At 42.1% G+C, this 72,089-nt stretch overlaps 1 protein-coding gene across 4 annotated transcripts; it reads right to left on the reverse strand.

The window, feature by feature from the left end:
- Positions 1 to 497: 497 nt before the first annotated feature.
- Positions 498 to 43,329, reverse strand: Foxn2 (forkhead box N2). Of its 4 annotated transcripts, none has more exons than XM_021186453.3 (6): positions 43,171 to 43,329; positions 27,385 to 27,935; positions 14,511 to 14,605; positions 11,218 to 11,282; positions 6,439 to 6,507; positions 498 to 4,604 (listed from the first exon to the last, which is right to left on the reverse strand). In XM_021186453.3, the coding sequence occupies exons 2-6, from the start codon at positions 27,919 to 27,921 to the stop codon at positions 4,081 to 4,083; spliced, it is 1,290 nt and encodes a 429-aa protein (XP_021042112.1). In that variant the 5' UTR covers positions 27,922 to 27,935; positions 43,171 to 43,329; the 3' UTR covers positions 498 to 4,080. The 4 variants fall into 4 exon arrangements, with proteins under 4 accessions (XP_021042112.1, XP_029327196.1, XP_029327194.1 ...); XM_029471336.2 differs by lacking the exon at positions 43,171 to 43,329 and adding an exon at positions 42,931 to 43,116; XM_029471334.2 differs by lacking the exon at positions 43,171 to 43,329 and adding an exon at positions 41,878 to 42,550.
- Between the last annotated feature and the right edge of the window lie 28,760 nt (positions 43,330 to 72,089).

Raw genomic sequence — 72,089 nt, forward strand, 5'->3', positions numbered from 1 at the left:
TTCAAAGTAACCATTTGGAATTATTCAAGATCTCTGGCTCTCCTACATCCTCATACAAATGCCAACAATCTCACTCTCACCCACGTGTACACATACACACACACACACACACACAGTAACAAAACTTCAGCCTAGAGGAACAGCGATAGCCCGTAAGCCAAGCTTTTAACATGGCTGCTGCAGGAAGATTTTGAGTCAGTCGCTAGGGCTACATAGTGGGACCCTGATACAAAAAACAAATAAATAAGCTAAGGGGGGTTCGCCATCTGCTCATCTGGTAAAAGCACTTGCTACCAACTGAGTTCCATCCCCTAAAGCCACAGTGAAACGAGAAAACCAACTCCCCAAAGTTGTCCTAAGTTTTACACTCACAGGCATGTGAGTGCGTGCACACACACAAACTACTTAAAGATCAAAATATATAACATAAAATATATAAATATTAATAAAGTTAATATTTAACACTTAAAAACTCACAAATAACAGAAAGCACAAAGTGTTATAAAACGACATTTATTCTGCAACTTTATCATAATGAATTGCATCTCTTTGGTAAAAATAAACTTTATAAACATTTTAATAGTCAGAGATTAGATACAAAAACTAAATGTTTGTAAGTTGCTTCTGCTATAAGCAAGGCTGGCAACTGAGAAGTGGTTCACTTGTGGCTGGTCATCTATTGGCAGTTAAACTCAGAAGTTTTTATGCTACATCAGAAAAAAAAAACAATAACAAATTTCTTTAATCAAAAGGTATTCTTATACTTTAGTTTAAAAATAAATAAAAGGTACAATGAATTGGCAATTTTACATTTTATACACTATATGATGGCAACATAATACTTTAAAATTAAGCACTCTGTTTAATAAAAAAGTACAACAATTTTGAAAACAAGTTTGACAATGGCACTGGCAGTTAGATGCAAAGAATATTCTTGAAAAATGGCAGGGATAACATTAAAATATTCTATTTTGCCTTTCAATAAATATTTGATTACATCATTAACACACTGGAGTAAACTTTAATCAAAACTCAAACATTTCAAAATTAAAAAAAAAATACCTACGACATATATGTAAACCTGAAAGCCTCTAAAGTCGCTTTATATAGTTTTCAAAAGGCATTAAGCTGCTGTTCATCTGGGACAACAGCCTAAGCTACTGAAAAGGCCTCCAGTCTACAAGACACAAGCATTCCCTCAACGCCTGCTCCAGCTTTGAACTACGCTAATGCTAAACATGTATTTAACTGACCATCTAGTATGAACCCTTTACATAATGCCTCAGAAAGCAGAGAACATATGCTAAACTTTACAATATACAGAGGAATCCCAGTCAAGAGAAGTAGAGCTGGCTATGAGAACAGAAAAGGCTCCAAGGAAAGGGGGTGGCACACCCCTTGCTTTTCTACTGATCTAGGCAATGTTTCATTCTAAATTTGAAAGCAAAAAACAAAAAAACCAAAAAAAAAAAAAAAAACCCAACTATTTTAGTAATATATTGCACAAATTTCAAAGTCATACTCAAGAAACACTGATTCTCTTGGCAAAGTGGAAAATGAAGTTAACAGTTAACAGTAAGACCCAACCTCTTTTAGGCATCCATTAGAAATGGAATTCGTTCCAACCAAATTCTTGTTTCGGTGTAAGACAGAGTATACCTTAGCCAACACCAGCTTTAAATCACTGAGACCTGGGCTGTCCCTGGATTTCTAAGCCGTGTTTACTTCATACACAAAGCTTGTTATCTATTGGGAATTTCTAGCCCATACAATTCGTCGCCTGGATGGTTCCAAGCCAGGCTCCAATCTGAGCACACCAAACAGGAACATAATCTGTCTCCAAGAACAGCACAAGGGACCAGATCACAAAGGCTCTCCCTTTGAAGGTGGATGCTTAGACGCAGCAGCAAATGAAAAGTGAGAAATCGAATCCTGTAAGAGAGCCAAGTGTGCGGTGTTCGGGAACGCTGCTTATTAGTCTTGAGTGCACGGCCACGTATCATCCTTGCTAATGGCTGTTGCTTTAAGAGGCCATTTGAAGGAGGAGGGAAAGGAATTCAAGTTACTGCCTAAACACGAATTCTGGAGAGGTCTTTCTCTTGGAGCTGAGAACAACTCCTTCCTCCTACTTCAGACCATTTTCTTCCACTTGCAGAACAACGTGCCCGCTGCACAGGGACTTGGGAGACATACTGCTGGTGGAGCACGGAATGTGGTGACCCTGTGACCGGTCCACCCAGAAGGGCGTGGTGACCTGCTTCACATTTCCCTGCTATCCACTCAAGTCTACCATCTCTTCAAGACTTGTACCACAATAAGACCACACTTCACACTTCTGCTTGGTGTTTTATTCACTGCAGTAAAAACTAACTTCATATAATTGTTTTCTGGAGAGATGACATTTATGAATTAGAAAAATTCCAAATTCCTCATCCTGCATTATCAATAAAAGAAAAATGTCTATATTTTAGTAGCACCAATTCCATTAATTTGGCTATCCAGATTTAATTACAACTAACATGGAAACGGGAGTGTATCAATACTGTTATAGCTTAAGTGTTGTTAATTAAGAAACAGGCTTCTGTTTTTCTTCTCATTTGACAGTATTGCCCAGAAAAAAAAAATAGAAGTAAAAATAAAAACATTTGTCTCTTTAAAAAAGTCCATAGTCATAAAAACATTTGAAAGCAGGAAACTAACCTGAGCCTATGTATGTTGCATACAGCAAGTGTATATATCCATATAAATGAGAAAAATTCAAAGGTTGCTGTCTAGAATACAGGACGTATCATGAGATAAGACTAAACTTTCCCAAAGTTTCTCTCACCACTGTAAAAAAATATATATGTGAGTTATAGTATTAGTATCCCTGCTCTAAATACTATAATCAAACTGTAAGTGATATGAAAACTGACTTACATAAGCAGTTCCACTCAAATACTTAAAATATCTTAGCCAATGCACTTTTGAAATAGTAATATAAAAATCTTTTAGCGTGGATTAATGGCACATACAGGTATTACATTGCCTTCTCAAAGAGTTTTGTGTAAGATCCAATTTTTACATGTATTTTGAAATCCCTGAAGATATTTATCTCTGTATTTTCCTTAATGGGAACATTTAATAATGTTTTAAATCTAATTCCTTACACATTTAATTTCAATTATACAAAGTTTGGAAAGCCTTGCCCTCAATGACTTCCCTTTACTTATGATGTCATAACACATCTTCATTACAGTACGCTGAGAAAACAAATGCAAGGATCTCTTTCGGTACAAGTGTGTCACGATGACTGTCATTCCATGACACACTCTGGCTGTATCCTCTCATCAGACAATTCTTACTTAACAAAGACAGCTAGCAGCTAAAACTTAAACACTTGCAGAGTATTCTGGGAAAAGGTAAAGGCCCCAGTGAAGCTATGCATTAACTGTGAGGTAAAAACATTTCAGAGATAACTATTGCAGGAGGACTTAGTCTTAAGATGAGCCACATCCCCAAATGGCCTTTCCTAATCCTTAGAGCAGTTATATTCTCTACAAACCAGAGAACCTTCTAGGCATCTAGGATCTTTCCAATTCATAAGGCTATGCTCATGCTGTAACAAAGAGTAACCTGAAAACAAAGACAAAAGATCCCCCTTCCACCCTTCTGCAGTGTCAGGAGAGAAGCACGTGAGAAAGATGCCAGTAACTAGTTAATAGCAGAATGGGAAGAAAAAGGAAAAGTCCGAGTTACCAATTTTTTACCGATTAGAAAAAGGGACTTTTTTTCCTGTAAGTTTAACACAGAGCCTGAGAATTTTCCTATACAAAATTTTCCAAATTTGGGAGACACTTATTCACAGAAATTAAATTGTGGGGTCCTTTATGTCAGATTTACAATTAGGCATGATCCTAAGAGCAACTGATTAATTAAACAAAAAAGAAAAGCAACCAAAAAGATTTAGAAAGAAACAAGTGGCATCCCTCCCCCACCCTCAGCTGAAGAGGTCCATCCGCTATGGCTCTGATATCCTTGTAAAAAGTTAAGTAGAAGAGCAGTGCCACACTTTAGGATAACTTCACACTCTGTGCATTTCTACTTTTCCCGGTGCTTCTGACTCTGTGCCTTCGCAGTACTTATGAGGGAGCCAAGGCAAGTGCGGATTCCAGCGAGGTGGAGCAGCGACCCGGCTGCTTCTTTGAGCTCCTCATCGATCTCTTGACAGGATGGTTTTGGGATCTTTTGGCCTGGCTGCCCTTTCGGAGTACTGTCTCCATGAGGCTGCGGCGCGTAGCCACTGTCTCCCAGAGGGTCCTCCTCATACTCAGCATCTGTCTCCTCTTCACTGTGGAAGCCTTCGCTACCATCGCTCCCGCCGTGGCTACTCTTTGGGATGAACTCATACACCTCATCCACAGAGGACAGAGAAGACATGCTGGCCCTGGATGCGCAACGCTGGGCCGCCACGCTGTTGGCGCTGTAGTTGTGGTCTGCTTTTGGGTCGACGCTGGCGGTTGGAGACTGGCTCTCCTGCAGTCGCACAGCACTGGGGGCACTGAACGCGCTGCCGTAACTCCTCTTCTTCTGCAGTGATGTTTTAAGAGGCAGTGGCTTCTCACCTGTGAGAAATAAAACTTGTATCAACAAGTCAGAGGTATTTGCTTGTAAGATCAGATCCCTGAAAACTCTCACTTTTGAGCAATAAGAGCTCATTAGTAGTATTATAGGATTCCCCCAATATACTATTTTATCTACACTCATTAGTCTGAAACATTTAAAAACCATTTGAAAGAAAACTTTAAACTATTTGCAAAGAATGGCTCAGTATGCCCACACCACTGCTTAACAATGTCCTTGTGGTGTTTACATTGTTTCTAAGTTTGCACTGCGACAAATAACCCTGGAGCAATCAAGTTTGTCGGATACCCTTTACACACAGAGTTCCTAGGAGGGATCACAAACACAAGTTCTGAGTACAAAGGGAGGGAAGTCTGCCTCAAATTCAGCTTGGGTCAGATTAACCCTGGGAGGGATGGCTGAAACAGCCCTGCAGTGTGTGGAAACAAGCTATTTTTGTATTACAATAGCAATCATTTACATTTGAAAGATAGTATCTTAAAAGTTATTTTACATTCCTCCATATTTCTTCTTTTAAGACTCACTTTCATATATCCAACTAATTTTTCTTCTGTCCTGAATTCTTTTTACTTGTTTTTATTCCCATATTTTAGTGCCATAAAGGTTTATAACACTCTTTCCCTTTCCTGATTCCTCCCCGTCCACCTCCCCACCTAACTTTATTCTTCCCCCCTCCCTCTCTAATCCACAAAGAATAAAAACAAAATACAAAACCTGAAAATTGAAATAGATTACCTAAACCAAATAAATACAGTATGATAAAAATGAAATAAAAAATAAAAGCAAAACATATTTTCCCTTTCCAGCAGGAAACAGCTTCTTGATTAGGAGTGGGCCTCGGTGTCTACTTATCCTCTTAGTGCAGCGCTTTGTCTGTTTTGAACCTGTGGAGCCTTTTCAGTACTGCTGTGTCTGAAGATACCACATTCCCACTGCCTCTGGCTCAGTCTTTCTGCCTCTTCTTCCCCACAGACTAGGATGGCAGTTGTGGGTCCTGTTTGTTACGTAGTTAAGAAGAATTCTCCCATATCCTGCCTTACTTCCCTTACATTTTTGTGGTGCTTGGAGGGTTAAACTTGCCCAGGGCCAGGTATATGTTAGGGAAGCCTTCTAAACCCATGCAGCCCCCCAGGGTGGTCTCAAGCTTGTACAAGCCTGAACTCCTGATCTTCTCACCCAGGCTCAAGGTGATGAGATAATGGGGTCCAGCACTAACCCCCACCCTCCCAACTATGCTGGTTTGTTGCTCTCAAACATACTCTACTGTCTTTAATTAAATTTGTCCATCTTTTCTTAATAGACTTTGCAATTTGTACCTTAATACTCCTACTCCAAAATTTAAATAACCTTTAAAAAATTATTTTGCATATATGTGTGTGTGCACATGTGCGTGCACGCTACTGAAATCAGAGGACAGAAGCCCTGAGAATCACTTCTCCACAAAGGTCCGTGGGACTGACTGAGCTTTCGTCTTTACTTTCAGCTCTTCGAGTTTCCCTGAAAAGCGTTTTCCTCCTTCCTACATTGATTTATCAATACTTTTGCCCAGCCTTAACTTCGCTTTCTCAAATATTCACAGAAACAGAGACTGAGTCATTGTGGTTGGGGGTGACCGGGAGGGGGCAGTGGGCAGGGTGTGAAATGAATAAGTAAAATAAAATTAAAAAGAAAACAAAAGAAACTGAGTCATTCAGATTAAAACACAATTTAGAGGGAAAGAAAGAATTCTGTTATGGCACTTCATCATCTTATATTTTATATCATTAGTTTGAAAACACACTTATAAAATTTATTTTTAAAAGGATGACTGCTTACATTCTAAAATCTCTTGTTCTATTGAAGTATTTAAAAGTATCATTGCAGTGGCTGCATCAATATCAGATTCTGAAAACGGAAAGGAGAGACAGCATTAATGTTCTTCCTGAGAGCTTCTGCAAGCACTGCACAGTTAAAGTGATCAGCATCAGGACTCTGACGGCCCAGCATCTTGACACACACCTTCAACCCCAGCATGAGGAAGCAAAGGAACATCTCTTTCAAAATCAACCTGAGGCTGGAAAGAAGGCTCATCCACTAAGGGAAGGCTAGGCTCACAACCACAAGGATAAAGCCAACCTGGTCTACATATCAAGTTCCAAGCCAGTCACAGCTACTTAGAGAGACCACGTTTCAAAACAAAATAAAAAACAGCACACCTCCACATACCCCCCCCATATATATATACACACAATTGAAACAAAGTCTCATATAGCTGAAGATGACAGAGCTCTGGATTCTCCAGCTTTAGCCTCTGAAGTAGCGGATTCCAGCTGAGCACCACTATTCCCAGTTTATACGGAGGCAGGATTCCCACATGCTAGAACAGCACTCTACCAACTGAGCTATATATATCCCAAGCTCATACTACTTGTTATTTTACAAGTTGTTTTCCTTTAAGATTATGAACAGTTTACTGAGGGTATTATGTCAAAGATAATGGAGATGCAAGCAGTAAGATTGCCTTCCTTCCTTCATTCACAATGACTGTGAACAGTCACTGCCTCTCCAGAGTTACCTCTAAACTAAATTAGCTAGAATGCACAATACTGTTTTTTAGCATTTACCTTGGATAAGCTTATTGTTATAAAATACATTTATTATACACTACTTGGAAGATTAAAAACATGTAACTGAGCCGGGCACGGTGGCGCACGCCTTTAATCCCAGCACTCGGGAGGCAGAGACAGGTGGATTTCTGAGTTCGAGGCCAGCCTGGTCTACAAAGTGAGTTCCAGGACAGTCAGAGCTACACAGAGAAACCCTGTCTCAAACAAACAAACAAACCCAACAACAACAAAAAACCATGTAACTGGTCACTCTATGACCTGAACTTTTAAGTGCTAAATGAAGTTATTGTAGGGTCAAAATATTGATCATGTTCAGCCATACTTATACAAACGCCTATAAGAACTACTGGGTCTTATGTGTGTACACATACATACATGCTCATGTCTATGCTGGTGTGTATGCACATGTGTGTAGAAACCAGGTCACTCTGTTATTGATACTCATTGTGTAGCTTTGTTATGGAACATCTATCTAAATTTATGAGGCTCTTCAAAATACAAAGGCAATCTTGGCATATTTTTATATAATATATTTTATATACCACTATATTATATTAGAATCACAGTTTTGACTGAATTCAATACAAAAACCACATAGTTATTACTTACTTAAAATTGACATAGCAAACGAACTTGCTAATATTTATTTATTTATTTCCTTCCCCCCCCCCCCCCCCTTTGGCTTTTTGAGACAGGGTTTCTCTGTGTAACCCTGACTGTCCTGGAACTCACTCTGTAGACCAGGCTGGCCTCAAACTCAGAAACCCGCCTGCCTGTGCCTCCCAAGTGCTGGGATTAAAGGCCTGTGGCACCACAGCCCAGCTCTGAACTTGCTAATTTGTTAAAAGACATGGAACTACCACGTGCCTGCCAATTTCTAAACTCACTGTCAATGGACTTTTCAGGAAAGACTTCTCTTTCCACCATAAAACTCACATCTACACATTGATGCAAAAAATTTCAGACACAATGAGCCTTACTTACTTCATAAAGGTTCATTATAGTGACTGCATGAAAATTTTCAATATCTAATTTCCCTTGAATGAGTATTAAGGCTACAATTAGATTTCTTTTTCACTCAAAAAAAAAAAAAAAAAAGAAGAAGAAAGCTGCCAAACCCATATAGTCAAAGTACAAAATAGGTTCTTACTGACAATTTGTATACAGAAGTATTTTATTTTATGTATATGGGTGTCTTCCCTGCATGTATGTCTGTGTACATCTATCTGTGTCTCTGATGCTTGTTGCAGAGCCCAGACAAGGCCATCAGATCCCCTGGTTTTGTTTGGGGGTAATTTTTGAGACAGAATATCTCATTGGTCTAGAACTTGTGAAGTAGGCAAGCCAGGCCAGGGTACGCTGTCTCCTCCTCCCTAGAACTGGAATTACAAGCACCTGGCTTTTTCGTATGGCTTCTAGGACTCCTGCTCAGGTCTTTGTAAGGAAGCATCTTACTGACTGTGCTCTCTCGCTCTCTCTCTCTCTCTCTCTCTCTCTCTCTCTCTCTCTCTCTCTCTCTCTCTCATGTTGATGAGATGTATTTGGTTTGCTTGCTTGTTTCTGTGATTAGAGACGGGCCTCACTATGTCACATAGACTAGCCTAAGAACCTGATCCTCTGGAGTTTAGATGAGGTGTATGCTACTTCACAGGGTTTACAAAATGACCTCACACAGGGTATTCCAACAGGAGCACAAGAATCATGAATTCCCAACTAGCCTGGAATACAATAAAAAACCCTGTCTCAAAAATAAAAAACCCTGACACTTGTGGTCCCAGCCTGTTTTCCCACAGGAGCACAGGCCTGTTCCTCCATAGGATGCTTGCATGCGCCTCATCTATGCTCATCTGACATGGTGTGCTGTGGTGTGGAGCTTGCTAGAGTTCACAAGGCTTTGAGTCTTAGCACTTCCAGAAAGAAACAATACATTTCTGGATTTGTTTTTACGACACAAAAGAATTCCCTCAATATTGATGTTGCTGGAGGAAAAAGTAGGACATACCCTGGAGATGCAGGCATAGATAAAGACTTTCTGATAAGGACAGTCACAAAGGAAGCAAGACCAACAACAACAGACAAATGGAGACTCTCCCAATCAAACAGCTTCCTGTGCAACAGCTGACAACGAATTCTGAAGGAGGAAGGGGGAAGAGGACCTTTCCCAACTACACAACAGAGAATCCCTTCCTACTATAGCCAAAGGAACTTTTTAAAGTAGCAAACAACCAAATTAAAAAACAAAAAGAACCAAAAAAACAAAACAAAACAAAACTTGACAAAGAAGGCTGGGAATGTAGTCTTGGTACGAAATTCGCCAGCACGAATGAAGCCCTGGATTCACCCTCAGCACAACATAAAGCTGCTGCGTGCCGGCTATGCCAATGTTCTGGAGGTGGAGGTAGAGGTTCAAGGTCACAGCAAGTTAAGAGGCCAACTGGGCTATATGAGACTGTTAGTTTTGTGTGTTTTTAAAAGCCTCTAAACGATGTCAGAGTGGCTGCCATCAAGACAGCAAGTGACAAGTGGTGACTTTGGAAAAGGGGTCACCTTTATTCACTCCTGCAGCTACTATGAAAATCAGTGTGGAAATTTTCCAAAGACTAAAGGTAGAAATTTGTATGACTCAGCTATAGCACTCAGAGGTCTCCATCTTACTCCTGAGATGTTCGTACATCTGTGTGTTCATTACTCACAATAGCAAAGCAGTAACATTAGCTACATGTCCACAGGCAGATGAATGGGTAATGAAATGTACGCACACACAACAGACTTTACTCAGCGGTCAACAGGAAACCGTGCAACTTGAGGAGAGCAGATGGAGGTGGAAAGTGAGGTGACCCTGGCCCACAGGATGAAACCTCTGTCACATATGCATATCTAGGTGAGCACTTCAGACAGTGTGGATGTGGGGACACTGGTAAGGGCCCCACGAGAAAGGAGAGTGATAGAGACGTGTGACATCAACATAGGGGTGGATAAGCAGGGTGTGGTGACAGCCTGTAATCTCAGCACTTGGGAGGCAGAATCTGATGGATCTCTGGGAGTTTGGGGCTAGCCTGTCTACCTAAGAGTTCTAGGCCAGCCAGGGTCACATAGACTGTCTTAAAAAACAAACAAACAACAATAAAAAACAACCAATCAACCAACAAAGACAAAAAAGAAAGTTAGAGCATTGGAGATGGAAGAGTTAGGTGGGGGCGGGGACAATGGTGGACAGAAGGAGTTAGGGAAGATCAGCCAGAACCCACTAAATATCAAAATGCCATAAAAATTAAAGTGGTGGTGGAGGGTAAGAGCCCCAAAATTCCTTTAAAAGAAGTCAATTTACTAGTCCAAACTAAAGCCCATTAGTCTAAACTTGTAAAAAATATTCTGAACGGGTTGGTAAGATGGCTCAGTGGTTAAGAGCACTGACTGCTCTTCCTAAGGTCCTGAGTTTAAATCCCAGCATCCACATGGCTCACAACCATCTGTATAGCTACAGTGTACTCATATACATTAAATAAATAAATAAATCTTTAAAAATATTCTGAACTATATCCTAATCTATGGGAAGGTAAAATTATTTAGCACAAGGTCACAGTATTTTATGATTAAACCAGTTGGCAAAATCTTTGCTATAGCTACTCCTGCAGCTATAGCAGATACTATGTCTCAAAATATTATTGTTCCATTTCTTCTTCAACCTTTTCATGAGTGTTGCGTTATCATGGGCCACATAATAATAGGAAAAAGTAACTCCAATGACAATATTACTAAGAAATTAAATGCCACATTCAAGGAAAAATATACATAAAACCGATGAAGAAGAGGATTAAATGCCTGTGCACTATGAGTTATTGGAGAAAAAACATGCACATACCACACCAAATGTCGATAAAAGAGGACTTTTCCTTTTTCTCTAGAAATGTATTTCTATTTAATCCCCTACAACTCCTAGACCTTATTAACATGTGCTCCGTGCCCCAGCAGGACGGCTCGCACTTACCTTGAAGGGTCTGCACTTGCCTTTGCTTGAGAACAGAGCTTAAGTAGTGAGGTGATAAAGCGGCACTGAAACGGAAGAGAAGACACACTGCTTACTGACCATCGTCTCATCTCCTGCAGAGCACAGCCGCAGTACACCTCACACACCCTGAAGCCCACACGCACCGTCTGCCTCGCTCCCTCTGCTAACGCATGCAGGCTAGAGAGTCTGCTCAGGGAGGAAGTGTGCAAAGGGCGAGTCTCAAAATAACTATATGGTCACCGTTAGGACAAAGAAGTTTTCTCACGTATTTTTATATCAATTATAAATTGATGTGTTTTAAATGCCTTGAACAATGAATAAATAAAAATTTGGTTTTTATATCACATATTTAAATTTGGTATAACACTAATAGGAGTGAAATTCCAAGAGATTTTTAGTATAAAAATTAAAACTTTTGGGGGGTTAGGGGATTCTTTTTGTGATTATAGAGAATAATCCTTTAAAATGAAATTAATTCCTATTCAGTTTCTACATAAATGTCATCCTTTTTCCCATAGTTATAAATTATGGGAGGGTTACACAAAAACATGTCAGAAGGAAACAACAAAACAGAATAAAATGCTTTCATTTTATTAATGTTTTAAAGCCAATAAGTAACAACCCCCATGCTGTTATGCAATCTCCTTTAAAAAAAAAAGGCAAAAATCATTTTTGTTCAATGCTTAAAGTTTGTTTTTTCAAAAGTCTGAAAGGTTATTATTTTATATTAATTTGCATTATGTAATGTATTTAATGAAATACATTATAATGATAAAGCTAAAGATTAACCAATGTAAATAAAGACATAGTGAAATATATTTGTGATGTCTTACAAACAGTGCCAGTCTCCCACTTTATCTTTAACGAAGAGCACAGCTAAATAAATCATAAGTATTAAAGATACTTCTTTTAGCTCCAAACTGCTAACTTGAATAGCACACACGTACCAATATTAACTAAGAAGAAGAACTCAATTCCAAAGCCATGATCTCTAGCTCTCTCTTTTTGGTTTTTGGATTTTTTTTTTTTTTTTTGAGACAGGGTCTCATCAAATAGACCAGGCTGGCCTTGAACTCACAGAGATCTGCCTCCCTTTGCCTCCTGAGTTCTGGGATTAAAGGTATGCAGTACTACTCCTGGCTCCAACCACTTCCTTAAAGCTTTTGTTTTGTAAGGATGCCCTTCCTCCTGGTTCCTTTTATGATGATGATGTCATGTCCCAGAGTGATGCTGATGATGTCATGCCCCAGAGTGATGTTGATGATGTCATGTCCCAGAGTGATGCTGATGATGTCATGCCCCAGAGTGAGGCTGCTGACACTGCAGCTTTACCTTCCTGGTTGTTTACAACATTCCACCATAACCTTTTGTTAACAATTCTCAAGAATTCAAATAAACAACAATAGGAAATTCTCAATTTGTTTCAGTGAGATTTCATTTTAGTTTTCTCCCTCTGTGTGTATTTGAAAATTAATAACCTTTCAGACTTTTGAAAAAACAAACTAAGCATCAAAGACAACCCTTAAATTTATCTTAATTAATAAAGGCATATTTCAACACGGACACTTCAGACATTGGGACTAAGACTTTGCACATCTGCCTATGATCTGGGACTCCTGTTTAATGTCTAACTGCTCTAAGGTAGCCTCTTGAGACCCACAGTCCCGAGTCCCCAGCAAGGCCCAACCAACCACCCCCCAACCTCTGCCGCAGCCCACCATCGCTCCCTCATCAGGACCCACCACACTTCTGCCCCAGTGAGGTCCCACTGCATCGAACCAACTGCTTCCAAACAACCATGTAAGAAGAGTGGCCATTCCCATTGTGTTACCAGGCTCTTTCCTTGGCGTAGGGCTGGCAGGAGCTGCTAGTGTAGGAGTCTCAGTCCTAGTAACTGAGGATAAAAATTACAAGGCTCTATGGATGGCTATGGATGCAGATATACAGGAGATAGGTAGAAAAGTCCGTCACGGCCCTGCAGGACGCCCTGTCCTCCCTGGCAGAAGTAGTCTTACAGAACAGAAGAGGCCTCGACCTGCTGCTCCTCCTGCAGCTTAGGTAAGGAATGCTGTTTCTATGCTGACTAATGAGGGATGGCCAAAAAATCCATGGCCTGAATCAGAAAGAGAGTATAAAACAAACAAACAAACAAAACAACAGTCTCAGGGTTAGTTTGAGTCCCTCTTCGACAGGTCTCCATGGCCTCTGCCCTGACCCTTTTATCCTACTGAGGTTGGCCTTGATTTATAATCCCTACATAATCAATCCTTTAGTTAGGTTTGTTAAGGAACAGATTTCCACTGTTCAATTAATGATTCTAAAACAACAATACCAGTCCACAGAAACATCTCAAGAACTCGAAATGGCCCACACTGAAGGGGGAATGATTTAGGCAACAGCGAGAGGACAGAGACAGGCTGATTCCATGACAGGATTCACACTGGCAGGTCAGTAGACTAGGCCTAAATCTCTGTTTCCAAGAACTGGGCAAGTCCAGGCAACCGAGTTACTGGGAAAACCCCAGGCCTTGGGCAGCCAATCAGAAACTTCCCCCCAACATCAGAACTTGCCCCAACATCTGTCCTGAGACAAGGGCAAAGGGTCAGCAACAGTTTCCAGGCTTCCCCAACAACAGTTTCCAGTCCCCACAACCCCCAACAATGGTTCTGGAATGTCCCTAGATCTAGAGCCAATCAATTAAGATAAATGTCACCTGTCCCCTCCCTGGAATTCCCCTAATGTGCTTTCAATTGGGCCTGCAAGGTCACTTGGGCATGTCCATCTTGGTAAATTGTAGACCCCAGCATGCTGGACTCTGTAGAATAAAACACTCTTTGCTTTTGCATACTATACGAGTCTGGGTATCATTCTTCAGCAAATCATGGACCCTTACAAAATGTTATGGTTACAAATGATGAATCATCTTACTCAAATATTTTAAATATGTATTTAATTTATTGTGCCCTTGTTAGCATACAAACAATTAAAATGAGTTAATGTTTTGCAACTGAAGTTATATAATTTATTTAGCTTACTACTTATAATATAGTACACTGACTTATTTTCTGAGAATTGATACTCAACTACCCAGCATTTTGTTTTCTAGAAAAAAAATTAACCAAGAAGAAAATATCTTAGGTCAATGTTATCAGCAAATACTTCTCTGTACAATTAGATAAACACACAAATAAAATAAGACAACTAAAATAAAACCTACAACTTTGTTTTCTCCAGCTCCATAATAAATCTAAGTCACATAGCTTTACCCTTACCTTTGTGGAGAAGAAAAAGGTTGCTTCTTTAAGGCCTGCATAAGATTGGGCTTATATTCTGGATCAACACACCACAAGGAGCCTTTTCCATTAACCTAGAAAAAAGTTGTGCAAGAATTAGTGTCTTGGACCTATCTATCCTCCAACTGCTCTGCCAAGTGTATGGGGGACCCTGGGACCCTCCCTCCCTGCCAACTGCTGAGTCCTAGCCGAAGCTGAAGTGTATGGGGGACCCTCCCTCCCTCCCACAATCCACCTAGGAAGCGGACGTGAGCCTGCCATGCATGATTGGTTGCAGTCACCAGGAATTAATAAAACCTGCTCTAACCCAAGATGAGAGAGGTTGAAATTTATTTATACCCAGGCTTAACATTCATTCATTCATTCATTCATTCATTCATTCATTCATTTATGGGGAGAGAGATAAGACATGAATCAGGGGTCAAAGGAAAACATACATGTATTGGTTCTCTCTTTTTACTGTGTGGATCTAAGAACTCAAAGTCGAGTTCTTCACCCTCGGCAGCAAGTGCTTCTAAGCCGGACCCTGTGTTTTCAGGCCTGATTCTTTGGGAGACAAATTAAACTTACTTATTCCTTTCCCCCACACCCCTTCCTTGCATAAAGCCATGTGTGATGTAAGATCTGATGCATTTATCTCCACATTGCTTCCATTTTCTATGTTCTCAGTCACAGCAATAGAGGGCAACCAGTGAGATCTTTTATCTTTGAATACCGTTTCATTTTTATAAAATGGCATAATGAAAAAATATTATTCCACAAGTTTAAGATCTGGGGCTGGAGAGATGGTTTCAGCAATTAATAGTACATTGTACCAGACTTGCAGAAATCTAAGTGTAGTTCCCAACACCTATTATCAGAAGGATTACAACTTCAGACAAGCACAGGGACTAACACCCTCCGACCTGCAATGGCTCACACACGGGTACACAGATTCTCATAAACGATGTGGAATTTTAAAACATCCTAAAAACTCAAGATACTCAGTACTACTTACTGACTGGTCATGTGAAATTGGACAAATTGTTGATTCTGAAAGTCAAACCTCTCACATTTTACTCATAAAATAAAGATTCAAGGTCATTTCAGTGAATTGTAGTAAGATTCAGATAAAGTAATTTATAGCTAAGTGACATGGCTAAAAATACATGAGCATTAACTTGTTATACTGAAATTGGCAAAGGGTGTTTATTGAAGGGGAATTCAATAATACAAAATAAAAATGAAACTAAATTTTCAAAAGGTTAGGTGATAAACAGTAAGGTATAAAACTAATTTGGGGAAGAAAGCTGCTTCTCTGGTGAAAAGTCCAGCTACAAGAATGGAACAGATTTAAACACCCTGGCAACTGAGACATGCAGAAAAAGGAAACTGCGTGTCTTTAACACATTAGCACAGGGAGAAATGGGCTGGGATGCGAACTCTGGCACTCAGTAGCAAGAACTACAGAAACAACAGGAAGCACTAGGGTAAGTGTGGTGCAACCCAAGTACTTCAGAGGCAGAGGCAGGAGGATTGTCCTAAGTTCAAGATCAGCCTGTTCTATATGGGGAGATATGTCCCAACTAGCAGTATTTAATTTGTGTGTGTGTCTATCTGCCTGTCTGTCTGTGCCTGTGAGTGTGTGTGCCCTGTCTCAAAAACCTAACAAAAATAACAAAAAACTAAGCAGCAGTTAAGTTTTTCCAAGAAACCTTAAGACTTGCAAATGAAGATTTAGATTAAGTGTTAAAAGCTAACTTAGATGAAATAAATCATTTAGACAAGATGATAGACATATTTTGACAACTGGGAAGTAAAACTAAATGTCAATACTTTTATCTTTTGCTCTAATTAGGTTTCATACGCATACGTAATTTTTCATGCACTGACCAATACAATTCTATAATCACCCATATTCTACTTTGGTATTCCAGGAATACTTCCTACAAAGTGTTTGGTTCAAGTTTTGTTTTCAAATTCTACAGTGAGAAGACTGAAAATTGTTTCTGATCACAGTAGAAAAGCTATTTCCTTGAAGCAGCAAATTGTAAAAGCTGAGAACTTGCAGTTTCAGGACATTTAAATGTCCTGAGCAGAATTTCGAATTAACAGCGAGGCCTCAGTTGCCATGGCAACACCACCTTTCACTGGGCCTGTTCATGAGCCATTAGTAACAAGAAATAAAACTATGTATTTGCTCATATATAGAGTTTGAAAAATGATTTTTAAAAAACTCTTCTCCCTTAAAATTTGCTTAAGTGATAAAACCCAAATGGTCATTGTCCTAACATAAAATCGTCTATAAGAAATGAAGTGCCTGGACACTTACTGGAAAACAGAAAATATGCATTCTCCTCTTCACTATCATGAACTTTAAAGCTCTAAGAATGGCTTCGAAGGTTCTGGAAAAAGGGCTACATTAAAGGGGTGAAATGCAAAGATCCATCTTAAAAGTTTTGAATAATAAATCCAGAGAAGATACAATTTACTATTTCTGAAATATTATTTCTTGCCTTCTACATTAAGAGTTGTCCGTACAGCCGGGCGTGGTGGCGCACGCACGCCTTTAATCCCAGCACTCGGGAGGCAGAGGCAGGCGGATCTCTGAGTTCGAGGCCAGCCTGGTCTACAGAGTGAGTTCCAGGACAGTCAGGGCTATACATAGAAACCCTGTCTTAAAAAAACCAAAAGGGTTGTCTGTACTAATCTAGGCAAGATTTAATTCCGTGTGTACGGACTAAAATCCTAGTCATAATTTTCACTTACATTTAATAAAAATTCAGAAAAACAAAGTTTTACTCTCTAGGCCTGGGGGACAGGGAAGGACTTGACCCCTTAGATCTGATTTTTGTGAAATGGTGCGGATAATACAGAGGGGTCAGAAAACCAGACCTTGCCTTCTGGGGGGAGGATTACATCTCTAGATCCAGAAGAGGGCTGTCAAGGGCACTCAATTGAACCTCAATTTAATGGAAGAATAACTGACCTATCTTCCACAGATGTAAAGAAAAATACATTCTGAGACACTTAAAAAGGTTTCAACAAGACAAACCCCTGAGGTGTGGTGGTACATTTCCACACATGCACCTTCTCCTCTGCCCCTGAAGGTAGTAACACTCACTCCTAAATCCCAAACAGCTTTCTATTCTCAGCCACATGGAGCCTTTTCCTCTGAGGTTCCGGAGACATTCCATCCGGCAAAGAAACTCCTCAAGACAGAACATAAACAACTCCATACAGCTCCAGGAAGTCCATAAAACATACAGACTCACTATGCCCATCCCTCCCACATTAAAAATAAAGACTGCTGCCGGGCATGGTGGCGCACACCTTTAATCCCAGCACTTGGGAGGCAGAGGCAGGCTGATTTCTGAGTTCGAAGCCAGCCTGGTCTACAAAGTGAGTTCCAGGACAGCCAGGACTACATAGAGAAACCCTGTCTCAAAAAAACCAAGAAAGAGAGAGAGAGAGAGAGAGAGAGAGAGAGAGAGAGAGAGAGAGAGAGAGAGAGTGTGTGACTTCTACAAGTCACTCACACTCTTCAGGCAAGACAAGCTGCAAAGCTTCTGAAAGAAGCAGAGAGCAGCTGAGCTGCCCTGAAGAGGTGTAGACCAACTGAGCCACCTGAAAAGGACATGTTCCAATCCCTTGAGCTGCGTGCAGCTTATGCAGTGTACTCCAGATTCCCAGCTTGTGTGAGCTGTCCCACGTTGGGGCAGGCTTTGCTGATGGAGTTGTCTTGGAGTCATTTCTGCTCCTGTAAGTAACCCCTTACACATTAAGCAATTCAATAAAAAGCTGGAGTTTGGTACCCGTACCTAAGGCTTCTCACCTAACCTTGTGATAGCTTGCCAGTTTTTGCTCCAGTGTTACAACTTCTGAATCCTACTTCTCATGGACAGACTTTTCTCTTTCTCAAACTCTACCTAAACTTGAGACAGTATCCTTCCCATGCATTCTCTAGCTCTTATTCCCCATCCCTTCTCTGAACATTTCAATTGCTCAGATTAGGTGTGGCAGCACAGACCTGAAATCCTAGCATTTAAGGAGACAGAGGCAGGCAGATCAACATCAAAAGTTCAAGCCTAGGACTAGAGAGATGGCTCAAGGGTTAAGAGTACTGGCTGCTCTTACAGAGGAACTGGGTTCACTTCCCAGCATCTGCATGATGGCCTACAACCACCTTGCCTCCAATTCCAGGTAATTTGATGCCTTCTGGCCTTTTTCAGACTCCCGTATGTACACAGTGTACTCACATGCATTTATTGATGATATACACATTAAAGAAAATGGAGTAGGGTGGACATGGTGGTGCATGGCTTTAACCCCATCAGTTGGGATGGCAAAGCAGGCAGAGTTCCAGACAGCCTGGTCTACATACTGAATTCTAGGTTAGCCAGGGCTACATACTGAAAGCCTCTCAAATTTAAATAAATAAATAAATAAATAAATAAATAAATAAATAAATAAATAAAAATGGATGAATGAATGAATGAATGGAAATTTTTAATGAGTTCAAGGTCACTGTATTCAGGCACCTATCTTTGAATACATGGTCCTCAGTGGTGGAACTGCTTGGGAAGGATTAGGAGGTGTGGCCTTGTTAGTGGAAGGGTGTCACTGTGGGTGGGTTTTAAGGTTTCAAAAGCCCACGCCAGTCTCAGTCAGCACTGTCTCTTCTCTCTCTCAGCCTCATGCTTGTGTCTCAGATGCAAGCTCTCAACACCATACTCACCTGTTTCCTGTCACTCCTCACGTTGATGGTTATGGACTCACCCTGAAAATATAAGCCCCCAATAAACTTTCTCCTGCAAGTTGTCTTGGTCAGGGTATCTTTTTCTTTCCACAACTTATAGAAGGGTTTATTCATGGCTTATAGTGAGAGGGTTAGAATCCATGATGGAAGAATGGAAGTACCAGGCAAAAAAGGGACAGGAACAGCAGCAGAGATTTCACACATGTCTAGATCCACAAACAGGAAGCAAAGAGAGAACTCACTTGAAACTGCAGTTTTTCTTTCCTTTTTTAAATTTTGTCTTATTGGATATTTTATTTATTTACAAATGTAATCCCCTTCCCTGGTTTCCCCTCCAGAAACCCCCTATCCCATCCTTCTCCCTCTCCCTGCTTCTATAAAGGTACTCACCTACCCACCCACCCCCACCTTCCTGCCCTGGCATTCCCCTATACTGGGACATGGAACCTCCCCAGGATCCAGGACCCCTCCTCTCATTGATGTCTGATAAGGTCATCCTCTACTACATATGCAGCTAAAGTCATGGATCCCTCCATGTGTACCCTTTGGTTCGTGGTTTAGTTCTTGAGAGCTCTGGGGGGTTCTTCTTGGTTGATATTGTTGTTCTTCCTCTGGGTTGCAAACCCCTTCACCTCTTTCAGTCCTTTCTGTAAGTCCTCCACTGAGGACCCCTACTCAGTCCAATGGTTGGCTGTGAGCATCTGCCTCTGTATTTGTTAGGCTCTGGCAGATTCTCTCAGGAGACAGCTTTATCAGGCTCCTATCAGCAAGCACTTCTTGGCATCTGCAATAGTGTCTGGCTTTGGTGTCTCTATATGGGATGGATCCCCAGGTAGGGCAGTCTCTGGATGGCCTTTGCTTCAGTCTCTGCACCACACTTTGTCTCTATAATTCCTTCCTGTGAGTATTTTGTTCCCCTTTCTAAGAAGGACTGAAGCACCCACACTTTGGTCTTCTTGAGCTTCATGTGGTCTGTGAATTGTATATTGAGTATTCTGAGCTTTTAGACTAATATCCACTTATCAATGAGTGCATACCATGTGTTTTCTTTTGTGACTGTGTTATCTCGCTCAGGATATTTTCAAATTCCATCCATTAGCTTAAGAATTTCATGAAGTCATTGTTTTGAATAGCTGAGTAGTACTCCATTGTGTAAATATACCACACTTTCTGAATCCATTCTTCTGTTGAAGGACATCCGATTTGTTTCCAGCTTCTGGTTATTATAAATAAGGCTGCTATGAACATAGTGGATCACATGTCCTTGCTCTATGTTGGAGCATCTTTTGGATATATGCTCAGGAGTGGTATTGATGCATCCAATTTTCTGAGGAACCGCCAGACTGATTTCTGTTAAGCTGTACCAGCTTGCAATCCCCCCAGCAGTGGAGGAGTGTTCCTCTTTCTTCACATCCTCACCAGCATCTGCTGTCACCTGAGTTTTTCTTTTTTTTTTTTTTTTTTTGTTTTTCGAGACAGGGTTTCTCTGTGTAGCCCTGGCTGTCCTGGCACTCACTTTGTAGACCAGGGTGGCCTCGAACTCAGAAATCCGCCTGCCTCTGCCTCCCGAGTGCTGGGATTAAAGGCATGCACCACCACGCCCGGCACTGAGTTTTTCATCTTAGCCATTCTGGCTAATGTGAGATGGAATATCAGGGTTGTTTTGATTTGCATTTCTCTGATGGCTAAGGATACTGAACATTTCTTTTGGTGCTTCTCAGCCATTTGGTAGTCCTCAGTTGAGAATTGTTTACCTCTGTACCCCATTTTTAATAGGGTTATTTGGTTCTCCGGAGTCTAACTTCTTGAGTTCTTTGTATATATTGGATATTAGCCCCCTCTCAGATTTAGGGTTGGTAAAGATCTTTTCCCAATCTGTTGTTTGCCTTTTTTCTTATTGATGGTGTCCTTTGCCTAACAGAAGCTTTGCAATTTTATAAGGTCCCATTTGTCAATTGTTGATTTTAGAACATAAGCCATTGGTGTTCTGTTCAGGTAATTTGCCCCTGTGCCTGTCCTCAAGGCTCTTCCCCACATTCTCTTCTATGAGTTTCAGTGTATCTTGTTTTATGTGGAGGTCCTTGATCCACTTGGACTTGAGCTTTGTACAAGGAGATAAGAATGGGCCAATTTGCATCCTCTACATGCTGACCTCCAGTTGAACCAGCACCATTTTTTGAAAATGCTGTCTTTTTTCCACCGGATGGTTTTAGCTCCTTTGTCAAAGATCAAGTGACCATAGGTGTGTGGGTTCATTTCTGAGTCTTCAGTTCTATTCCATTGATCTACCTGTCAGTCACTGTACCAGTACCATGCAGTTTTTATCACAATTGCTCTGAAGTACAGCTTGAGGTCAGGCATGGTGATTCCCCCAGATGTTCTTTTATTGTTGAGAATAGTTTTGGCTATCCTAGGTATTTTGTTATTCCAAATGAATTTGCAAATTGCTCTTCCCTAACTCTATGAAGAACTGAGTTGGAATTTTGATGGGGATTGCAGTGAATCTGTAGACTGCTTTCAGCAAGATGGCCATTTTTGGTATATTAATCCTGCCAATCCATGAGCATCGGCGATCTTTGTAGGAGTCTTTCTGAAATCTGAAAACCCACCCCCATAACATACATTCTCCAGCAAGGGCATACCTTCTAATCGTCTTCAAACAACCACAGAGGAGCAAATATGCAAATGTTGGGAGACTTACAGGAGATCTCATTCAAACCACACCAACCATGCCTAGTCCTACGGTGCCTCAAACCTCTCCCAAAGGGTGGGAGATGCCAGGATGGGGGCTCCATAGTGTACACCCATGGAGTCCTTTCTCCGACTGTCCAATGCTAGACTGTGAACTTCTCATTCCTGGCCTCTGAAAATAAAGTTTTCTTTTCTGTCCTGTAACATGACCTTCTCGTGTTTCCTATAGGAGAAGCCCCTCTTTCCCTTCATAGTCTTCTCCCCTGTCCTCGCAGGGATCCCTCCTGGTGGGGCCATTAAACCCCCATCTACCAGTCTACACTGTAGCTGCTTGTAGCATGTAGTTCCTATGAACTTGCTTTAAGCTCTGAGTGGACTGCACTACCGGGCCCTGCCCAGAGAATATTGGATCCATGGATGAAAAACACAGACACACACACGCAGCTCAACTTCAACCTGCCACCTTGGTTCAATTGCTGGGCACTTCTAATCTCCTGTAGCTAGCATGTCCTTCCCACTATTCTTAGCTCAGCACATCTTAATCTTCCCTTAGCTTAGTGACCCAGTTGCCTTCTCCTTGTTCAACAACCCAAAACTGCCCTCAGCTAGTTTCGTTTCTAATCTCTCACCTGGGGAAGTGGCCTATGGTGGCTCCCCCAAGATCTCACATGGCTGGTCACCTTTTCTCCCTCCAAAGAATGGCGAAATTTCCCTTCCCCGTCTTGTGTCTCTTAGCCTGCCTGACAGGATGTGGAAGTCCCGGCTCTTTCCTTTGTTCAGCAATTGGCCCCTGGCATCTTGTTTGATAGATGAACCAACTGGGGGACAGGATCTTAGCATCAGCACCACCATCTACAGCTGCTTGTATTAAGAATGCTAATTATGTTCCACCAAACACCTGTTTGTATGAGTGTCTGCACTTAACTCCTGGGAGCCTGCTCCCCACCCCCACCCCCGTTGGTTCTGATTGGTAATAAAGATGCCAACAGCCAAGAGCTGGGGAGGGAGACACAGGCAGGATTTGAGGATTCCCAGGTTTGGGGCCAGAAGAGAGAAGGGATGAAGGAGAGATCCGCCATGCCAGGAAAGTGTGGAGGGAGGAGAGATGTGATGCCTGAGAGCTATGGTTGCCATGTTAATGAGCTGGGAGAGTCTGGCCCAACTGAGCAGCCCTGAGTCCAGAGAAGCCAAGATAGAACATAAAATTGGTAAATAACTGAGGATTAACTGCATGGAGGTTAGACAGTGGCCCAGCTATATCAAATATATAAAAGCTGTGCGTGTGTTTCATCCGGGAACATAAACCTTGGGGCGGGCAAACCCTCCATCAGGATTTATTAAGTAGAAAATACTACAACAGCACACCTTGTAAACACAGAGCTTTAGCTGTCTCTCTGGATCAGCATCCAGAGCTCCTAGGAGCTCCTAATAATCACGTGACTCCCAGGGCATCCGGCTGAGAATTTCTTGAAATATATTGCATGGCTGGTTCTTGGTTCTACCAAGATATTCAGGCATTTCTCTGAGCTGCACTTATCCCTGCCTTTGGGGCCCCTTTGGTCCTTCCTTCTGTCTTTCTTAGGCAGCTTCCCTCAGAGCTCTTGCCTTCCAGACACTGCCTTGAATATCTGTTTACAGCCTCTGTTATCTGCACTGGCTGAAGTCTAGTGTGATGATAACATACGTGGGAGGCCAGGGCAGAAGGATCATGAGTCCTGCCTAAGCTAAATAGAGAAGCCCTATCATGAGAAGAGAAAACAAACAAACCAACAAAACTTTAATGCTAAAATAAAAGCTTTATAAAAGGAAAGTTGGCTTTTGGAATTCTGAGATGGCAATCACCTTTTCCATATTGACTTTGTGGTTCTCATGAGCAATCCCCAGCGGCCTAGGAGGGCGTCTAGAGGGGAGAGTGACCAGCTCTCCCGTGGGACAACCACTGGGCTGTCCACTCTGGCTCCAGGGCCCTTACCCTCCCTTGGATCCCAGCCTGCTCCCTCTGCTTGAGGGAGTAACTTCTTCTTCTTCTTTTTCCATATAGCCCTGGCTGTCCTGGAACTCAATCTGTAGGCCAGGCTGGTCTCGAACTCAGAAATCCACATGCCTCTGCCTCAAAAGTGCTGGCATTAAAGGGGTATGCCACTACCGCCCTGCGAGGGAGTAACTTCTTGCTGCCACTTTATGGGTGATTTGATGAGCTTGGAGTTCCCTTTTCATTTTGTTTGTCCTTAAAAATCATAGGCTAATTAAAGGAACACACCAGCCTGAGGGCAGAGGGTAGATAACTTGCCCACCATATGAAAAGCCCCAGTCTTGGCCATGGTATCTTATCACAACAATTTAAAAGTATCTAAGACAGCCATCCTTAGCTACACATTGAGTTTGATCTCAGCTGGGTTACATGAAATCCTAACTCTACAAAGACAAGAAGAGAGGTAGAGAGGGAAAGAGAGAGGAGGGGAGGGGAGAGGAGGGGAGAGGAGGGAGGGAGGGAGGAAACAAACTCATTAAATAAAAATCAAACAAGTAAAAATGAATATAAAAGAACTTTCAATGTAGTAGTCTTTAAAAAAAAAACTTTAGAAACTCAGACGCCTAAGTATTTGGGAAATACTGAGCTTTTTTTTAAGGTTACAAAATAATACCCTCTCCCCCTGCCACACACTGTAGTCCACTCTCCCCTCTCTAGTTTCAGAGAACAAGAGCCTGAAAATGTTTGCCTACCTTCCTGAACATTCACCAGCAGTTGAAAGGTTGGTGATCATGAGCCCTATGACCAATCACTATGTAAAGCAAGGATAAGTAGGTAGATATCCATACGTGATTACTGCACTAAGACTTTTGACTTTTAAAAGCGTTTATACCTTCCCCAGTAGGATATAAAAACTTGTACACAACTATAATATATATTGTAGAAACAACAAACAAAGGGCTACAGGAGCCAGGAGGGAAGGAAAGAGAATAAGTTACTGAAGAGAACACTAAACTAAAAAGATAACAGTGAAAATAAGTTTTAAAAGGAAAAACAATTATAAGGTTAATGGTTGCCGGTTGGTGATGGCACACACCTTTAGTCCCATCACTTGGAGTCAGAGGCAGGCATCTTGAGTGTGAGGTCAGCCTAGTCTACAAAGTGAGTGCTGGGACTACACAGAGAAAGCCTGTCTCAAAACCATGCCCCCCCCCCCCCCAATTAACGGTAAAGAAAGAGAATCCAATCAATATGAACATGGTATTCTGTACTAGGCCAGTGATTCTCAACGATTCAATAAATACAGTTTCCCTAGCTGGGGTAACCCCCAAACATAAAATTATGTCATTGCTACTTCATAACTATAATTTTGCTACTGTTATAAATCATAATGTAATGTCTAGTATGCAGATGTCTGATCTGCCACCCCAGTGAAAGGGCGTTCAGCCCCTAAAGGCATCAAGACACAGTCTGAGAACTACATCATGCTTATCAAGGAAAAAATACATTTCTAAAGATATTCTTAGCATATATAGAGACACGTGTATACACGCACGCACGCACACATACACACGCACACACGTATGTATGTCAATTGATAAGTACTTAAACATGTATAGGTATTTTATTTCCTAGAGTCTAACCTTGGTTTTGCAGACCAGGATCAAATAGTTTTACCTATCTGGGTCTTATTTTCCTGGTCATGAAATAAGATAGTTCATCGGGATAATGTATAAATTCCTTTCAAATTCTATATCCAAGTAACTTGGCAACAGGACGAACAAACATCAAGCTTAGACTCTGGGGTCTTAGAATAAGAAAGAACAAAGTCCCAATTGATCTCTAGGTTAAACAATTAGTTGTGAATTAGGTCTGGTCTTTAGGAAAACTTAATAGACTCATTAGCACCTAGATGTGTAAAACCAAAGGAATGGATACTATTACCCAAGAAAACACAAACCTGAAGAGGCAAAAGTGAAAGTGCCTTCCTAAACAACTATTTACAAGTTACTGTAAAAAGAGCTGGGTGGTAGTGGCATACACCTTTAATCTCTCACTTGGACGTAGAGGTCTGCAGACATCTGAGTTAAAGACCAGTCTGATCTAAGCTCCATTAACAGCCAGGGCTGCACAGAAAAACTGTCTTAAAAAACAAAACAAAACAAAAAAGTTAAAGTAAAGAAAAAGTATCCAGGGACGTATGAACATGGTTTCATGTACTATGCAAATCAAGTAATTTCTAGAGCTATCCTTACCTCACAACACAATGTCAAAACAAGTCCACAGACTTAGACATGAAGCAAGTATTACTTATCAACACTTCAAACCCTACATCTTTATTACAACTATATCCATGTGTGGTACTATGTACAATTCTCTTTTTAGAGAATCCAGACAGTTTAGAACAACAATGCACTATCATTTACAAATGAAAGAAAGAAAAACCTTATCACACCCTTGTTCTGACCTCAACACTGAAGCCCTAGTAACTTATAACATTCAGCCTTCACATTCATTGTGCCTTTCCACTCTATGCGCCTACATTTCTCACTTGTACAGGATGAAATACTGCCTTTGTATACCTCCTACTTCTAATATAAATGAGCTACACTTTCGTTATGTTATACTGGATAAACAGGATATATATATACATATATATATATATATATATATATACTGACATAGTTGGAGAAATTGGGCACATCAACTCAATGGGGCTAGAGAGACATATCAGTGGTTAAAAGAATGCAGTACGGCTTCTAGAGAAGCCAAGTTCAGATCTTAGCACCCATATTAGGTAGTTCGCAAATGCCTTTAACTCTAGCTCCAAGAAATCCAACATCCTGCTGTAACTTCTGAAGACACTATAATCAAGCACAAACCCAGAATCACACACACAGCTAAAAATAAAATCTGCTGGGCAGTGGTGGCATACACCTTTAATCCCAGCACCCACCCGGAAGGCAAAGGCAGATGAATCTCTGAGAGCTTGAGGAAGGTCTGGCTGGTCTACAGAGAGTGGATTTCCAGGGCTACACAGATAGACAAATAAGACAGATAGGAAGGAAGGAAGGAAGGAAGGAAGGAAGGAAGGAAGGAAGGAAGGAAGGAAGGAAGGAAGGAACTTAGGTGGTCTGGGAATAGTGGCAGAGTACTTTCCTAACAAAGCATGCTCAAGGCTCTAAATTCAATTTCAGATAAGGGGAGGGAGGGGTGGGTAACCAGGTAGAAAAGAAGCGTCAAAGAATAATCTAGGTGCCAAAAGCAGACTGAATGTAATTTTAGTAAGTTTCTTTCAACACTAAGAAATTTTAAAACACCATATATTAAAGCAAATGAAGACTATAATTAACTTCGAGCTAACCTGATATGCCTTTATTTCTCTTGGTCTTGAGTTTTACAGGACTATATTAATTCCCTCACCAGACAGAACGATGTTTATGAACACTCACCTTGCCATGACTTCTTTCCACTTTCTGAAAGCATTTATTCAGGGATAGATTATGCCGAACAGAATTCTTCCAGCCTGTAGGTGCAGTGGCAAAGTATGGGAAGCGATCCAGAATCCAGCTGTAAATTTCTTTGACAGGCAAACATTTATTTGGCGAGTGTTCAATAGCCATATAAATGAGAAGACTAAAGGAGTATGGGGGCTTTGAAGTTGCTGATTTTTTTTCTGGGTTCTGGTAGCACGCTGGTCCAAAGGATGGCATCTCATCTCCCTCTATGTCATACAGTGGGCTGACCATGGGAAGGCCTTCACTTCCAAGCCTGAGGTTTGTTAGAAGGTTACTGCTCTCATGAAGCCAGTTCAAGTTTGTTAGCTCATCATCTGCTGACTCACTGCCCACAAGAGTGGCCTTCGGCCTGGCAGCGTCCCCAGCCTCAGGCAAACTTCCCATTTTGTAAATCTGACTCAGTCCTGCAACCTTCTCAGCTCCTGGGGTCTCAGCTCTCTTATCTGGAGTCATTCCAATTACTGGACCCATTTACTCGTATATTTCTGCAATAAAAAACAAATTACCAATGAATGTAAATCTAAAACTCTAGAAGAGCAAATAAACATTCACATATATTCAAGTTAAGAAAATTTGCAACTGACTATGCTATACAGTAAATAAATAAACACACACACACACACATACATATTTGGAGTTTCTTGAGGCAGGGTCTCTTTTTGACAACAGACTGTCCTCAAACTCAGAGAGCCTCCTGCCTCTGCCTCCCGAGTGCTAGGAATAAAGGTGGGCACCACCATGCCCAGCTCCCCATATAATATTTAAATATAAAATAGTTTTTACAGTTATAATGCATACAAAGTACTAGTTGATTTATATTATTTGAAAGAATAAACAGTAAATAAAATGTAACTTTACAGCATCATACGTATGGCTGATAATAATAAAATTAAACAATATGGTGTAAATAGCAAAGTTTCTAGCCCACAATAACCAGTAGTAGCTATTATTAAACACAGTGGGGCTAGTGAGATGGCTCACTGGATACAGCATAACAACTTGAGTTCAACTCCCAGACCCATCAGGTAGAAGAAGAGAGCAAATGCCTGTGAGTTGTCCTCTGATCTCCACAGGTGCACAGTGACAAGTATTATGTAGTGGTTTCCACACATAAGTAAGTATAATAAACACTGTATCATGACTTTATAATTTATCCTCAGTATCTATATTTTACTGTTATAGTTATACACATTGTTCAATCTTTAAAATACTCAAATTTGAAAGTGTTTAAACAATAATTCCAAATAAATCTTCAAGTCTTAAATATTTATCATTTAAAAAAAAAAAAAGAGCCGGGCGTGGTGGCGCACGCCTTTAACCCCAGCACTTGGGAGGCAGAGGCAGGCGGATTTCTGAGTTCAAGGCCAGCCTGGTCTACAAAGTGAGTTCCAGGACAGCCAGGGCTACACAGAGAAACCCTGTCTCGAAAAACCAAAAAAGAAAAAGAAAAGAAAAGAAAAAAGCCATTCCTAGGACTGTAGCAATGGCTCAGTATAAGAGCACTTGTTGCTCTTGTGGAGGACCTGGGTTAAAGTCTCAGCATTTGAATGACAGCTCAACCATCCATAACTCCAATTCTAAAGGATCCGATGCTCTCTTCGAACGTCCATGGACACAGGGCCCATGATGGCCCCATTACATGTAAGCAAAAGTAAACCAGTTCTGTTTTTATGTCATACTAAAAAAATTCTCACATTAATTAATTGTCACACACACACACACACACACACACACACACACACACACACACACATATACTTGCACACACCAAAAAAGCCCACATAAATGAAATAAATCATTTCACATAGTTATTTCTCTATGTAGTAAGAAAATATTTAATATTTATTGTCTTGCCAATTTTGTATTCCCTACATTCATTATTGGCTAAGGTAAATTGGGAATAAATTTGCTGTTTTGTTTTGTTTTTTAAATCCAATATTTTACTTAACTCTGAATTCCCAATCATCTCGGCCTCAACAGATCCCACTATTATAGGATGTTTGAACTGCCATAACAAATAACTCTTCCCAGAGCACAGATGACCAGAGGGAAGGATATACTAGTGCTACTTAATTCATTTCAGTATACATAAAGATGTCTTACTTTTAAAGACAGCAAAAAACCTATAATCAATTTGACTGACTCGTGCTTATTTAAATAAAATGGGAGACATACCTATAGAGCTCCATTTTGCTTAGACCACCATCAACAGGCCACTCATGAACTATGAAATCTGTCTATTTGCATCCTGGGAGCTATTATTGATTTCTCAAATAGTGATAACATCAGTCAATATTGTGAGGGCCAGTCACCTTGGAATCTGTGTCAGTTAGCCATCAATTAAAGTTGAGACAGTTATGAACCTTATTATTCTATAGATGAGGAGGAGGACTCAGGCTAAACACCCACACCCATGCAGGCAAACTCAGAAGCAAAAGTCTAGCCGCAACATACCATGGCAATAGTGTATAAACGTCACCCATGAGCATTTGCTTTTCCTGCTGACTCAGAGTCAAGGAACTTCCACACAACTGATAAAGTCAAAAGTGCATAGAGATATCCAAAAAAGCCGGGGCCGGGCATGGTGGAGCACACCTCTAATCCTAGCACTTGGGAGGCAAAGGCAGGCAAATTTTCGAGGCCAGCCTGGTCTACAGAGTGAGTTCCAGGACAGCCAGGGCTACACAGAGAAACTCTGCCTTGAAAAAGCCAAAAAGTCCTATAATAGGAGCACTAAAATACTAAGTGACCTCTGTTTACTCAAGGGCAGAATGTATAGACAGGATCTGAAACCCTATGTAGACAAGTATGACCCTGAACTTCAGGTCCTGCAGCTTCAACCTTCTGAGTGCTGGAACTACAGGCCTGTGCTGTGGTGACAGCTGGTTTGTGAGGTGCTGGGGAAGGAGCCTCCCAGATCTCCTTTCTCATTCTGAAAGCTATAACCATGAACAAGATTAATTCAACTTGCAAATTCTGAAAGAAAGGTAAGTGCATCAGCTTACACATTTCTACTTAATAGCTAAACATTACAACCTTTGAGCCACAGGATCGTGTGCAGTCATGGTAAAGACACCTTAGAAAGTGACCCCCGAGAAGCCTATCATGCTTTGTGACTGTTTACTACTTCCTCCCCAGCCTGTATCTCTTTCTTAATAGTTAATGAACTTGTCATCAAACTTAGAGGGTACAAGCTGTGACTTCTCATGTCTGATAACAACCTCACTCGTTTCACTCTGGCGCAGTCAACGATAAGGCTTTACCTGAGTGGAGGTCTTCAAGCAGAAAAGGAACTGCCTGGCCTGCTCTTGGCAGTGCTGGGCTGTCTTTGCTACAGATAACACCAATGTATTAATGTATTGTAACAGGTACTCAAAACTCAAAATCTCTTGACTAAGTATTATCAGAAACTAACTTATATGGGGGCAAATATGGTTTTCTTCTAAAATACAAGTTTATAAAAATTCCTTTATTAGGTTCTTTTTGGGTTCATAACTATGCTGACCGGTGTTCACACTATTATGATGTATGTGTCCCTCAATCCTGTTACAATTCTGGCATATTACCACACTGATATGAATTTTAAAAGGCCATTATTTAGGAATGGAGTATAAATGGCAGCAAATGTGCTTCAGTGTTACAGGAAAACTCACGGTGAAATAGAAGGCTGGCATTTCCTTAGCAAGACTGGCAGTATTTTCAAGGAGAAACAAGGAATTGTTTTACACTATCATTTTAGAGTTACTAAAATCACTCTATCCAAACAATGTCTGCCACAGCAGACTTAAATGCCAATAGCAAAAGTACGTGAGAAAATACTGTCACTAGCAATCAAGGAAATAAAAGAAACAAAACAACATCTGATGCTAATTATTATGTGGCACAGAACATGGTATATAATAAGCATAGTATTAGTAATAAAAAAAGTATTAGTAATTTGAAAAAAATCAACATTTCTGTCCAAAAACATATAAATTAGATCATGTACATTTATAACCCCTCTACAACCTGCCCTCTTCCACCTCCACCCTTACAAATATCCAATGAATCATTTAAGTTGGAAAACTACTAACTTTCATGTCCTACAATAGAAAAATTGCAATTACCTATTCAATCTACTATTTGGTAGCCACTAAAACTGACCTTATAAAACAATAACTGAAATAAACAAAAGAACTTGTAAAAACTAGAGGATAGTATATTTAAAAGTTGTTTATATCATTAACTTAGTAATGGCCTTTGTCTTTCCAAGTTTTCTTTAATGTCTTTATTTTATAATTTAAACTTAAGCTCAAGCTCAAGGTTCTTGAGAAGAATGTTGTGGTAGATTATTTTATTTGTAGTAGTTACATAGAGCACACACACACACACACACACACACACACCACGGCAACTCACAGACTTACCAGGAAACTCCAGGTCTACACAGAAATCACCTCTTAAATGACTAGAACAGCCTATTCTATTACAAAGCTTTTTCTATAACATGAATTAGTCCATCAATTAATAGAGATTATTTTTTGTTTTGAAATTACAAAAAGATTAAGTATGCCTCTCCCCCATCACCAAGGACACACATGGGCATGGGAGCCATGACCATGGGACTTCTCAGAGTGCTGCAATAACTGTTTCCCCATCTTCCACATAGTGCAACACTCACTTCTTCATTCTCTTTGTTTCATGTACTATATTTATAACTGGACTCTGCCAATGTGTCACTTAAGAGAATCCTTCCAATCGCTGGGATTTAAGCAATTTATAATAATTTAAATCTCAAAACATTTAATATTTTATTAATGTAAAAAAAATTCCTTATTGCCAGCTGTACCCTATACCAACATTCTTAGACATAAAAGAAATCTTTAAAATGAACACCATAGTGGCTCACAACCACCTGTAGCTCCAGTCACAGGCGCGCATATATACACACACAAGGTGGGGAGGGAACACACACATATAAAATTAAAATCTTTAAAAAGATAACCTAAGGGCTGGTGAGATGGCTCAGTGGGTAAGAGCACCCGACTGCTCTTCCAAAGGTCCAGAGTTCAAATCCCAGCAACCACATGGTGGCTCACAACCATCCGTAACGAGATCTGGCACCCTCTTCTGGAGTGTCTGAAGATAGCTACAGTGTACTTACATATAATAAATAAATAAATCTTAAAATATATATATATAAAGACAGGTTAAAAAAAAAAAGATAACCTAAGAAATCTAGAAAAAGGGGTTGTTTTTACTTATTGATACCATTCTCAGTAACAAAAGAAGATAAAGCAACAAATACAATATATCGTCTAATGAAAATGTACAGAATTATATTCACTTAGATTCAACTCCTTAGAATCTACTGTCCTCTATCAGAATTTTTATCAAGTTACACACAAAAAAAATCCATCTATTATCAAGATCCTTCTGGCTGGGTTTAATCCCAGCACTCAGTAGGCAGAGGCTGAAGGATCTGAGTTCAAGCTCTCCTGACCATTCTGCCCCCCTCTCTTCCCCTCCTCTCCAGCACCCTGCCTGCCTGAATACTGCCATGCTCCCTGTCAGGATGCCATGATGCTAAAGGACCTCTGAAACTGTACCGTAAGCCCCCAAGTAAATGATGTCTCTCATAAGAGTAGCCTTTGTTATTACAGTGCATCCTCATAGAACAGAACAATTAATGAGATAGGGACCATTAGATATCCCAGCTTTTACTAGGGTTTTAACATATTTTTTAAAGTTCTCCATTATAAATAGTGCCCATTCCATAACACCCAATTCTGAAGGCTAGAAGACAGATTTAAAATCTCAAATGTAAGGGCTGAAGAGATAGTTCAATGATTGCAAGCACTGACTGCTCCTGCAGAGGACTGAATTTGTATCACAGCACCTACATGTCACCCAACAAGGAAAGTGAATCTTTCTATTTTTAGGTTGCAAACAAAACAATTTGAAAACATTCACTATTATCTAAATCATGGGATTAATTTATTCTAATTTTGTTTGCCTTTTTTTTTTTTTTTTTTTTTTACCTAGACCATTAAAACTACAATATATTGAAATGGAAACTCCAACACATAGGAACTCTGATATGTCCCTGTACTGGCTGGTTTTATAAGTCAACTTGACACAGGCCGGAGTTATCACAGAGAAAGGAGCTTTAGTTGAGGAAATGCCTCCATGAGATCCAGCTGTAAGGCATTTTCTCAATTAGTGATCAAGGGGGAAAGGCCCCTTGTGGGTGGGACCTCTCTGGGCTGGTAGTCTTGGTTCTATAAGAGAGCAGACTGAGCAAGCCAGGGGAGGCAAGCCAGTAAAGAACATCCCTCCATGGCCTCTGCATCAGCTCCTGCTTCCTGACCTGCTTAAGTTCCAGTCCTGACTTCCTTTGGTGATGAACAGCAGTATGGAAGTGTAAGCCGAATAAACCCTTTCCTCCCCAACTTGCTTCTTGGTCATAATGTTTGTGCAGGAATAGAAACCCTGACAAAGACAGTCCCTAAATTAAGTTCCCTTGCATATCTGTGCCTTAAAATTGTTCGTACACAGCATACCTAACTCTAGACAACGGCTATTCATCCTTCACATTTCACCTTAGAAACTGTAAGAATGGTCTAACATAAAGATTAAGAAGAGGCCTTCGGGGCTGGTGAGATGGCTCAGTGGGTAAGAGCACCCGACTGCTCTTCCGAAGGTCCAGAGTTCAAATCCCAGCAACCACATGGTGGCTCACAACCATCCGTAAGGAGATCTGACTCCCTCTTCTGGAGTGTCTGAAGACAGCTACAGTGTACTTACATATAATAAAGAAATAAATCTTAAAAAAAAAAAAAAAGAGGCCTTCTTCTACTCTTCCACAATTAAATAATAATTATTATTATAATAATAAGCCCTGCAACACCTGAAATGGCTTAATACACTTCTTTCCAACAAACAGGCTGAAACTTCCACAAGGGCAAAACTGTGTGTATTTTGTTTTCTGCTCTAATGTTTGTTGTATGACGAATCAAAGCTCTGCTATTATGCTACTTTGGTATCTGAGAAATGGTATGATTCAATCTTACTAGAATAATCTAGTAATCAAAACTGAATTCAGGTGGTGCATCCTAGCACTTAGGAAACTGTAGCAGAATTTTCAGGTAAGCCTACACAAGAGCAAGATGTTGTCTTTAAACACACACTCAAATTCAAGTATTACTGGCTTTCCTGTAGATAAATGTACATATGTACATATATTAGAGAATAAAAGAACACTTGTTGATGTTTATTGATAATAGATATCATTTAAAAATCTTTCCTGAAACTACCTCATGAACTTTGTAACAACCCTACCCGATAGTTACTATCACTGGGTTCTACTTTCTATGTGGAAACAGGGAGATTACGTGGTTTATGACTCACTGGAAGGTGCCACTACAGAGCCCGCAGGACTCTGACTGGCGTCCTACCCCAGAGGTTAAGGAAATCTTCCTGCCTCTGCATCTCAAAATATCTAGGAATATGTGCAATCACATCTGAATCAGATACTCTCTAAATAAATAAGCTCCAACACGTTCCCCAAGCACTACCCCAGCAATACTGAGCTATTTAAATCCAACTATTTCTCTTTACATTTGGAATGCACCTACCCTATTCCACAAGGGGTGGCTAGTAAATACTAGTCAAAATTAGAGCAGTCAAGGAAATATCTGCAACCGAAAAAGAATCCTAGGGTCACCCCTCCCTTCCTAAGCCTCTTTACTAGATCCTTAAATGCTAGATCAACTAAGAAACAGAAAAACAAAAACAAAAAACCCAAAAAAACAAATGTGGGACTTTTTGTTATATAAATTACTGTAAAAAAATGTGACCGTCCCAAAAGTTAAAACGATCCCAGAGAGGACTTCTCCAGATAGCAGCTACAGTGTATCAAATTCCTGACTGTTCACAACCAGCAGATAAAGACAGCAACTAAGGAAGGCTGGGAGTCGTGTGCAAGGCCCTTGTTTCAATCCCCAGTAACAAACAAACACTGGTGTATAAGACTCACAGAATGATAGGGCCTGTCTGTGTAAAATGAGGGCAGCTGCTTTCCTTTTGTCACTTATTACACTGAACCCAACACTATCAGAGGAATGATGGATAAAATTATCTATATTGATTCTAGCATCTATTTAAGAAATACTAAAGACGTGGAAGTAAGGGACACCTGTGCACACTTCACGCGCTGTTATACACACACGTGTCTGTTCCAGGATACATACAACATATATACAGAGACTATCTTATGTATTGTATGGATGCAACACCTGTCATTTAAAAAGCCTATAGCCTATGGCTTAGGCAGGAAATAAAAGGTAAGACATCCGGAAGGAGAAAGGATTCTGGGATAGAATGTGAGGCGCATGAAGATCCAATCCACCCAGGAAGATGTGAGATGGATGCATGCTACCTAAGCACCCATAGTAAGACAAGTGGATACCTTAAGTTTTGATCTAGTCAGAGTAGAGCCTAGCGATATGACTAAGATATCTGTAAATATATTTTGAGTCTATGAGCATGGGGCTAGGAGGCAGAGCCAGGTCTAACTTCACACACACACACACACACACACACACACACACACACACCAGGCATGTCTATCTGTGATAACAGCACTTGAAGAACAGAACTTTAAAGTCATCTTTCCGTGCAGAGTTGGAGAGGGAGAAAAGTGGGTAGACAGACAGACAGACATTCAGTCATTGTAGGCAGAATACAATGTATCCATTTTTTATGCCCTAGCAAACCCCGTAACATTTAGTGAGCAAACATTTAAAAAATAATTACAGCAGAATGTCATGCTAGGTAACTGCACAGTAAGATTTGGAGTCAAGCAAACCCACCAGCCACCAACTCACCTACACGGTCTGACAGATGACTGAGCCTGCCTGGGTCCTAGGCAACCACACCTATTGTTGAAATCACAGTAACAAAGAAAGTGGTGGTGTTCCTGCCAGTGCAGGCATCTGAATAACGGCTTCTCTATCAAGCATTCTTTACTGCTCCAGCTTGGGGCAGATCAATATAGAAGCATTTCATTCTAACAACCCATTTTCTTAAAAAAACAACATGGATTTTTACTATGACAGATTTTTATTCAAAACCCAGCCAGCACTACATTGACATAATGTCTCACTATCTGTTTCATATATATGCAAAACACACTATTCCCTGCAGGGCCATCGCTGAGAATTATAGACTCCTGTGTCTAGCAGGCCAGGACACAACAGGCAATAAGAGTTAGCAATTATTGATATTATTGATAAATGTTCAATCAGTACAAAAGAAAGGTTTACTTCAGACTGGAGAGATGGCTCAGTGGTTAAGAGCTCATTATTCTTCCAGAATATATTAATTCAACCCCTGCACCCTTGTCAGGTGGGACCCAAACGCTGATTTGGGCAGGGGGGCAGGGTATCATTCAATTAAACTTTTAAGGATGAAGATGCTGGACAAAGTCAAAGTACAGCAAAATCTTAATTCAAAAGAAACTTTTCCCCATTTTTCTTTGTATTTCTTTTTTTAACATAAACCACAAGGGCATGTTTTTATCAGTTTCCTAAATCCTTTACTTCTGAGGATATGTAAAAAATTCAAAGTAACTATACACCTTTAACCCTAGTACTTAGGCGACAGAGGCAAATGGATATCTGTGAGTTCCAGGCCAGCCAGTGCTACATAGTAAAACCCTTTCTCAAAAGGGAAACAACAAAAATCACTATTAGCACCACATCACTGCAGAATCTAATATTAAATTCTGCTCCGTGAATCCGCAAGGTAAGAATATTTCTACAAATTAGAAACTCTTTTCAAAGCTGGATGTGATGCTACGTATCTGTGACCTAAGATTCAGACGGCTGAGGTGCGACAATCAATAGTTTGAGACCAGTGTGAACACACAGCAAGCTCTTGTCTGAAACATAAAGAGAGAGAGGGCCAGCAAGATGACTCATCAGGTGAAAGGACTGTCACATCCCTGTAACTTCTGCTGACTTGAAAACCAACTCCCACAGGAGTCCTGACCTCTACCTGCCCATGTGCCCCCGTCTGTTCCCAATCTGTTTTCCTATGCATATATTTTCATGTATCAATTTCAATTCAAAGCACTTCTCAAACAAATAAGACAAGCTTCTGGGGCCAAAAGAACGAAATCTGTGTTACTAAGAAAGAACTCTCCGAAAGGCAGAGAGCGGCTGAAGAGACGGGTCAGGGTTCAATTCTCAGCAGCCACACTGCGCAGCTCACAACTACCTATAACTGCAGGTACAGGTGTTCTGACAGTAGTTTCCTTAGGCAATTGCACACAGGTGATTGCATACATACACACTGGCACACACTACCACGTAAAATTCAAATTTTCTAAAAGGCAAGAAAATTCTTGCCTTCTTTACACCTGCAAACTCTAGTCTAGTATGATGCCTCTACCTGTAACACCAGGATTCAAGATATGGAGGCCAGAGGACCAGAAGCCCAAGGTCAGTCTCAGCTACACAAGAGGCTTAGAGACAGACTCACACACACACTCACACACAGTACACAAACACACACACAAACACACAGCACAGGTGCACCACACACACACACACATACCCCAAAGCTATGAAGATAGTTGACAACAAATTATTCTGTTAATTTATCAGCATATAACTACTTGGGAAGAATGAAAATGTGTGTTGACAGCAAAAGGACAGCTACTTTTATGGCACACATACTAAAGATGTATGATAGTAGCTTACAAATGGCTACTTAAAAGAGCTTTGTTTAGACTTTCAGGGCTTTGGCAACTCTGTATGTATACATGCTAATGAAATCAAGACACAGTAAGCAATAAATCCGACTCTAAGATCACAGCAGACACACCTCCTTGGGTATAAAAATGACTCTTGCTCACAACTCCAGTCTTAGCACCTAAGTAGAGTAAATGCTCAAAAGTGTTTGCCCAGGGTTTTTGTTTGTTTATTGCTTTATGTAACAGAAAATTAGGTTGAGGGAAATTAAAAATATATATATATATCAATCAAAATTGGGTCAAGACCTGTGAACAGGGGCTGTACTTAGTACTTTGTACTTAGTACTTTGCTTCTAAAGGAGCTCTGGTATGGAGTGAGTGAGGAGTGTGAGGAACGCAAAGGCCGCAGTCAGTGATGGTTACCCATGTTATGGCATGTCAGCATGCACCCTTACTGTATATACTATACAGGCACTTCACCTGTTTACCTGTACTAAACCCACACGCCAAGCCTAATCTTGAGAAATACATAAGGTAATCTCAATTCAAGGACATTCGACAAAATTCCTAAAAACTAGTTGTGGAATAAAAAGGGACATTAGAGAAAAATCAGGCAAATCTGAATGATTTGTCTAATTAACAGTAATACTGGAATCTTGTTTCCTTGCCTGTGACAAGGCACCAGAGTGTGTAAGACACTCATCAGACAAACTGGGTAAGGTTTTGCATGTTTTCTGCAGATGCAAAACTATTCTAAAATAAAGTTTGTTTAAATAAAAACTAATTGATTCTGGAGGAAACGAGACCATATTTAAATTTAAAAGTAGTTCTTCTCTTCCCACCTTTACTTATAAAAACAGATCTTTCTATTCAACTTCACACCTCACACCACAAATCTTACTTTTTCTTTATTCAGAGTAGGCAGAAAGTATATATCTAAAATAAGGCTCTAAGGGTGTCTTGCTGGCAAATAAATATATTCTATGTAACTTGCCGTTCAAGGACGTATCTTTTAATTAGGGTAAGAAGACCTAAAAGATAATAAAACATGAAGGAACCCCTCTTGTCCAACTCCATTGCTCTTTTGATAGAGCTTACTTAGCACATGGTAGTTAATGTTTTTTAATTTTGTTAAATCAGTGAGGCAGTAGAGAATGCTACAGCCTGAAAGAATTATATGCTATTACAAAAGGGAAAGAGTTTATGGTTGAAAGTAAAGATGGATCTAGAAGTCTGTGATTCCAAGGCTCATAGAACAATCAGTATTTCAGCCAGGCCTTACACTCGAGTGTCCAAGTGTATTTCCAACAGATCAAAAGATACTGTCAACATAAATATAAATATAAATTGTAGTACCATACTGAGGTATAATAATTAAGTTTCTGCAGAACAGTAGAAGTTTAAGATGGAAGAAAGAAGACTGGAACCAAAGTGTGAAAGTTAACAAAATAAATTTCATATGCAAGCTTAATTTAAAGGGGGGAGGGGGAGGGGGAGTGGTGCATGCCTTTAATCCCAGCACTTGGGAGGCTGAGGCAGGTGGATCTCTGAGTTTGAGGCCAGCCTGGTCTACAGAGAGAGTTCCAGGAACCAGCCAAACAAACAAACAAAATAAATTAATAATAAACAGGGTGGCCATTTGGGTGACATTATTAGCATGGAAGTTCTCCAGTAGAAAGCAACACCTGCCTTTTCCAAGAAACCTCTCCTACCCTCCAAGTTTTCTATGACTTCCTTCCCCACTGACTCTTTATTTTTTTTTAAAGATTCATTAATTTTATTTTATGTGAGTACACTGTAGCTGTCTTCAGATACACCAGAAGAGGGCGTCAGATCTTGTAACGGATGGTTGTGAGCCACCATGTGGTTGTTGGGATTTGAACTCAGGACCTTCAGAAGAGCAGTCGGTGCTCTTAACCACTGAGCCATCTCACCAGCCCCCCACTGACTCTTTTACACTCACTCTCTTAATCTGACTTTTATTACGGTTTAACTCCTGTACTGTCTCAGTTGTGTTTTACTTCTTCAACCTAATGCCCTGGGCACTCAAAACTATAACTGGAAGACTGTTTGCATTTACATAAAACCCAGTTATTAATACACAATCTAAAACCAACAACAAAAAACAGAAAATAAAAAAATATCACTCTTAAGTTAAAAAAAAAAAAAGGACATGAATTTGGGTGGGTGCAAAGATGTGGTGGATCTGGGGAGTCCCACTGTATGACAGTCTTAAAGAATAAGAATATTATTTTAAAAATAACCATTCTTTTGAGTTGTTAAAACAAACAGCAACAAAACACATAAAGTTAACTGTGGTGGTACACACCTATAAAACCAGCTCTTGGGAGACAGAGGCCGGTGGATCAGGAATTTAAAGTTGTCCTCATCTACACAAGAGGCTGATCTCGTCAAGGTCCTGTCTTGAACAAACAAACCAAAACTACATGCAAGCAAGCCACCCAGGTGACGCACCCTACAATTCCAGCATTCCTGGTGCAGAGAGGCAGGTGGTTCTCTGAGAATTGCAAGCCAGCCTAATCTACATAGCAAGTTCCAGGACTTCCAGGGCTCCACAGTGAGAGCATGTCTCAAAACAACAATAGGGCCAGGCAGTGGTGGCACACACCTTTAATCCCAGCACTCGGGAGGCAGAGTCAGGTGGATTTCTGAGTTCAAGACCAGCCTGGTCTACAGAGTGAGTTCCCAGGAAAGCCAGGGATACACAGAGAAACCCTGTCTCACAAAACAAAACAACAAAACAAAACAAAAAAACAACAACAAAAGGAAGCTGCAGAAGCAGGAGGGTCACTCCAACTTTGAAGCCAGCCTGGACCACAGAGTGAAAGCCTTCTCAAAATCACACACACACACACACACACACACACTCACACTTGCAGTTTGAGTAGTACTTTTAAATTTCACTTTACTTTAAACTGTTTGCAGTGTTCCAGTCTTCCGGCTTTATGTAAATGTCTCTTCACTTCTCTTCAGTTCATTTACTTTTCTTCCTCAACTATGAACTGTTCTCAGTGGTCGGTACACACTCATTTTCCAGTCTATCTTCTTTCCTACAGAAAGCTTTACAGCATCTCTTCAATACCTTCATTAACTTCACTAGAACATTCAAACGAAGTTGGAACGATTTCTCCAGAACTCTAAAAATGTAAGATGTTTCCTTCTTATGGTTTAACAATAAAGTAAAACTAAGTAATAACACAAACATGTTACAGAAACAAATAAAATTGCCAATCAAAAAATGACGCATGATCTATGACTGTAAAGACATTCTAAAACTTCACTCTCCAATAGTTTATTTTTTTAACTTTAATCATTTTCTCTTTCACTTTTATATACTATAATTTCCACTTATGAATTCTGCTCAAATCTGACTGCATACAAAACTAGTATTTATCCTTAAAAAGATAATTTCATTGCTAATCTATGTAAAAAGAAACAAATGAGTTTTTTTTCATAAGCTCGAAATAATGCCAGAATGTTATCATTTCAGATTCATTAGAATCGCTCGGTATTGGCTTTGAAATTAAAACGATTTTTCTAAAGAGTCAGGGAATTCTTTATAAAAAGACATTGTCCTGTCGCTCTTTGAGGATACCAAACACTGCTGAAATTTTAAGATGAATCATCAAAGTGGCAGCGAATGGCAAAAATGGCAATAGACACCTTACCAGAATTGCAAAGGAAAGCCATTCTACGATCCAGGTGAAACAACTAGACGTGATCGGTTCAGCTTTTTCCACTTCCTCTTATTAGAGCGCAGAAGCCAAGACTATACCATTACAAAGCCCCTGCTGCGAGAGAAGCCTCAAGCTCTCTGGCCGCTAGAGCACTCTATTGCACTCAGCCGGCCACGTGGCTGTCACAATCAGAAGACAGGAGAAAAGAGCACCAACTAACCTGGAAATAATTAACCGCTCACCGCGGAGTTGCAAGTAAGAAAAAAAAAAAAGTCTGTCATTTCTCTGCACTTATGACTCCTCCCACCACCACCCAAAAGGTGGAAAAAGGAAAGCTTTAAAGCAGAAACCAAGTGCAAGAAGATCTCGAGAGCGCGGCTTCCCAATGAAATTGCTACCCCAACTCGCGTGAGGGGCGGCGGTGGGAACCCAGGCATTTTGCTGGAAGGCAGCCGGGGGCGGAGTTTGCAGTGCAAGACCGAGCCCCGAGCACGTGGACTCCCTGCCCCTAACCTTCCCGGCTCCGCTTCGGGCAGCCGGGCACTGCACGCCGGCCGGCACCCAAGCTCAAGGCCGCGGACCACCGCGCACCCTCCCTGCCCGAGCGCCGGGCCGGAGGGCAGAAGTAACCTCGGCCCCGAAGGAGATGGCGAACAGGAAGTGCACATGTTGCAACGCCGAAACAGTCCAAGTCCCACCCTCACCCCACCCCACCCCACCCCCGGCCAGCCAGGCTTGGGGGCGCCTCGGGCCGCGAACACGGGGCTGGGGTCGCCACCCCACATCCGGGCCCCGCGCCCGAAGTTTACGCGGGTCCTCCTGGGCACTACTTCTCCGGGCCCAGCCATCCCGCCCGGGCCGGGCCGGACCGGGACTTCACGCCGCGCGCGTCCCGCTCGGATGGGAACCGGAGCGGCGACGTGGCTGGCGCGGGCTCCCCGGGACTCTTAGAGCAGCAACTCCCCGGGTCGCAGGTTTCCGCCTGGGCGTCCTCTGCCCTCGGTGGCTCCGGCTGCGCGACGCCCCCTCCGGTACGGTCATTACCTCGGGAGAAAACTCCTAACTCCTCACTCCCGGAGAACCCGTGCTCGCCTCGGTTCCACACCCCCGGGGCAGCCCACGCTGTGCCGGAGCCGCGCGCCGGGAACACCCCCGCGCAGGGGCGCCAATTCTTCACGGGACACAAAAATGTCCCGGCGCGTCACGGGACAGCCGCCTCCGCGCCCCCACACCCAGGGCCGGCCGCACGCGCTGCCTCCGCGCCGCGCGACCCCGGGGACTCACCGTCACTCGGCCGCCGCGAACCAGAGGCGAGGGCCGGGCCGGGCCAGACACAATATGGCAGAGCACCGCAGCTGCTCCCGTGGCTCCCAGCAGCCGCCTCCGGGACACCCAGGCGCGAGCAGGCAGTGGCAGCTGCGGTGGCGGCCGCCGCAGCACCACATCCCCCTCCCCCCCTCCTGCTCGCTTCCTCCCCTCCTCCCCGCCCCGCTGCCATGACAACGCGGCGCCAAGGCGCTTGGCCCCGCCCCTCCTTCCGTCCCGCCTCCTGCAGCCCGCCCTTGCCTCGTCCCGCCTCCTACCAGGGCGGCGGCCGCCCCTCCGAGCTGTCCTGCAGGCGGGTGGGGGAAGGTGGCGTCCGGAAGGGTGGAGCGGGCTCGGAAGGCAAAGCGAGGGGACGCCGGGGTTTACGGAGCTGGGCGTGCAGGCGGGAAAATGAAAAGCCCTCGCCTGTCGCCCGGAAGGACCTATGGGAGGGCGACCGAGGCGCGGCGCGGCTGCTGAGTGGACGAGCTGGCGCGGGACGCGCGAGTGTCCGCCCGCGACGCGTGTGCTGGGGCTGCCGCGACGGTCCGAACAGCCCTGTGGCTTTGAAAGTGTGGGGACCGGGAAGCTTTCTTGAGAACAGCGCTACCTTCTTCTGACTGAAGTGCCCTGGAAACTATGCAGAGCAGATTTTAGAGGGGAAATGGGGCTTTGGAATCAGATTCAAATTTTACTAAAGATTTTCTGTGAGTCTGTCTCCCAAAGTAAAAACCAGTAATAAAAGGCAAAACAGCAACAAAAAAAAATGTACAGAGCTCTCCCTAATTGCTTTGTACAGTAGTAAGGAGTTGATATGCATTGTACACGTATTGCCTACACTGTATTGCGGGTACAGTGCTGCTAGATAAAACGGGAGTGTCCAGTTAATTCTGAATTCCAGACAAATGTAGAATAATTTTTAATGTTAAGGACATTCCCTTCGGGGTATACTTTCTTCATGTTTTGGTGAATCTGCCAACTCTACAATTTCAGGAATTCCCTTTACATAGAAGGAAACTGAAGCCTAGAAGTGGCCTATCCAACTGCCCTTGGTCGTGCAGGTTTATGTATCTGTACTGGGTAGGGTGAGGCTGGAGGAGTGCCATGATTTAAAGGTCACCCTGGTCTTCATAAGAAGTTTCTGTCTCATCCAGGCGGTGGTGGCCCAAGCCTTTAATCCCAGCACTTGGGAGGCAGAGGCAGGCAGATTTCAGAGTTCGAGGCCAGCCTGGTCTACAGAGTGAGTTCCAGGACAGCCAGGACTACACAGAGAAACCCTGTCTCGAAAAAAACAAAAAAAGAAGAAATTTCTGTCTCAAAGGGAAAGCAGGGTATAGTGGCTCATTCCTGTAATCCTGGAATTTGGAAGGAGGACATAGGAGACTCAGATGCTTAAGGCCATCTACATAGGGAGAGAGAGAGAGAGAGAGAGAGAGAGAGAGAGAGAGAGAGAGAGAGAGAGAGAGGAATAGTCTCTCTTGAATTTCTAAAGAATTTTAAAAGAATTTCTAAAAGAAAACTATAGTTTGAGTTTACTGTTATCATTATGAACCTGGAAATTAAACCTTTCAATTTCTTTTTTTTTAATATTTTTATTAGGTATTTTCCTAACATTTCCAATGCTATCCCAAAAGTCCCCCATACCCTCCTCCCCCACTTCCCTACCCACCCACTCCCACTTCTTGGCCCTGGCGTTCCCCTGGACTGGGGCATATAAAGTTTGTGTGTCCAATGGGCCTCTCTTTCCAGTGATGGCCGACTAGGCCATCTTTTGATACATATGCAGCTAGAGTCAAGAGCTCCGGGGTACTGGTTAGTTCATCATGTTGTTGCACCTATAGGGTTGCAGATCCCTTTAGCTCCTTGGATACTTTCTCTAGCTCCTCCATTGGGGGCCCTGTGATCCATCCAATAGCTGACTGTGAGCATCGACCTTTCAATTTCTATACCCAGTTCTTTAAAAACCATGCTACTGATACCTGTTTCACACAGATATGAATGGATTAAGAGAAAGGGTCTCTAAAACGGAGACATTGCCCCGTCTGCTTGCTCAACAGAGCTTCATTTGGTTCCTGATGAGTGGACGTTAACTATTCAATGTCTTTGCATATAAAATGACTGAATATGAAGCAGGCTATCTGCTCTCAGTAAAGTAGATGAGCTGTGAGTATGGCAGAGATGCAGAGGAATTGTAGGCACCCTGAGGCACAAGAACAAAGCCAGAAATATCTGATTTCCTCATTCCACAAACAACATTATTCGTATGATCCATGTAAACTCATCTACCAGTTTTCTTCAGAGTATGAAATCTCAAGGCAAATGTACGATGTGCTTCAGCTGGAGGAGCAACATCTACTGCAAATCTCCTTACATAACATCACTGTTGCCCCCCACTCATGTAGACAAACTAAAGAAGATACAGAAGAGAGAGAACACGAGAAGGAAGGGAAGAGCAAGGAAAGATGGCTTTTAAGAAACCAAGTTCAGCCGGGCAGTGGTGGCGCACGCCTTTATTCCCAGCACTCGGGAGGCAGAGGCAGGCAGATCTCTGTGAGTTCAAACCCAGCCTGATCTACAGAAAGAGTCCCAGGACAATCAGGGCTGCACAGAGAAACCCCGTCTCAAAACAAACAAACACACAAAAAACAATAACAACAAAAATAAGCCACAACTTCAGTGTCTCAGCCAAGGTTATCTGCTAGCCTTTCACCTCCTGACAAAGATGGACTAATATTGCTAATATAGTATTTGAAATATAGAATGAACTTATATTTTATGTAGTTCTTTCTCCCATTCATCATTTCATCTATTTTAAACTCAAGTAGCTAAATGATCTTCCTGAACTCCAAAGGAATCATAAAAATTGAAAGCTGCAGATAGTTCAGAGATAAATCACCCCAGGAGCCAGCCTACCATAAAATAGATAAACCCAGAAAAAAATATATACCTTATCCAAGGTCAAGTAATGAATTTTCTGCATCTTCATCCATTAAGCCTTCTTTGCTGGTCCTCTGCAGTGACTGATCACACCCAGAAAGACTGGGCACGTTTGTACAACCCCAACCTGTAAAGTTCAAGCGTTTTAGCAAATCTGTTACACTTAGTTCAAAGTCTGGAGATTCTTGTATACCAAGAGGCTAATTTAGAGGACTTTGAACATCCACCAAGGAAAAGCTCTGATTAACGATAATGAGGATCCAGAAGGGGCAGCTTTTCCCTTGAGTTTACAAGAGTAAGCAGTCTAAAAGAGCAAAACTTTACCTCTTAAACAAAAAACAGCCCCAGGCTTCAGATTTATTCTTTCTTCAGAATACTTCTGTTGTGTGATTTTGTGCCCTCGGGGGACATGGACAAATACCTACGCACCCCAAATAGGGGACAAATACAAGCCATCAAAGTGCAACTTATCGAACCAATGTGTTTTGTTGGAGTTTCTTACAGGAGTACAGGGGTAGGGAGGGTGTGTTAGTGGAGGAACAGAAATTACTCAGAGATCAGCATTACCAAAAGCCCACTCCAGCATGAGGACACCTCGTGAAAGTTGGAAACTGGGGACCCAGGGCACAACCTGCAAGTTGGAGATAGCCCTTTCTAAGCAGTTCAGTCGGTCTCTGCTCCTTCCAGGTAGTTTGGCTTATCTTTGGTTCTAGGCAGCTTGTTTGGTCTGATAGTGCCTCCCAGTAGTCCTTACTGCTTACATATGCTTGGACTGGGAGGAGCCTACTTCAACTGGTAAATTTCAGGGACTTCCTGAAACCTTTGTTAGTCTATTTCCCTATCTTACAAGCTTCCCCAAGGGATGAAAGGAATGTTTAGCTTCCCTTTAAAATATCCTGCATCTTAATGAGCTTTCCTCCAAACTGGAATGTTTTTATTTGGGGGTAAACAGCTACACAACAATTTTAAAGAAACTTACTCAGTATAGGTTTACTGGAAAACTAATACGTTAGAAAATAAATTGTTTAAGAATAGGCAAAAGAAGCCGGGTGTGGTGGCGCATGCCTTTAATCCCAGCACTGGGGAGGCAGAGGCAGGCGGATTTCTGAGTTCAAGGCCAGCCTGGTCTACAGAGTGAGTTCCAGGACAGCCAGGGCTATACAGAGAAACCCTGGGGGGTGGGGGGGGCAGAATAGGCAAAAGAGGAAGAGAGGAGGCAGGAAAGAGATACCAGCTTTTGGGAAGGGGACAGTAGGAGGCAAGACATGTAGATAGCTGAGACCCGGTTTCAGTGGCCCCATCCGTTTGGATCCTCTACCAGAGGATTTAATTTAGTATGGCTTATAATTTGGATGTTAGTTCTTGTGCCCAGCGATTGAGTTATCATTGATTCTGAACTTGAAAAAGAAAAAAGAAAAAAAAAATAGGCAAACATACTTGCAAGCACTTGCGATCCAAGCACTCGGACAGAAAGGAATGGGAAGATTGCTCCAAGTTCCAAGTCAGCCTGTTCCACATAGCGGGTTCCACAGTAGCCTCGAAGACAGAGTTCAGCCATGTTTCAAAGATGAATTGGGGTACCAAGCGCGGCAGTGCACACCTTTAATCCCAGAAAGGAACCTAGCAAAACCCAACACTGCAGATTCATGGCTGTTTTCATTTGGAAAGTTGCATAGATAAGCTTGCTCAAGTTATCTAGTGGCAAGCAACAGAAATGCAAGCCAACTGGCTACATAAGAGATATCTGATACAAAACCAGGCAGGGATTACTTGAGAACCAGCCCTGGTGAGCTCAGCTAGAGCTGCAAGAACTTGCTTCTGTCTCTCTTCTCTCTCTCCTTATCAGGTTGGTCTTGACATTTCTTTGTGAGCCTCCTTCACTCATGTGGATGGGTCTTTTTGCTCACTTATCCGATTCCATGTGGCCTAACCAAGCTGCCCCAAATAGCAGCATCCACATTCCATGTCTACCTAGCTAGACTGCTGAACGACTAGCAGTCATTTCCTGACTGGGTCTCAAGGACAGCAGGAGTTGTAATGAGAGAAGGCTGTGTCGTCTAAGTACTTACATACGGGGCTCAGCAAACTATTGTCCCAATAGCTAAATCCAGCCCGTTTCCTACAGTCTTTGATTTGCTTTAGGGTGGGGGGGGGGAAGGCAAGCATGTGTCACAGCACACGTATAGATATGAGGGAACAACTTGTACTTGCAAGAAGAGTCAGCTCTCTCCTACTATGACCTGAGTCCCAGGAACCAAACTCAGGTCAGCAGGCTCTTCAGCAAGCCTCTATGCACACAGCCATCTCCCTGGTGTGTATATGAAAGGTCAGTGGGTCATCACTGTGTGTATGTATCTGCCTGTTGTCCAAGGGTACTTCTACATTACAGCAACATGGCTGGGTGATAGTGACAGAGAAACTACAGACCTTTACAGTACAAGTTGGCCAAGTCCTGCATTAAGGCAGTCAGATGTAGAGATGCGAGCACACTGAAAGACACAGGGAGAAGTCAGTTTGGGCTATCTCAGCTCTGAGGGAGAACAGCCCCGAACTCTCTCTTTAGGAACAGGATAGTGTTGGGGAAAGGCTGCTGAGAACGTATTCCGAGAGAGGAGCTATTTGAAAGTCCAAACGTGGGAAAGAAAACGGCCAGTCTCAAGAAGGAGCTGAACACTTTACGCAAAGGGCACGGGGTGTGACGCGGGGGAGCACGGGGTGTGACGCGGGGGGGAGGAGCCTGCCACCCCAGACGCCTTTGAATGATTCACTCATAGCAGATTTTGTGAACCCTCTGTATATATAGTTGGTTCTTGCTGAGATGAACTGGCCAAGGCACAGGTTTGTGATACATGAAACCTTCTTAAATGGCCATAAGTTTAAACATTACTTTGAGAGACAGATAGACAAAGAGAATGAGACAGACAGACACTAAGTTGCCCGAGACTTCAGGCTGGGAAAATACAATGAAGTCTAGAGTTCATCGTTCTGGTTGACATAAAATCATTGCAGGGGAAAACATTTCATTAAAATGTCTGTTTAGGGGCCTGGAGAGATGGTCTATTGGTTAAGAGCATTTGCTGCTCTTGCAGAGGACCCAAATTTCCTTCCTAGAATTCACACCAGGTAGCTCACAACTGACTGCAGCTCCAGCTCTAGGGGCATCCAATGCCTCTAGCTTCATGCACTCATACATATATGTACACACATATATACAGATATGCATATATATATACACACATGTATACAGATATGAACACACATATATACAATATCTACACACATACATACAAATATGTACACACATATATATAAATATGCATACACACAATTTAAAAGTCTACAGGGCTGGATGTGGTAGCTCAAGTTCATGGCCTTAGCACTTAGGAGCTACAGAGGGAAACTTTGGGCTCAGGTTTAGCCCAGGTTACAAAAGTCTGTTGAGTCAACAGAAATGACGAGCTCTAAGAAACTTGGAGTTCTTGCTATTCAAAGTTGACTGAGAACAGTCAGCTGCTTTGGCACCAGAGAATGTTCTGGAAATGTAAAATTTTAGGTCCTGCTCCAGACCACTGAATAAAAAACTTCATTAAAAAAAAAAATCAGCCTGGCGTGGTGGTGCATGCCTTTAATCCCAGCACTTGGGAGGCAGAGGCAGGCAGGATTTCTGAGTTCCAGGCCAGCTTGGTCTACAAAGTGAGTTCCAGGACAGCCAGGGTTATACAGAGAAACCCTGTCTCAAAAAAACAACAAAACAAAACAAAACAAAAAAAGCAGCGGGGCAATGGTGGTGCACATGCCTTTAATACCAGCACTCCAAAGGCAGAAAAAAGTAAGCAGATCTCTGTGAGTTTGGGACCAGACTGGTCTATAGGGCAGGACAGCCAGGGCTATACTGTCTGGAAAAAACAAAACAAAACAACAATAACAACAAAAATCTCATGAGTAATTCTGTAACAGAAGAAAAGAATCAATACTATAAAAATATATTTATCTCTTAGGGAGAGGGGTATGCATGCCAAAGGCACCTGTGGAGGTCAGAGGACAACTTGTGGAAGCCAATTCTTTCTTTCTGCCATATGGGTTCCAGGGAGGATTGAACTCTGGTAGTCAGTCTCAGTGACTAGTACCTTCCCCAGCTGAGCCATCTTGCCCACCCCACACAATACTTCAATGATGCAGACTTTATTTGGGACCACCACAGTAGGTAGTAAGGATTCTGCAGTGACACTTCCCAGTAGGGGACAGAAGACAGGATCAGGGCTGGTGAGATGGCTCAGTGGGTGAGAGCACCGGACTGCTCTTCTGAAGGTCCGGAGTTCAAATCCCAGCAACCACATGGTGGCTCACAACCATCCATAACGAGATCTGACTCCCTCTTCTGGAGTCAGTGTACTACATATAATACATACATACATACATACATAAATCAAGAAGAAGAAGAAGAAGAAGAAGAAGAAGAAGAAGAAGAAGAAGAAGAAGAAGAAGAAGAAGAAGACGACGACAGGATCAATTCCAAACAGACAGCCTGGGCAATTGGGAATACCTAGCAGGCTTGAGGTCAGAGGATGGAAAATTCCTAAGAGCAAACCTCAGGGAAAAGGGAGTATTCAGGTTATACTGACCCAACAGCATTCTTGCTGAAGACAGACAAGGTATCAGACAGCCATCAGCCTAAGGGGACAGTGGCAAGATACAAAAGCCAGGCAGGGCAAAGGGCTCTTGATAAACTGACTTTGTAGAGGTATTTGTTAAAATTGATTTTACAGTTATGAGTGAGACTGGGGGAAAGTGTATAAGGATGGCTACAGCTGGCCAAGCAGGGAGCCTTTGTGAAGATACCAAAACATAAGCACAGGCTCTGAATGGAAGCTGTTTTGATTCGAATGAGTCCTTTCTTTTTCTTTTCCTAAAATTGTTTTTCTTTTTAAATGAAATCTTGCATGGAACCCGACGCTAAGTTGATAACGTAGGTTTGCCACGATGAAAACGGAAGCATATCACAGGGAGAGAGAACCCAGGAGTTTCCACGGGTGTTCCTCCCTGAGGACAGTCGTTCCGATCCCCAGGGTTAGGTTAGAGGACTTGCATAGGGGACTGGAGACCCTGGCTTCAATCAACAGCACTGAGGGAAAAAGAGAAGACAGAAAACATTTTGTGTCCTCTTCTGCTTCATTTTACCGAGTCTGTTCACCACCGGTGACGGGATAGGCCCTGCTTCGAGGCCGCTGGGATGGTTTCACACTGAAACATCACTGTGTGAATTTCTCCTCCTCCTTCCCCACCTTCTCCTTCCTCACTTGATAGAGCTTGAGTTGTTAGGCTTACACCAAACAGTATAGCCTAGTTATAGTTAAAGGCCAGCCTAGCCTATGTGGGACCTTGTCTCAACAAACCCAGACAGGAACATACAGCAGGTAAATGTGCCTGACTTGACAACCCGAGCTCAATGCCCAAAATCCACACACGGTGGAGGAACCTGACTCTTGCAAATTGTCCTCTGATCTCTACATTTACGAAGGTCCTAGAAGAGAAAAAGGGAAACAAATCAATATGGTTGATTGATAACAAGAGAGGCAAACGCGGTCTGGGACTGCAGTCGGTAGACTACTTTCTTTCTTTCTTTTTTTTTTTTTTTTTTTTTGCTTTGCATATGCCACAGTTCCACCCCCAGCACGCCATAAGCCTGGCACGGTGGTATATGCCTGGAGTCCCAGCACTTAGGAAGTACAGGCAAGAGAAATTAGAAGTTCAAAGTCATCCTTGGCTACACGATAAGGGGAAGGTCAGACTGGGCTACGTGACACCCCATTTCAAAAGAATAAACACACGAAAAGAACAAAAACAAATAAACACAAAACCAGACACACATATTTAGGTCAGGCAGTGAGTGTTAAAAGGGTTTTCTATTATGTTATATAATCTGTTAAGTTATATAATTGCTTGTAAACTTTTACTCCTCCTTAGCGAGCAGGCAGAAGCCTTAGGTGGTAAGGGCGGGGCCCAAAGTGGATCACGAGCTAGTCACGTGGCACATGTGACTTCTCCCTTGACTGGATGGTGAGTAACTCCTTCGCAGCGCTGAGAGAACATGGCCAAGCTTTATGAACTCCTTACTGGCTATGCCTGCGATTCTCTCCTAACATGAACAATCTTAATACAGATTACCTCTACCTTGTTCTTGCCCTAAAACTCATGAAAGACGGCTTAGCAGGGGCGGCCTGCTGCTGCTCTTCTCTTGGAGCCCAGCCTTCTTTCTTGCCTTTCTTTAACCGTCTCCATCAGTCCTTCTCAGTCTTTGCTTTTTTTCTTATTCTTCTTGGGCATGAGACACGGAACCTGGAAGCCTCTGGCTCAGGGTGCTTTAGAGGCTGTGCCCACCTGGTGCTCTAGCTCCCAGAGTTAAGCCCACTGAGAGCCGGGAAAAGCTCCAAGGCAGGCACTCAGAGAGTCCATATCTGTTCGTGCCGCTTCTGGAATGAGGGTTTCCTAGTAACCAGGGGCAACCGCTTCACTGATCTCCTTGATTATGAGCAAGCCCTGCACCTTCAAGTCGTGGTCCCTCCTAACCGCTCTCCCCCCACCCCTTCTTCTTTTTCTTATCTACAAACACATCTAGAGTCTGAGCTCAGCTTTCAACCCCAGCTATACCACCCCGGTCAAAGCCACAGTGGTCTCTGAACAGAGTAAATTGAATAACCTCCGTACTGCCCTTTTAGAGTTGCTTTAGGAGGCCCGTTCCCTTGGCTGGTGTTGGTTTTCTTGTTTTGAGATAGGGACTCACTATGTAACCCTGGCCTGCCTGGAACTCACTGTGTAGACCAGACTAACCCCAAAGAGACCTGCCTGCCTCTGCTTCCCAAGTACTGGGAATAAAGGGGTGCACCAGCAGTATTGTAGCAATGTGGCAGCCAAAGTGCACCCCTAAAATCTGTCACTTCATGTTACTCCTCACCTCAAACTCCTCAGTGGCTTGGCATTTTTCTCAGGGGGAAAAAAAAGCCAGAATATGCTAGTCAACAAAGCCTTACAGGGTCTCACTCCTTCCCCCTAACCCCTACTCCTTTTTCTTAAAACACACACACACACACACACACACACACACACACATATATATATATATATATATATATATGTGTGTGTGTGTGTATATATATATATGTGTGTGTGAATATATACATACAATGTATATGTATATATGTATGTGTATGTATGTATATGTGTATGTATATATGTGTGTGTGTAAATATATATATATATATATATATATATATATATATATATATATATATATATATATATCCAGCTCCCAGGACTTTGCTCTCTGCTCAGAATGTCCTTGCCCAAAAAACCCACTTAGCTACCGGTCTTATCTCCATTAAAGTCTTTTGCTCAAATGTTGCTTTCTCAGTGAGCCTTGCCTTTGCCTCCTTATCTAAAAGCACACACCCCTGCCCCATCCGAGCATGCCCAGCCCGCTCCAAGGCATCACTAGATGGCTCACTCATTACACACTGGGTCAGCCTGTCTCCTCCACTGAAATCAATCCTCCAGAGGTAACAGTCTTTGTTTTCTTCACTGATGTATTCTAAGCACCTGGAATGCTGTTGGTACATCATACGCGTTCAACAAATATTGATGCTGACTTAATTAATCTGTTCTATAGTTAGAATTTTGTATATATTTACTGCAGCATCTTGTCTGGATAAAGACTAAGACAGACTGACAGGAGGTAAACTTCAAGGTATTGTGAAGAGGTGGGGTGTGGTTTACAGCCCTCTCTTGGCGCTCTTACAGAATCTTCAGTAAAGGGTCCATTGCTTATAAATCTTTGAAAGGCGCATTTTCTTTTGAAGGGATTTGAGTATGTTTGGATTTGTTCTTCAAGGTTGGTGTAAGGGCAAGAAAGAAAGCTTTACGAGGCAGATCTTATGCAGTAAAGTCGGAGGTGTCAGGCTAGCTAAAAAGGACTTGTTCAGTAAGTAAGGGAGCTGTTAAAAGGGGGACCATGAAATGACAGAAACGCACATTCTCTCTGGGTTGGAGATTGACCCCGGAGACAGCTTTCTGTTTTGAATAAAGCAGAAGCCCAGAGAACAATGCTGCTTACCAGCTTGCTTCCTGAGGCTTGTGCTCTCAGGCCCAGGGATGGCACATCCACAGCGGGCTGGACCCCTTCCATCAGTGGAAATTCAGAAAATGTCCCACAAGCTAATCTGATGAAGAATATTCTTCAACTCAGATGCCCTCTTTTCCAGGAAAGTCTAGATGTGTGTCATGTTGACAAAAAATTAACCGTCACAGGTTATTTTTTTTAGTAAAGATTTTACTTTCATTTAAGCAAATTCTTTTTTTTTTTTTTTTTTTTTTTTTTTTTTTTTTTTTTTTGGTTTTTCGAGACAGGGTTTCTCTGTATAGCCCTGGCTGTCCTGGCACTCACTTTGTAGACCAGGCTGGCCTCGAACTCAGAAATCCGCCTGCCTCTGCCTCCCGAGTGCTGGGATTAAAGGCGTGCGCCACCACGCCCGGCTAAGCAAATTCTTAATAGAAAGAGCAATTTGGAGACCCATTTTAAAAATGTGATTAGATGTACAAACGATCAGGCAAACAAATGCATTTTGAATGAAGAGATTAAAAACAAACAGAGAAGAAGGCAAACAGGATGATGGGCATGGGAGCATGCCTATAACACCAGGGCTTAGGAGCCAGAGGCAAGGGGATCAGGAGTTTGAAGCCAGCATCAGTTACACAGAGAGTTAAAGCCCAGCCTGGGCTGCTTGAGTCCTGGTCTCAACAAGCCAAGGGTGAGGGAAGAGAGAGACAGTGAAGCCCATTATATTCTCCAACCCAGTTTATAAATGTATGGAGAATCAATCCATCAATCAAGGGGTGCCAGGAGGAGTTCCCTGAGTACCCCAGTCACTCAAGCCAGGGAAGCAGCTAGGTTAACTGTCTTCTCCTCTCTCCTCTTCTCTAAATGTAATCCCCCAGTCTCATCCCAAGTCTGTAGCCAACTCTCCCCATTCCTCAGTGTCAGCAGCCAATACACAGAGACACATTTGACCCAGAACTCCCAGTGACCACACCTAGCAGGATCTCAGAATTCCCACAGCCATCATACCCTCCGAAGAACCAAAAAAGGCCAACAAAATACCCACCCTACAAAGAAAAGAGCAGATACCAGTGCCTAGAACCACAATCCTCCCAAACTCAGATGCCTAGCGGCTGATGTAGAAACACAGCAACAGAAAGGAAAATATGTTACCACAATTACAATGTAGCCGACGCACAAGTTAAGGACTTCAAAAGCCTTTTATGAGCATGACAGCGGTCCTAAAGGAGGAAATGAATAAAGCCTTTAAAGAAATCTATGATCTGGGCATGGTGGCGCATGCCTGTAATCGCAGCACTCAGGAGGCAGAGGCAGGCAGATCACACAAAGAAACCCTGTTGTGGTGATAAATCTCCAACCCAAATAAGCCTTGACAATGAAAATACAACTCAGTTAATATGAATACACGCTGTATGCCTTGATTAGGCAGATCTACCACTACACTATCATCTTCCCCATATAAGAGACTCCTTAGAACTCAAGGTTTCTCCAGGCCAGGTGCTTCTGCCCCACTTTCCTTCTTCTCCTCCTACATCGTCCTCTCCTCTCCTCTCCTCTCCTCTCCTCTCCTCTCCTCTCCTCTCCTCTCCTCTCCTCTCCTCTCCTCTCCTCTCCTCTCCTCTCCTCTCCTCTCCTCTTCTCTCTCTCTCTCTCTCTCCCTCCCTCTCCCTCTCTCTCTCTTTCTCTCCCAAAACCTTCAGCTCCACCTTCTCCTCTTTCTCCACCCAATCACCAGCTCTATCCTTTATTTATAAATTAAGGTGGGAAGGTTTATAGGAAATCACCTGAGTGCTGACTCATTCCTTTTTGGAAGCCCCTCACAGAATAGAATTAACATCAAATGCAGTTAGCCCCAGGGCTATCTGCAATACCCTGTCTCAAAAACAAACAAACAAACAAATAAACACATACACAAACAAAAAACACAAAGCAAAATTTGAGAGAGAGAGAGAGAGAGAGAGAGAGAGAGAGAGAGAGAGAGAGAGAGAGAAACATAAATAAACAGTGGAAGGAAATGAGTAAGACAGTTCAAGACCTGAAAGTAAAAATAGAATTAATAAAGAAAACCCAAGCTTAGGGAAATATTTAGGAACTAACAGGAGCCTCAGAGTCAAAGATCCCTCAACAGAAGACAAGGGATGGGAGAGAGGATCTCAGAGAGTGAAGACTCATAGAAGAAATGGATACCTAGGCCAAAGAAAATGTTAAATTTTTAAAAGCCCTAGCACAAAAGATCAAGGGAATCTGGGACATTGTGAAAAGACCAAATCTAAGAAATAAGAATAGAGGAAGGAGGAAGAAACCCAAGTCAAAGGCACAAAAATATTTCAGCAAAATCACAGAAGATTTCCTAACCTAAAGAAGGAAATGCCTAGCAAGGTACAGGAAGCAGAGAGAACACTAAATAGTTTGAAACAGACAAGAAAGTCCCCTTAGCACATAATCAAAACATACAGAACAGAGTAAGAATATTAAAAAACTACAAAGGAAAAAGAGCAAGTAATATATAAAAAAGAAAACCGACCTATTAGGATTATACCTGACTTCTCAATGGAGACTCTAAGAGCCAGAAGGGCAGGACAGACGTTCTACAGACTCTAAGACACAACAGATGCCAGTCAAGACTACTATACCCTGTAAAACTTACATTCACACTACATAGAAACAAACAAGACATTTCATAATAAAACCAAATTTAAGCAACATCTATCTACAAATCCAGGTTTATATAAGTCACTAGAAGGAAAACTCCAACTGAAAAAGGTTAACCACACCCAAGAAATTCCAGGAACAAATAATCTGAGGCCAGCAAATCAAAACACACACACACACACACACACACACCACTAACAAAAAAAAAATAACAGGAATCAACAAACACTGCTCATTGATAATTTTCAACACCAATAGTTTCAATTCCCAATAAAAACACATCAACTACTGTAACTGTAAGCTGCCCGCAGCTTACATGAGCCAGGTACTCCTGAAAGGCAGGCTGGGGCTGAAAGAGACTAGATGGTGAGAAAAGAATGAGGCCAAGACAGATTCTGATCAAAGCCCCAAAGTTTACTAAGAGTCTGTGTTTATAAAGAGAGGAGGCCCATCCCCCTCCCTCCCCGCCCCCCCCCCCCAATCCATTCTTGGTGCCTGGAGCCAGCCTGGACTTGCAGGATGGGATGTGTCTCTGGAATGTCTCAAGGGTCTCTTAGCAGGTAGCAGAGAAGAGCAGCGGTAGTTGACATAACAATATAGCCATCTAAATTGGAAGGCTACACCCCAGGTGATCTCATATTCAGTGGCAGCAAGGTCTGAATCAGCCTGCTTCAAGGCTGAGGGAAGCTACAAACTACCAGAATGTATTTGCAAAAAGGATCCAATTTTCTGCTGCATTCAAGAAATGCATGTCAATGTCAAGGAAAGATATCAACTCTTGGTGAAAGGATGGGAAGGATGTTATAAGCAAATGGACCTAAAAGCCAAGCTCGTATCGCCATTTTAATATCAAACAAAATAAACTTCAAACCAAAGCTAACCAGAAGAGAAAGGGAAAGATCCAACATACTTATCAAAGTAAAATCCAAGAAAACAGTCCAAATCTTGACATGCGTGCACCAAACACAACCAAACCAAAACAACACTACTACAGTTCATGTCACGTATTGACTCTCATACACCAATGGTAGGAGACTTCGGTACCCAACTCTCGCCAACAAACAGGTCATCCAGACAAGACTTGTACAGAGAAACGCTGTAGGTAGCATGTGATAAACCTAACAGACCTAACAGATATCTACAGAACATTTCACCCAAACACAAAAGAATATACCTTCTTCTCAGACCTCATGGAAACTTCTTCAAAATTGATCACATTCTCAGACACAAAACGAATCTCAACAGATACAATAAAATTGAAATAACATCCTGCACTGCATCTGATGACCATAGATTAAAGCTGGGTGTCAACAACAGAAACAACAGAAAGCTCACATTCTCAGACTCTCATGGAAACTGAAGAACTCATGAATAAAAAAATGGATCAAGTCAGAAAATTTTGTTTTTGTTTTTGTTTTTCGAGACAGGGTTTCTCTAGCCCTGGCTGTCCTGGAACTCACTCTGTAGACCAGGCTGGCCTTGAATTTAGAAATCCACCTGCCTCTGCCTCCCAAGTGCTGGGATTAAAGGCGTGCGCCACCAACACCTGGCTCAAGTCAGAAATTAAGAAAGAAATGAGGGCTGGAGAGATGGCTCAGAGGTTAAGAGCACTGACTGCTCTCCCAAAGGTCCTGAGTTCAAATCTCAGCAACCACATGGTGGCTCACAACCATCTGTAATGAGATCTGACGCCCTCTTCTGGTGGGTCTCAAGACAGCTACAGTGCACTTACTTATAATAATAAATAATTATTTATTTGGACCTGAGTGAGCCGAGCCTGAGCAAGTGGGGTTGACCAGACCGGTCAGAGATCCTAAATTCAATTCCCAGCAACCACATGATGGCCCACAACCATCTGTACAGCTACAGTGTACTCATATACATAAAATAAATAAATAAATCTTAAAAATGAAAGAAATGAAAGATTGTTTAGAATTGAATAAAGATGAATACATAACATATCCAAACTTATGGGACCCAATGAAAGTTATTTTACACACACACACACACACACACAAGTACACTGTAGCTGTCTTCAGATACACCAGAAGAGGGCATCAGATCCCATTACAGATGGTTGTGAGCCACCATGTGGTTGCTGGGAATTGAACTCAGGACCTCTGGAAGAGCAGTCAGTGCTCTTAACCGCTGAGCCATCTCTCCACCACTGAAAGTGTTTTTCAAAGACAAGTTCATAACACTCAGTGTCTCCATTAAAACACTCTGGAACAGTGGTTCTCAACCTGTAGGTCATGACCTTTTGGGATTGAAAGACTCACATCAGTCACATATCAGTTATGCTACATATCAAATATTTACATCATGATTCATAACAGTAGCAAAATTACAGTTATGAAGCAGCAATGAAAATAATTTTATGGTTAGGAGTCACCACAACACGAAGAGCTGTGTCAAAGAGTTTCAGCATTATGAAGGTTGAGAACCACTGCTCTAGAACAAAAAGAAATCACACCCAAAAGGAATAGATGGCAAGAAATACTCAAACTCAGGGCTGAAGTCAATAAAATAGAAACAACAACAAAACAATACAAAGAATCAATGAAACAAAGAGTTGGTTCTTTGAGAAAATTAATAAGATTGCCCAATCCTTATCCAAATCAACTAAAAAACAAGGAGAAGATCCAAATTCACATTAGAGTTTCACATGGGACAGAGTAACAGACAGCAAGGACAGCTAGAGAAGCCTAAGGACATCATAAACCTGTACTCCACAAAACTGGAAAACCTAAAAGAAATGGTTAATTTCCTTGATATATTCCATTTATCAACATTAAATCAAGAGCAGTTAAGCAATTTAAACAGACCCACAGTATAGTCCCCAGTGAAGGAGAAGACATCATTAAGACTCTCCCAACTCAAAAATATAAATAAATTAAATACATACATACATGCATACAAACATACTCAGGGCCAAATGGCTTAAAGAAGAGTTAGTGCCAATACTTCCATTTATCAACATTAAATCAAGAGCAGTTAAGCAATTTAAACAGACCCACAGTATAGTCTCCAGTGAAGGAGAAGACATCATTAAGACTCTCCCAACTCAAAAATATAAATAAATTAAATGCATACATACATGCATACAAACATACTCAGGGCCAAATGGCTTAAAGAAGAGTTAGTGCCAATACTTTCAAATTATTTCATAAAATAGAAAAAAAAAAGAACCTTGCCCAATTTGTTTTACAAGGCTACAGTTACCCTGACACCCAAATCATATAAAGACTCAACAAAGAATTACTTATCAATCTCCTTTATAAACATACATGCAAAATTCTCACAAAACACTTGCTAGGCGAATGCAAGAACATGTCAAAAAAAAAAAAAAATCACTCACCATGATCCAGTAGGATTCATCCCCAAAAGGCAGGGATGGTTTAACAAATGCAACAAATTGAAAGACAAAAGCCACATGATCATCTCAGATACAGGAAAGACCTTGAACAAAATCCAACGCTCCTTTATGATAAAAGTCCTGGAGACCTTAGGGATTCAAGGGACCTCAACACGATAAGGGCTGTTTACAGCAAGCACAACGTCAGCTTAAGTGGAGGGAACCTTAAACTAATTCCACTAAAATCAGGAACAACACATAGTTGTCCACAGTCTCCATACCGATGTAATATGGAACTGGAAGTCTTAGCTAGGGCAACAAGACCACTGAAGGAGATCAAGGGGATACAAATTGGAAAGGAAGAAGTCAAAGTCATCTTTATTTACAGATGACATGATAGTATACATAAATGTCCCTAAAAGTCCCCCTGGGGAATTCCTCCAGCTGACAGACACTTTCAACAAAGTCCCTAGATACAAAATCAACTCACAATAATCAGTAGCCCTTCTATATGCAAATAACAAATGGGCTGAGAAAGAAATCAGGGAAGAAACACAGTTCACAATAGCTTCAACTGATATAAAGCATCTTGGGGGTAATTCTAGCCCAGCAAGTGAAAGACTTGTATGATAAAAACTTTAAGACAGCCAGGCAGTGGTGGCACACTCTTTTAATCCCAGCACTTGAGAGGCAGAGACTTTAGGATTTCTGAGTTCGAGGCCAGCCTGGTCTACAGAGTGAGTTCCAGAACAGCCAGGGCTACACAGAGAAACCCTGTCTCGAAAAAACAAACAAACAAACAACAACAACAACAACAAAAACCTTTAACACATTGATGAAAGAAACTGAGCAAGATAAGAGAAGATGGAAAGATCTCCCATGCTTATGGATTTGTAGGATCAATATAGTAAAAACGGCCATCCTACCAAAAGCAATCTATAGATAGAGTCAATGCATTACCCACCAAAATTCTAATACATATTTTGAAAGAACAATTTTTACCTTCATATGGGAACACAAAAAACCTTTGACAGCTAGAACAATCCTGAATAATCATATTCGTAATCACAATCATCTGAAATTGGGGTTCAGTATCCCCAGTTTCAAGTTGTACTGCAGAGCTATAGTACTAACAGCACGGTATTGGCACAAAAACAGACACATTGATCAGTAGAATCAAAGATCCAAACGTAAATCCACACACAGACACCTGATTTTTGATAAAGAAGCTAGAAATACAAACTGAGAAGAAGACAGCATCTTCAACAAACGGTTCTGGTCACCCTGCATGCAGAGGACTGCAAATAGATCTGTACCTATCACCCCGCACAAAACTCAACTCTGAATGGATCAAAGACCTCAACATAAAACCACATACACTGAAACCGATAGGTGAGGACATGAGGGATAGTCTCAAATGCATTGGCACAGGAAGCGGCTTTAACACAGGCACTAAGATCAACAATAAACAGGACCTCATGATACTGAGAGGCAAAGGACAGCATCACTCAGAAAACGCGGTAGTCTACAGCCTAGATAGCTCGGGGTAGAACCTAAAACTACTATAAAAAGAAAAGAAAAGGGAAGAGGGGAGAGGGGGTAGGGGTAGGGGAGGGGAGAGGGCAGAGGGGAGAGGGCAGAGGGAAGGGGAGAGGGGAAATGGGGGAGGGGAGAAGGGAGAGGGGAGAGAAGGGGAGAGGGGAGAGAAGGGGAGAGGAGGGGAGAGGAGGGGAGAGGGGAGAGAAAGGGAGAGAAGGGGAGAGGGGAGAGGAGGGGAGAGGAGGGGGGAGGGGAGAGGAGGGGAGAGGGGAGAGAGAGGGGAGAGGGGAGAGGAGGGGAGAGGGGAGAGGGGAGAGGGGAGAGAGGGCAATCTTCAATTTAATACCACTTGTAAATTCTCCAAGGGAGTCTCACTGGGGAAACTTCTCTTAAGGGCAGCCTGCATGTCCAGCAGCAGATGGCCAATATCAAGCAAACTAAATGGCATCTTTGGAGGTCCCTTGTCTCATAATGTCATGCCAGGGCGTTTGCTTTACCTTTTAAATTTTTATTAGTAATTCATTTTATTATATTTTCTCTCTCTTTTTATTCTACAGGTCCTTTGTGTATATATTAGAGCTTCTAGCTTAATGGGTTTTTAAAATTTTGTTTGTTTTATTTTTTGTTTGGTTTGTTTGGTTTTGGATTTTGAGTCAAGGTTTCTCTATGTAGCCTTGGCTGTCTTGGAACTCACCAAACTCACCTCCAGTTTAGTGTTTATAGGTTTCCTGAGTGGGCAAAGGAATGGGTCTCTGCGTCTGTATCTACTTAATGTGCTTTTTCTAAATCTCTTTTCCTTAGGTTTGTTTTGTCCTAGTCTGATGGGTTAGTTTTTGTTTCCTCTTACTAGGTTTTATTTTATTATTATCCCTTAGAATCCTGTTTGTTTTCTAATGAAAGACAGAAAAGGGGGTGGATCCAGATGGGGGTGTGGGGAGGAACTTGAGTAGAGAGAGGGGGAAAAAAAAGAGAGAGGGGAAACTGTAATCAGAATATATGAGAGAGAAAAATCTGCTTTCGATAAAAGGAAAAAAAATAAAATTTAAAAATAAAAGAAAAAGCAAGCAACAGAGAGGGAGAGGGAGAGGGAGAGGGAGAGGGAGAGGGAGAGGGAGAGGGAGAGGGAGAGGGAGAGGGAGAGAGAGAGAGAGAGAGAGAGAGAGAGAGAGAGAGAGAGAGAGAGAGAGAGAGAGAGAACATTAAAGAATTTGAAATGTTTTATGTCTTGATTTTATGGCCATCAAACTCAGGACCTCACATGTACTAGATCAGCCCTACTGCTGATCTACAGCCCCAGACCTTGATCTTTGTTGTTGCTGTTATTGTTTGTTTTGTTTTATTTTGTTTTGAGACAGGGTCTCATTGTACAGCCCTGGCTGACCCAGAACCCAGTGATCAGCCTGCCTCTGCCTCCCAAGCGCTGAGAATCAAGGTGTGCACCACCACACAGTCCTATTTGATTTTTCTTTTCTTTTGAGACAGGTTTTCCTGCAGCCCTGGCTGGGCTCACCCGGTAGATGAGCTGAGACACTGGCCTTGCACTCCTGACTGTTTCCCAAATGTTAGAGTCTTAGGCATAGGTCACCACTCCTGGCCATGGAGGTTCCCTTCCATTTCCTCTTTCTGTCTATTTTTTTAACTGTTTGTTTACTTTATTTTTTGCCTATGAATGTTTTGTCTGTATATTTGTTTGTGCATCCTGTGTATGACTGTTACCTCAAAAGGCCAGAAGAGGGGGACAGACCCCTGGGACTGAAGTTAAAGCTATTGTAAGCCATTATGTGGGTGCTGGAAATGGAACACATCCCTGAAAGCAGCTTATTGATGGAGCCATCTCTCTAGCCTCATCTTTTCCTCCCTCTTCCTCTTGTCTTCTTCTTCTTTTTTTTTTTAAAGACAAGATTTTACACTGTAGCCAAGACTGATCTAAAACTCATAACAAGCTGCCTACTTCAGTGTCCTGAATTCCACAACTGTAAGCATAGGCCAAAATTGATCCGCTTCAAAGACATTAAAATTCCGATTTGGAAACACAGCCCATGTCTTCTTAGAAGATAAACAACAGTGGATCAAATACAGTCTTGGGTAAGTTGGAGAAGGCCTTAGAAAAGATGGACTTTGAAAGGACACTGGAGTGAGTATTTCTAAATGGAGTGAAAAAGGATGACTTTGTGAGAGCTATTCATGGATGACTTCCCCACCTTTGAAGGTCTAAAAGCTTTCAAACTGTGCGTGCACTCTATAGTTGCATTTCATAAGATCACTTAAGATACTCTAAGATTTACCACAGCGTTTCCCCACCTGCTTCTTGATCAAAGCTTCAGAACCTATTTGGAAGAATTACTTTTAGAATTATTTTGTTCCTTGGCACCGTAACATGGCATGAGTCCTGCCACGCCATGGTATATTTATCTAAAAATAACTTCAACTTGGAGACAGACATGTGCCCATGCATGCACACAGGTGTTCATGACTTCATCTTGGCAAACTCTCAAGAGACAACAGTTCCTCACACAGGTCCAGCTTTGTGGCTGTGATCAGGTTCCTCCCACAGGCCACATGATGGGCAGAGCCCTGTTTTATTTACTGTTTGTGTTACAAGAGTCCTCTTCTTTCGCCATGTGGACTCCTGAACTAAACGTAGGTGGTCAGAATTAGTGGCAAACTCCTTCACCCATTCAGCCATCTTGCCAGCCCAAGGACTCTGGTTTTTTTTTTTTTTTTTTTTTTTTTTTTTTTTTTTTTTTTCAGTTTAGTATTTGCAGCCTCAAGTATCTTAATGTTATCTTTGCATTTGGGTTTTGCACATAAACTTTGGTGAAGCAGTGTAGTTACAGTGGGAGTTTGGAACCTTGGCTCATATCCTCTTGCAATATAGCTCTACTTTGCAGGATAGGGTCTCAGGTGCTAGCTCTCCCATGCTCTAGCACCCCAGGTGCTGTCTGGTCCCCTTTGCCCAGCCCCAGGACCATTTCTGGCCAGGGTGTTACTGAGGTCATGGATGAACAGAATATGTTCTGTCTAAATCTCTAATGCAGACTGACCTAGGCAGGTTGCAGAAAGGGTCTAGGTGGGACAGGTGTTAATAGGTGGGTTAGGGAATGACGGCAGCCATCCATCTCTGTTCTGAGTAGCACTATGCATCAATTTAGTGGGTATCTTGCAGATGCTAGTGTCTCACACCCATCTGTGATTCCAAGTGCTTCCAGGCACGGGGTGAGTGTGGGGTTGCTGCATGCCTTTGGTGACTTGGGGTGGCTAGTCATGGCAAGTATTGTTAATCTCCTATTCTTTTATAAGGCCAGATGTGCTGGTCCCATGGCTGGTTAGAGTATGAGCCTGGTAAACTAGTGAGTGTTCAGATCCCTGAGCACAGCAGTTAGGGTCTAGGGCTCCTATAAAGCTCTGTCCAGTGCTGCAGTTAAGCATAGCCATTGGGTGAACCATGGAACTAAGTATGATTTGTCAAGAGAAAGCTAGTAATCTAAGAAAAGAATACTTTTATATGTTAGTAGCTTTAACTACATCTTCTCCAGGCTTGCTGTGGTTGGTTCATTGTGCAGTTGTTTCTTGTTTACTTGTTTGTTACCTTGTTATTTGTTTGTTTGGTCAGTTGTTTGGTTGGTTGTTGTTTGCTTGTTGGTTGTTTTGTTTGTTATTTGGTTGTTTGTTGCTTGGTTGTTATGTGGTTGGCTATTGTTTGTTTCTTGGATGGTTGTTGTTTGGGTTGGTTGGTTGGTTGGTTGGTTGATTGGTTGGTTTGGTTGGTTTGTGGTTGGTTGGTTTGTTGTATGTTTGGTTGGTTGTGGTTTGGATGGTTGTTGGTTGGTTGATTGTTGCTTGGTTGGTTGTTGGTTGGTTGGTTGGTTGATGGTTGGTTAGCTGGTTGGTTGGTTGGTTAGCTGGTTGGTTTTGTTGGTTGGTGGTTGGTTGACTGGTTTGGTTCCTTGGTGGTTGTTTGTTTGTTGTTTGGCTGGTTGACTGGTTGGTGGGTTTGGTTGGCTGTTGGTTGGTTGGTTGGTTCATTGGTTGATTTTCTCATTGATGACTGTGACAAAAGTCCTGACAAAAGTTGGCTATAGGAGAAACAGAGCTGAAGTCTCAGGGTTCCAAGACTTCAGTAACAGTGACTATTGTTTTCTGTGCTTCTAGTCCATGCCCACAGTCCCTTTCCCTCTGCTCTCATGCCACAGTTCATCCTCAACACCTTGTACCCTCTGTCTCCGTGCCATTGTGGCTCCTCTTTGAGCTCATGCAACAGTTGGTGCCAGCCACCTGTGAGCCAGCCCAGTACAAATCAAAGACATCCTCTTGGCTTCTAGTTTCTAGTGACAACGGTACATGCTACAGTATGCACATCAAAACTTCTCCTTCTGCAAGCTTCTCTGTGGCCTGCAGGCCACATTGGGTAGTACAAGATCTACACAGCAGGATCTACATAGCAGATGGAATGGCTTGTTTTGCTTACCTTGCCTCAGTATCTACACCTTGATGCTGGAGCCTTGATGCTCACAGTACTGTGTGTTCTCCATCCATAGCAATGTCCACCTTATTGGGAGAAATAAACGGTTTGGAGCCAAACAAACAAACAAACTTGAAAACAGTCAAATTAATAAAGGAAAGTTACTTTTGACTCAAGGTTGCAGGGTACAGTCCAAGGTTGCAGTGACAGTGGCTGTAGAAAAGGCAGCAGGATTAAGAGACTGCTGATCATGTTGCATCTGCAGTAGGGAAGCAGAGACAGATGTGTGCTGGCTAGATTTACACTAACTTGGTACAAGCTAAAGTCATCTGAGAGGACAGAACTTCAATTTAAAACATTCCTCCATATAATTTTCTTAATTAATGATTGATTTGGGAGGGACCATCGCATCCCTGGTCTGGTGGTTCTGGGTTCTATAAGAAAGCAGACTGAGCAAGTCCTATGAAGCAAGCCATTAAGCAGCACCCCTCCGTGGCTTCTGCAGCAGCTCCTGCTGATAGATTCCTGTTCTGATTGGGTTTCTGCCCTGGTTTTCTTCAGTAATGAACTATGATGTGGAAGTATAAAAAACCCTCTCCTCCCCAAGTTGCTTTTGGTCATGTTTTTTGTTTGTTAGGGTTTTTGTTTGTTTGTTTGTTTGTTTGTTTAGTTTAGTTTAGTTTTTATCACAGTAATTGTAACCCCAACTGTTACATGGAATTTTCGCTACTGCTTTTTCCGTAGAGCTTATGCACTACCAGCCTCTCTCGGCTCCCTTGGCTTAGCTTCCAGATTGGCTGCTGCCAAAACTACCCCATCTCCTGCCTTTATTCCATGAGGGGTCATGCTACCAGCTCCCACCAGAGACCCTTGAATCCGTGGATAAAAAACACACACTGCTTGCTGCCTCTTAACTTGCTTACTATGCACAATTGCTGGACATAGATATCTCTCGCCTTGGAAAATTGTGCCCTTACCAATTTATTATTTCTTCTGCCCTACACGTAGTGGCTCATTCCAACTAACCCCTGTCAAACATCTTTGGACACCTGCCCATAGTAGAGGCTGCAGGCCCTAGCTCTCCCCAAGGCCTTACATGATTGCTGTGTCTTTTTTCCTCAAAAGCATGCCAGAAAAAGTCCCTCTCCTTCCTTGTGTATTCCTCCCCCACCCAGAAGTCCCACCTTCTGCCCAGCAATTGGCTCCAGGCTTTCTTTATTGACAAATCAAGAACTAATTAGGGAACAGGATTTTAACATCAGGACTGCCCTCTACACCCAACTAAGTCATGGCACTTAATAGTCGTTCTCTTTTTATTCGGTCCTGGACTTCAGTCCATGGATGGTCCCTCCTTTCTCAGTCAGACCTCTTTGGAAACACTATAGACACCCAACGGTGTGTCTTCTAGGTGATTCCATAGCTGGTCAAGTTAACAATGAAGATTGACCATCACAGGACCCTATTTCAGGGCTTCAAATATGCTAGACAAACATTCTGCCTCTCAGTATGTTCTAGCCTTTTAATTAATTAATTAATTAATTAATTAATTTTGTATTATGGTTTGTATATGCTCGGCCCAAGGAGTGACACTTTTAGAAGGTGTGGTCCTGTTGGAGTAGGTGTGGTTTTGTTGGAGTAGGTGTGTCACTGTGGGCCTGGGCTTTAAGACCCTCATCCTAGCTGCCTGGAAGTCAGTATTCTGCTAGCAGCCTTCAGATGAAGATGTAGAACCTTAGCTCCTCCTGCACCATGCCTACCTAGAAGCTGCCATGTTTCTGCTTTGATGATAATGAACTGAACCAGTCCCAATGAAATGTTGTCCTTATAAGAGGTGCCTTGGTCATGGTGTCTGTTCACAGCAGCAAAACCCTAACTAAGGTAGTATATGTTCATGCATGTGAAAATACATTTGTGTGGAGGCCAGAGCATAGCCTTAGGTTGTCATTCTCCAGACACCACCCACCGTTTTTTGAGACATAGTCTCTCAGTGACTTGAAATTCATTAAGTAGGTTAGGCTGTCTGGCTATTGAGCACCAGACATCTGCCTGTCTCCACCCCCTAGCACTGGACTCAGGCATTTACTATCATGCTGCATTAGTTTAAATACATTAATGATTAGCACAGAGTTATCGGCATGCATCTATGTTGAATTGAAATAAATCAAAGCCCTTCCCCCTGGAATAGTTTAACCAAGAACCTGAGTTGTAACTCCTTACTTCTCTCACTGTATCTTCCTTCTCTCTGTAGCTTATGATTTCTGGCCTAGCTGCAATCTGTTGTAGGAATCTAAATCTATGTCCTTATGCCTGCCCGAATGATAACTTGTGAATCTACAGCTCCTCGTGTCTGTGTCCTAAACAAAAGGCTTCTGTTCTGGGTTTACTGAAATACACAGAAAGCATCATCACATTGGGGCGGAATGAGGGGTAATACTCTACAGAAATCTCTAACAATTTTGCAAGGCTTGAAATTTTACTGAGCCCCAACCAACAAACAATTGATAACAAACCAACCAACCTAATACCCTTACACCGCTTTCAATTTTTATGGTGGATTTTTGTTTTATAGGACTGCTTCTACCCTATTTGCTGTTTTGCTGTTTTGCTGTTTTCAGTTTTATTATCACAACATACATACATACAAACAAGCATGCATTAGTCATGGGTCAGGAATATGCAAGAGTACATAACTGAACATTAAAGCTATGTCTCCATTTAGGTTCTAAAAGCTGATTACATGAGAAATCCAAAGCAAAGTTAGTTGTTACATTGTCCTCCTTAAGGCAGGTTAAAAAGTAAGCTGAGCTACACAGCAGGGAATCCACCTTAAGCTTAGGTGATCTCACGGTGTATTTTTAACTCTGCCCATGAGGTCCAGCAAAAGTTCCAGTTCCTTAGAATGTGAGGGACAAGTCTCCTAATAGTGTAATGTGTGTTCTGGGGGATCAAACACAAGCCCTCAAGCTTGAAAGCAAGCATTTTCCCAGTTGAGTTGTCTCTCTCTCTCCACCCTTAAATATTACATTGAAACAGACTCTTACTAAATTGTCCAGGCTGGCCGTAAATTTCTGAGAGTCCTGTGGTAGCCTTTCCAGTACCCGGAATGACAAACAATGTACACCATTCTGGGCTCCCCATTGCTTTTTCTTGTTTCCCTTTTTCTTTTATCTTTATACAGGGTCTCACTATGTAGCATTGGCTGGCCTGGAGCTCTCTTTGTGGACCAGGCTGGCCTCAAGCCCATCATAATTGGCCAGCCTGGACTACTATAGTACTGGGCTTAAAGATGCTTAAAGATACTGGGCTTAAAGATGCACATCACCACACCTGGCTCTGGACTGCTTTTATAGCAAGGTGCTCTGATCTTCATTTCTTATTGGGCCCTGAATATTATGTAGCTGGTTCTGTTTGTAGGCATTCTACATTTTTCCCCTGCTAGATAATAAACAGTAAGAGACCTCTCAGTAGTGATATAAGCCAATTTTTACAACATGTAATATTTATTATTAATCTTCAATTACATTTGATGGGTTTAGAAAGGAGAAACATCTTTCCCATACCCAGAAGACCTGGTACAGTGTCATTAAATTCACTTTACTGCATATGGCTTTAAATTAATAAGTAGGGAAGAAAATTTAGTAGTTGTCACTAAAATTCCATTTTACATTGCAACAGCCTTTTTTCTGAACATTCTTGATATCACAGGGTGATGATATAAAATTCTGCTTATGTATAGATGCTATATTATATGAGATTTTTTTTTTATTTTCAGCACAGAAGCAGTCAAGTCCTCTAAGACTAAAATAAGCATTAAAATAATTGAATCTTTGAAGTACATATTTCTTGTTGACATTATTACTGTCTCTTGTGTTAAGAAACTGAAATAGCTTGGTAGAAAGGTCCCAAGATTATGAGTTAACTCTCAATTTTCTCTTTGGAAAATGAAGATCTCCAACTGACCAAAAAATTTGTAAGTTTTCTTCTAATCCTGGAGTTCAGTGATATTTGAATAACACGCTTTCAACTCCCATGGGTGCCCATGTGCATACACACACACACACACACACACACACACACACACACACACTAAAGGGCTATTCCTATTAAGCCACTTTACATAGCTATTTATCTTAGAACATGTTAGATAAAAGAAATAGAAACATAATACATTAGCTTGAGTGAAAAATTCTGTTGCCTTCTGATAAAATGTGTTCAAGAACAAGAGCATAAAACACACATGAACTAATATTTAAAGTAACTGGAAGGTAGCCACTACCAGGCTAAGAATACAACACCATTATGCCTGAGAAGGCCCTGTTTTGTCTGTGTTTGAAAATGTCCTCCCAGTTCCTCAGGAGCGACTATTACTGTGCTCCTATTACCCCCACACCAGTGTTAAACCTAAGGCCCTGCTACATAAAACAGTTCATAGACACAAAGAATGCTTGAAAAAAAAAACAACAACATAGGAAATCATATTATTTTGTATTTACCTAAAAAAGTTACATATAAGCTAAATAATGTTATGCCACTTAGAGTGGTAATGCTATCCTAAGAGCCTTAGACTATCTAACTCTGATAATAAGTATGAGAAATTCCAAAAATAGTATAGTCCTCGAGATTCCAAAAATAGTATAGACTATTGCTGTGGCCCTTGGTCACCTCTGAGAAGTGGAAGGTAGGCCTCTGTTGCCATTGGGACTTAGGACTCACAGGAATTGAACTGGATCTGACCCAAAGCCTCCTCCCTAAGGACTAACTTTCATAGACTCAGAAAGTACTATGCAAGCTGACCAGGGAGAAAACAATCAATAGTCCTATGCAGCTGTGATGCCTGTGGCTCACAGCAATGACCAGCAGGCAAGGCATGCCTAAAGATGCAATAGCAAGCCGGGCGTGGTGGCGCACGCCTTTAATCCCAGCACTCGGGAGGCAGAGGCAGGCGGATTTCTGAGTTCGAGGCCAGCCTGGTCTACAAAGTGAGTGCCAGGACAGCCAGGGCTACACAGAGAAACCCTGTCTCGAAAAACCAAAAAAAAAAAAGATGCAATAGCAGCAAGCACCTTTCCTGGTGGTAACCAACAGCTGTCTAATTGAGCTTAAAGCTTGCCCAATAGGAGGGAAATCATGCCTGTTACTGTGTAAGCCTAGCCAACTGCCTGTGGCTAGTAAGGTAACAGATCTCAGAGGAAAACCTACTACTGCATTTTCCTAAACCAGTGTGGTACCTAACTACACTCTAAACACTCATCCTTATACCCGCAGAGAAGTGTAGCTCTCAACCGTCAGCTAAGAACCTTCTTTTTGCAGCAGAGGTCACTACAGAAATTCACAACTGGTTAAGATGCAGAGAACTGATCGTGGGCTATCAATGCATCTACAACACAGCTGTAATCTTAAGGCTTGGTGAACACTAAGAAAGAGGAAGACTGTAAGAGTCAAAGGACCAGGAACAGACCTTGGGTGCAAACTCCACAGCCAGCCCCACAACACCCAGAGGCAGCTCCACTCCCAGTGCTCTAACATGCTCAGGATCAGAGGATCCCAAGAGCTTGGTCACACCAGGATCTCAGGGTCCCAACAGCAGCTTGACTCCTGAGGAGCTTAGACACACCCAGGATTTCAGGATCCCAGGATCCCAGAATCACAGAGACAGCTTGACTTGGAGGAGTTCTGACACACCAGGATCACAGGAAGGACAGGCTGCAGTCAGATATAGCCAGGGCAGTAGCACTAGAAATAACCAGATGGCAGGAGGCAAGCATAAGTAACAGAAACCAAGTTTACTTGGCTTCATAAGAACCCAATTCTCCCACCACAGCAAGTCCTGGATACGCAAACAC

This window comes from Mus caroli, unplaced genomic scaffold (genome assembly GCF_978045245.1).
Source record: "Mus caroli unplaced genomic scaffold, Mus_caroli_1 scaffold_18, whole genome shotgun sequence".
Taxonomy (NCBI): domain Eukaryota; kingdom Metazoa; phylum Chordata; class Mammalia; order Rodentia; family Muridae; genus Mus; species Mus caroli.

Coding starts and splice junctions, on each gene's coding strand:
- Foxn2 (XM_021186453.3), bottom strand. CDS start 27,921: ATGGGTCCAGTAATTGGAATGACTCCAGATAAGAGAGCTGAGACCCCA. Junction 11,283..14,510: donor CCTTTTTCTTCTCCACAAAG/GTAAGGGTAAAG, acceptor CTTCCGTTTCAG/TGCCGCTTTATCACCTCACT. Junction 4,605..6,438: donor AGAACAAGAGATTTTAGAAT/GTAAGCAGTCAT, acceptor TATTTCTCACAG/GTGAGAAGCCACTGCCTCTT.